This window comes from Battus philenor, unplaced genomic scaffold (assembly GCF_028537555.1).
Source record: "Battus philenor isolate CCGP_79_NKW_IND1 unplaced genomic scaffold, ilBatPhil1.0.hap1 SCAF_23, whole genome shotgun sequence".
Lineage (NCBI taxonomy): Eukaryota > Metazoa > Arthropoda > Insecta > Lepidoptera > Papilionidae > Battus > Battus philenor.
The window spans coordinates 4485493-4557581 of record NW_027181686.1 but is presented as its reverse complement, the minus strand read 5'-3'; the positions used below and the strand labels follow the sequence as shown (position 1 = coordinate 4557581).

The window sequence follows — 72089 nt, the reverse complement described above, 5'->3', positions numbered from 1 at the left end:
AACACCCGACGTTCTTTCGAAAAAAAACATCTGAACAACGCGAGGGAAATCGGTAAGTAATAGAGGCAGTTCTGAGTTAGGCATGGGGGAATCGCTGCTTAGGCTGACAGAGACTTGGGGTCTCTCCACTCTTAATAAGTTAAATAATAAAAATAGGGTCTTGTATAACTTTTAAAAAAGAGGTCTCAAAACAATGAAACTTGACTAGCCTGTTTATTAAATTATTTTACTATTTTTTTTTATTTCAAACAAACCAAATTCAGATCCTGGTTTTATTTATTTATTGGTTTATTAATACTTTTTTTTACACCATAGACAATAATTAAAGGAAAAAAAGAAGAAACAATTGATATAATGGTACAAGAAGAGGTCTTATCGCTCGAGGCGATCTATACCTTAGGATCGAGATGAATAGCGTGAAGGAGAGGGCAGCTTAGGGTGTACGTACATACAAATACATATATATATAAATACATACATTACTATACACATATATACTAGAATACTTACATATACATATATACACATAAACAGCTATATATATAAATATTTGTATGGGAAAGCTACTACATAAATACGAATAATTAAGAGATGCTACGTAATATCCTATTTTAAAGGCGAAGGAAGTACTCTTTTACCATTTTTAATAACTATATAAATACTATCAGCGATTTAGCGCATCTAATTCGTTCTGGCAGCTCATTCCATAACGAGGCAGGCTTTAAAATTTTAGAATTCCATAACCTCGTTATATAGAGTGCACAGAATAACCTGCTGTTTGTCACACTTGTACTTAAACATAATATTTGTTCCATTAGTATTATTATGAAAGTAGAATAATAGTAGAGATTGTCATTTATCTTGCTGCGTAAATCCATTTAACTTCCATTTAACTTTTTCAATTTAATTATTATTTCATTTTCGTTATGCACTTATATGTCCCTGTGAAACTTTCGTCGCTAATAGGAATTTTCATGTTATTCATTTACGTTTGTTTCTTAATTGTAATTCAAATGACTATAAAGAATAAATGCTAATTTTCTTTTTATTAATTTCGCTTAGGCCGAAGCATGAGCCTGGCCCTAAGGTCGTCGCGATGACTGGACCTGCGCCGCCTACATCCAGACCTCTCGCGACCTTGACTATGTCGTCAATCCAGCTTAGGAGAGCCTATCCACGATGCGTCATCAACTGGTGTTCGCTACTCGTGATCCATTCTCCCTCATCTGCTGTCGGTTAGCTCATTGCCAAAGGCCATAAATAAAATTTATGTTATTAAAATAAAATACATTTCAATATTGGATTAATCTTTCTAGTATCAATACTAGTATATAAATATATGATTCCGAAGACGACGATTAAGTCTTTTAACAACATTGTTTCATAATCTAGAATACTCACTTCGGCAAGATCATAAAGCTCGATCCTCCCAAACTACGTTGTAAACTAAGGTTTTAGACTTCATCGGAGTTTAATGTTAGCCGTTATCTAGTCCTGATCTTAATTCGTTAGTTGTTGAATTATGGCCAGTTTTTAGAGTATGACGTTGTCATTGAAGATATCCCATAAAGAGATTGCATGACTATAGATAACTGGTCGAAATGTTTAAAGGATTGTGTTAAACCAAAAGTTATAAACAAACCCATTTAGTTTCGCATATGATTAATGTTATTAAATCACTATGTAAGCTATGCTCATCACAATCGTTAATGTGTTATGTAAAGATAAACAAAGTATACAGAATGATTAGTTTTGAGTGTAAAACCTGTCAATTAATGTATAAGTACATCCTGTTCAAAATCAATAGTTCTTAACGTTAATTAATATTTCTCAGAATATTATTTTCTATGTTTAAAAACGCGAACCTCGATAAGTTCGTAGAAAAGTAGCTTGACGAAGGCAATTGCCGTAGTTAGCTACTAATATTTCTCAAATCATTATTTCTAAAATGAACTTCGTCCCCATTACGGATAGTAAAATTGTTCAATTAATCTATAAACGTAGCTACATAGCTTAATAAAGTGAAGAATATACTCTACGAGGTCGTAATAAATATAGAAATCATTTTATTTATTAATTATTTATATAAATATTCGTTATCTTTATGAATAAATGTTATTTTATTATTTATATTTTCGATAGCTGGACATCATTCCAGCTGTCGAAAATATAAATACTAAAATAAAATCAATTATTAATCTTTACCAGATATGCATACAAGTATGTGACCGTTACTATATATAGTAGTATACTATATTATAATAGTATATATAAATATATATATTAATAGATATATACATATATATATACATATATATAATAGAAAAAAATTATTATATATATATATTTTTTTTTTTCTACGGGACTGTAGCAGGTCAATATTTTTTTAATCAATATTTTCAGCTGTGCATTATTACAACAAAAACCTTATTGTAAATTTACACTTCCCAATGAACCGAAAAAAGATTTTATTTTATTTGCACAATGCACCGTTTTTAATCTGGTTAATTTTATTTAGCTCTCATTAAGCTTCACTATTATTGCCATATATATCTAGTATTTACGGTTTCAGAAGTTTTAGTATGACGGAGTTCTGAATATGTAATGTAATCAGTCTTTACAAAAAAACTCTAGGCCTTAAGAGAATCGGTGCGAACCGTTATATTATTTATTACGCCGGATTTGAAGGACATCAAGCTCATAGATCTTAGCAATCTCTTCAAACTCCTGCTGAGTGGGTTTGTTTTTTTTTTTCAAATTATTCTAGTAAAGCTTAAAAAGCTGACGACAATGCCGACTCTTTTTTACTTTTTTGAAAAAAGTAATACTTTAAATACCAAAGTGGTTAAAGAGGACCTCCGAGATCGAAAGTGTACGTAGCACGGAAGACCGAAAATCTACGATGGCGACACAAAATGTTTTGATATTGATAGTGAAGAAATAAAATCATTTTTTGACTTTTAAATTTCCATAGTTAAATCCAATCTACACATTTAGAGGAGTTTTGGGATTATGATTGAAATTTAGCTAATTTGTAAATGGTATATAAGAAATAAATCTGGGAACATCTCGTTCAAGCAATAATGTTAGTATAATTTACAAAATATTATAGAAAAGAACAAGATAAAGAGAAGGAAACCTCTGCAAATACGTTACATTTATCGTCTGTTACACGTAGAATTATTGCACATCATCAATCCTTTGCTGGGACTTAATGGCGCAGATTAGTGACAGTCTGGAGAAACGTTAGCGGGGTCGTTACATTCTGATAGGTTTAAAAACCATAAATGTGTCAATCCTATTTTTGAAAGTCTAATAATGAGGAAACAGTAACGATGAGTATTAACACTACATGGACAATGTGGGGTTCAGAAATAAATACTGTAAGGTAAAAAAATTGCTATATAACTCTCGATATCACCGGTGCTTCTGAAAATAAAAATAAGGAAAAATTTGTACGACCAAAGTCCGAAAATTAAGCGACATCCGTCAAATGACATTGGATTTGTGTAGGGTAATATACCTGTATAGTAAAATCATACTTTCGGAAAAGAGTTATATACAAAATAAATAAACAAATTTAAAAAACGCGAAAAATTGAGTTTCATACAAAGGTTTTAAAATGCAATAAATCGGTGACGTAATGACCGCAATGTCAAAGTACGCAAAAAGACTAGAATCATCTTTTTCTTCAGTTAAAGACATGAGGTTCGTGTATATGACGAACTAATTATATTCTTTTTTTTAAATTATTATGTATATTAGAATAGCATAACGGCATCAACACGTATGCAACACTCAAAAAGTTATGCTTTAACATTTTTGGGCACATTGGCCCAAAGCCTACATTATGGCGAAGCTGATGATCACTAGCAAAGAAAAGGACAAAAGATTATGTGGATCCATCACTATACGCTGGTTGGATCACATCGCACCACAGAGGAGACTGCGGTGTACGGTGCTTTGAGTGTCGCCAATAATCGTGATCGATGGTATGAAGTCATACGACGGAACGACACAAAGACGTGTTCTTCACGTTCTTCACTGCGCAATTACGCAATTACGTCTAGATTGGAAACAATATTAGAACGGCCATTAAAAACGACCCCAGGAGAAATGGTACGGTCAGCATACAAATTACTAAATATGACTGAAATTCCAACTCTTTTTATGAGGTGACTAATATACATGTATATATATTCAGTTTACATTTTTGAATAGATGCTTCACCCATGGTAGGTAGCAATACTTACGCAGTGTTGGAAGATTTAAAGTTGATATCAGATTTATAAAAAAGTAAACAAGGAGTTCAGATGTTTAGAAAAAACTTGTGTTGTATAAATCGTGATAGTTAGAGTGTGAAGTATGAGCCTTCTTTGCTATTTTATAATCGTATTTTTAGTACAAAATCTTGCTAATAAATGTATAATAGACGAACCTAGTGAAGAATAGAAAAAAAACTTGATCATTTTATTCTGAGAAATGGAAAGTATGGGGTAACAAAGTAAGTTATAACAAGATTCACAAATCTATGAACTTCGCGAGTAGAATTTGCTGTTGTTTCAGCCAGAATTGACTTTGTTTATCTATACAATACTCGTGACTCTTTACAATTCAATAAATAAAACTAAATAATTATTATTTAAACAAAATTTTAATTGAACAGCATGACTTATGAAATTTAGGGTCCATTTTAAAGTTTCGATATGCTAAATAAAATAAATTAAATTTAGTTTCTAATGAATAATTATTTATTTTATTACGTAGTTTAGACCGATATTTATGTCATTAAATTGCTGGTACGAATAGGCAAGAATTTTTGTTGTGGCAATTTTTGAGGGAGACCTCCGTCTTGCAGCGGGTCTCTAGGCTCGTCAAAGAACGACGTGTGGCGTGTGGAAAAAATGCTGATGATCAATTTTAAATATTTCAAATGAACTTATTATTACTATAAACAATTTGCGAATATTATTTTATTTTTATTTTATATTTATAGTTTTTTTATTTGTATTTTGACAGTATGCATAAAACATTTTTTTTATTTCCTTTCCTTCGATAATTAAGATGGTATTATTGCGAGATAAGATTTTCGCACGAGAAATACCAGTTTAATTGTATACATAATTAGGTTTTTAGAGAATTAAAGAGTCATATCATTTGTTTAACGCATAATTTCTGATGGAAAACAGGCTTGGTGCAAATATATTATAATTTGATTTTCATAGTTTAAAATTGAAGTAGCACATTATTTCTTTCTTTCTTTATCAGTCATCAGCCAGTACATTTCAAATTTAAACTCACGTGTGCTGTAGTAATAAGTTAAATTAAAGTTTATTTACAATATTACAACAATACGTCTAAATATTAATAAATGTGTAGTTATTATTAAATGATTGTAGGCCTATTGAGTCTTAAACCCGCTGCAATCGTAATTATAACTCATAACAGTGAACCACTAGACGAAGTAATTTTATTTATTTAAACTAAAATAACGTAAAGAATTAGATTGCGTCATCGCCAGTTTCATTAGTACATTTGTCTCAATATTCATCGAGAAGAAGCGTTGAAACGGAGTAATTGGAATAAAAATAGACGAACAATTAAAATGCATCTAGATCGTCCACGCCTCGTTTTTCATCCGCCAATTAAGTATTATGCACCCGACCATTAAACCGCCCTTTCATAAATGATGCATCCGTGCAACAATTAATGCAGAGTTTTCAAAAACCTTTCAATAATTTATACGTTAATTGCATGATATTACGCACGGATACTACATCTTTTTAAATGTCATTTACAAAAGAATAACTTCATATGTTTTACAATTGAGTAATTGTTAGAGTTAAAATCAGGGGGGAATTGTCAAAAGAAAACAGCAGCGTTTTAAAAGTTGTTTGATATTTTCCAAGGTTAAGTGAAGAAAAGGTTTCACGTGAGCGTCGACGAATAAACGAGCACTCTTCAAACACCTTTGTAACGTACGATTCCGAGATTTAAAAGATTGCCTTAAACACGTTTTATTTCGGAATATTATATCACATTAAAATAGTTATTTCAGTAATTCCGATGGAGTTGAGATAGCAGGCGACTGCGATTATTCCTTCTTAATCGTTTCTTCATTACTGAAAGTCGTATCCTTTTTAAAACACCTGGTCGAAATCGATGATGAACGCTTTCCATGTCATCCTATCCTTATAGACAAAGGCCTCCTCCACAGATAATAAATATGTCTGGTTAAAAGCGGCGTTTTCAGTGTATTTCAACGACCTTGATAATATTTTCTGACTATTTTGTGGAAGTTTTATCAAGTCATCACTGGAAACACACATTGGTCGTAAACCTTCGTCTTAAGACATCGTGTTCTTCAGGTTAGTAGTATAGAGATACGAAAAATTGACTAGAGTTAATCCGATCACTTACTACTTATAGATATACTTTCTCTACAACCAATAATATCGTAGTTTCTATTGTCGAATTATGAATAAAAATTGCAACCGATATTTAACTAGATACACTTTGTGTATATATATATATTTAATAGCAACTTCTTTATATGTTTAACACAGGTGCTACTTTTTGGTCATAGAGGAATCTCCATCTTAATGATGACATTTAAAATTTTGTTCTAAAAAAAATCATCAAACGTTGTAAAAGCTATGTTCTTGTCTTCTTAATATACGAATATACAATTCGTTCTAAGCTTGACATTTATCTACGAAATCGAAACGAAATAATTGTAGTTCGCTGATATCAATCCAGACAGAGTCAAATGCTTTGTTTATAGTCGATAAAATAAACTTTCAAAATCAACAAATTAAAATGGCGATGGCCCGAACATATCAGTGGAGTATATGACGAAGGAAAGTCTATGAATGAAGGCCTCGAACGAGACAGAGAGGTTGTAGGCCTCAACTGCCCAACTATTCAACTGAACTAAAAAAATCACGCGAGTATATGTGAATGACGCTAAAAAAGAGAGTCCCAAAGTGAGTAAGGCACTGGTTTTTATTCATCTGATGACAATTTCGAACCACAGTGTTGTGATTAAAACTTAGTCCAAAATAAAAATTTTATCGGTTAAAATATAATTGAGATGAATGTGTAGCTTATTCTTCAGCGAAAAGCTTTAAAGCTTTTACACCTATTTCCAATCACCCTGAATAAGAAAGTGTATTTTCTACTAATTTTACTTTCATAATATAAATATATTTTTGAGTCGATTAGTCAATCCTAGAATAATCTTTTACGGTAAATTTTTATGTTATTAAATGTCTTTTCCAATTTGTCAAACAGTATTAATACGTTCTATCGGTTTCACAGCGTTCAGTTAAGTAAAATGCGTATATTGTTATAGCTCACGGGGCGAATCCAATGAATTTTGACATCGTGTGTTAAAATTGGAAAAGGCGTCGACCTACGTCACACATCGCGGAATATCTGTGTCGAGAAATTCAAATCGTGCAGAGTAAACATAAATATTAGCACACCGGATTGCTGGGCAGCATTAGAAAGCGTTCGGAAATCAATTTTATCGTATAATATTAGATCTAGAATGCAAATTTACTTGAGTCTCTTTGTATATAATGTCAAATAAATTATTAAATAAAATTCAGCCAGTCTCTTTAGAAGCCAGCATTATATAGACTACTAGAGAATTTATAACTTTTTATTTAATTATTTATATCTCAACTTAAAAACACACACATAAACGCTGTCACATAATGATATCCACCTAATGTAAATCAATATCACAAGATAGATGCACCTAATATTACCACTAAACAAATAATTTAAAACATGTCTAAGTAATTTTATAAAATGCCGTCTAGGTAGAAACAAACGTACGCTTCGAAGAGAGTTAACATAGTAAGCTAGAGAAAAGAATAGATTGTAGTGGGCGCCAACAATTATAAGGAATCTTAAAGATGCTTTTACACGTGATTGCTTTTTTAAAATTTTGCAAGTATTTTTATTTTAACTTGACAAGCACATTTACTAAGCGTGAGTGTAATAGGAATATTTATATTTAACTACGGAACATATTCTACTTCACTATCCCTTAACATAAAAATCTATGATGTGTTCCTTATCATAATAATTCTTACGAGAATGAAACGTGGTCTGATCTGAATAAACTCACAGCCGAGGAGCCATGATATGTTCGGATTAGCAAGTTGAGGTTGTAGTAGGCAGGCTGGATAGCGCACATATAGCGGGTGTGCTGGATATAGGCCGCTTATATCAGATCGCGTATGTAGTATGTAAATTAGAAGTTGTATGACTTGTTAGTATTTGTTTAGACATTTTCAATTACCTAAGTTAAATTTTATATAAATTGAGGAAAATAAATCAAGTCTAGTAATAGTTACGTTTATATCGGAAATGTTGTCGAGTACGGTAAAGCTCTATTCGCTTCCTTTGTACGGAGCAAATTTTCCCGCTCACCTACAATTTAATTTGGTGCAACCTCAATATGCCGTTACGCTACATTATACAAGGTCTTTAATCAGGAAGTAACTATCTCTGCGCAAATTGTGCTGACGTTACCTAGCGACATGTTAATGTACTATTGGCACATGTTTCATTATGTTGCATGCTTTCCATTTTTCATTTTATATCGTCTATCTGCCCATATTTTAATACTGGTCTGCATAGTTAAATTATTGGCGTCGAAAATTCAATAATAATTTAAATTGCTTTTTGCTCAGTAATAAGCTATACATCCACCTATTTAAAGTTTTATAGTGTCATGGTCAGGATAGATCAAAACTAAAAGATTTTTAATGATTGAAATAGTGCAATAGTAACGAAAAAATTAATAAAAAATGAGTTTCATTTCATTCCTGGCTTAGCTGTAAACAAACCCTGATATTATATAGAGATCCAGTCTCCTTCTATAATAAACATTATTCTGTTTTGCTAGTTCCCTACTAAAAATTTTAATTAGAAAGTAAAAAGGATTTACATTGCGGCATAAATTTGTACAAAGTAGACAGGCGACATTGTTAAGGATGTGAATAAATTAATTTAGAGAGGTCCATCATCGAGTCCAACTTGGTTAAGTAGCATTCGGTAAACTACAAAACATCATCACGTCTAATATCTTTCAGGGCTTCAAGACGAAAGGAGACCAATATATGTTGAAATGAGATCATTTATAACGCTTAAACGTTTTTTCTCAATCTGTGTCTCATTGGCAAGTTCACATTCGCTCAACGAGTCATGGACAGAGCTATGTTTCTCTAGATCGAATCTGGAAAGAAAAGATTCGTATACTAACGAAAATAATGGACATAGATAATTGGAAAGTTTCAGTAGCAGTGGGCATGCCACAAGACGCGCAGAACAGTTGGCCGCTGAGGTTTTAAGGTTCAGAGAGAAAGAAAGAGCGAAAAGTAATGCCGTTTCTGCGCATGTCGATATTTGACTGTCATTTGGTAGCTTACGTACTTAGAAGACGCTGTATACTAAATGACAAAAGGTTGTTGATAACGAAGGTGAATATATTATTGTATATTGTTGTATATGTAAAAATGTAGTCGTGTGATTTTAACTTAAGAAAGCGACATTACTTTCCGGTCCCCCTAATATAAGGTGGAAAGACGACTTTGTTCATGTCATAGCAAGGCGATGCCAGATGCTTGGAAGTCTCTAAGACTTTCTCCAATAGTGGACTTACGCCTGAAATTATGACGATGATGAAGTAAATAAAGCATTCAGTTATATAACAACTTTTTGTACAGCATTTAAAAAATAATATAAAAAACAAAATTTTAGTTAATTTAACAAACGAGCGGCACAACCTAACTCGGAAAAACTAATTAATCACCGGATTAACTCTTACAAAATCGATTCACTTCAAGCAACTGTAAGGTCACAGTTCCGATAGCAAATTAAATTTAAATGAACATTTAAATTACGCCAGTTCTTTTATAAAACGCTCAGGTGTTCCTGACCTCTCGTAATAAGAAAATTCCACCACATCAATCTAAATGAAAACAACCTTAAGGAGGCATCCAATGCCGCTTGAAGCGTAATTGCTTTGGATGCAATTAGTCGCGTGCCTTTATTACACAGCAATAAAATGCGAACATCTCGGTGTTTACGGGATTGCGTGTAGGACATTATGGGTTTACTGAAATTGGCCCTCATAACCCATAAGTCCTCTCATTTACATATAAAAACGGTTTGTTCCGAAAAATTTGCGTTTATCCCGTTCGTAGTACATAGCCTTGGTAAACTGTAAGTTATTTTTGCTTTAAATAATTGAAAACAAAATTTGCACTCTATTTGAAATGAAATATAATATTTTTAACAATCTATGAGTTTAAACTTCTCGTTGTTATTGTTTTTGTTTTTGAATGTAGAACGTATTTAAAAAATTGATTAAAAATCACACAAAAAAAATTTAAAAATTAACTTTACACAATTCGACATCGAGCATATAGAAGTAATTGATATTAATATTTTTGCAATAAAATAATTATTATTTGTTACTATTGAACCAACCCTTGTCACTAATTAAAACCTTATACTTTTTATATTATGACGAACACCACATAAAATCGGTGATGTTATGATTTAAATTACAAATTACAACTTAAAATAGGCCTTAGTCACTGCTCCCCAGAAATGGTTCTTTTCTGTAGCGGTAGATGAGACTTTGTAGCCGTAACCTCTTTACTCACGGTGAAGCTAAGAAGTGACAGCAATGTTAGCCAGGCAACAGTAATCAACCTGCTTAAGGTTCAGCCCTCGGGCGTCCTTTAATCGGAATGCTAAGATCGTATTCAGTGATAGCTTCTTAACTTCCCGAGGGTCCTACAAGGTCACTCCTTGAGGCGTCCGCCCCAGCTTTGTGAAATCTCAGTTTGTTCCAAATAAATTTGTAAGTACTGGCCCGAGCTTTGGCTGACGGAGAATTCACAATAGTGATCATCCGTCATAAAAAAATGCATTCCATTAAACATCAAACATAGCTTAAACCTTAAATGATATTTATCTGATCTTATATACTCATTAACAACCTACTCCCGAAATTTAAAATATATAAGTCATGGATTTTAACTCCGAAAACATTGATCTAAAGTCAAATTGTTCTAAAAATATATTTAGACATATCTACATAAAAAACAATTTCATTTAGACATAACGCTTCGGTATTCGAATTAAAATAATAGTTCGACGCGTCGGTGCCTCGTCGATTATAAAGCAACCCCTATCCAATAAGACCGGAGGATGATTTGAACGCGTAAGGGCAATGCAGGGGCAATAACAATATACAAAATCACAAAAGGCAATATCGCATTTCGTACATTTATCTTCTCATGACATACGCAAGTCTTATATGAATGAAACTAAATTAGGTTACAATAATACGCACAAATGTACAAATATTTACTCCTCACGACGGAATGACATTAAGGGATACAATTTTTAACGTGATCGTCGACTTTACGTAAATCCTCAAAGTTATAAAATATTTCATTACCTATACTCGCGTTATACTGTATCTATCGTCATAATTCAGGCGGTTGGATTTCGTCTGTTGAACATAGGCCTTTCCCTTAGATATCCAATAGAACCAGTTGGAAGTCGCCTGCATCCAGCGTCTTCTGACGACCTTAATAAAGCTTATTCACCTAGTCGGTGGACATCATGCACTTGGTGATCTGTGGACTCCTATCGTTAACTTATGACGTCTGCAGCCATCTCCTCCGCGCTCTATGTGTCCTATACACTGCCAATTCAACTAGCCAATCCGCTGTGCCATCGACTTATCACTGTCCCAGCTATATAACTAAAGAGTTGCTTTCGATAAAGAATCCTTTTGTTCCACCACACCATGGTGTTCAATGTAATGTGGATCTGATGAAACCCTTGAGCTGCGTTCATGTATGCTTTTGCTCTCTTCTTTGTCGGTAATCATTAGCTTTTTCAGGTTGTTTGTCGTACTACTAATATGTCCAAAACGTTGAAGTATTTATAAAGATTATTGTTAGCTTAATTAATCTGCGAGTAAGTTAGGACAAAAGAATATCTTTAATGCATAATAAACCCCGAACGTCGTGAAATTAACCGGCGAAAAAGTATAACAGACAATAGACAATTACTCGAGTATCGTGCGTTTAAATGTTTTATCTCTTTATTAAGCTCAATAAATTATATCCCATTATATGCGTCCGCTGCGGACCATAATACTACACTGCGATCGCCAGCCCGTCTGCCAAGAACGTCGATAATGGTATATTCCCAGATAGATATGTTTAGGGAAAGCCTATGCGTTGAAGTGGGCGTTTATGGGCTTAAACGACAATGTATGTTAACTGTTCACACTGATGCTACATAATTCTGCTTTCCGAGAGTACGGTATGCGCGAAAATCCGGTAACCTCTTGTGTCTATTTACAATGTTTATCCTTTCCACTTTGAACCAGTTTAAGTGATAAAAAAAAAACAATCTTTTAAAACTAGCATCATTTTGACCTCCACCATAACATACCTTAACTTAAAGCTGTGAAAGTTTCAATAGAACATATTACAACACAGTTTTTTTTTTCGGGTTCATCATTATCACAAGTATCGTAAATGTAGTAGTTAGAGCAATTCATTTCTCATCTTTCTTAACATTAAAAAACACCAATTTTGTAAATATATGAATAAACTTTTTCAAATGTTCTATGTCGTATTATGTGATTAGCCTAAACTTACAATCTTTCACAATAAAGCAATCAGATCCTTTCCACATGAGCTTTAAGAACGATCTTATAAAATTTACAAACACCGTATTCTTTTCTTCGAAGTTGCTCGTATTACATCGTGTACTGACAGTAACAAGGAATCCCTCTAGCGTCGAAGCCATAAACAACAATAACACGACATTTAACACCCAGGACTAGAGCCGTACCGGGTATAACAACCACTGTCGAACAAATGCCATGAAACATGTAGTCTGCACGTGCTAAGCTAGATACATAACCCTCGTAATAGAAAACCAAACCTCTAATATACTAACTAATAAGCGTTGTAACAAATGTTTTTAGATTACTAACAAGTAAAATTGATCAACACTAAACCCCATTTATAATTGTGCTAAATATGCTGAAATATCATAATCCGACGGCCTTTGGAGCTGAAAGATTCTCGAGTGGCGCGACCACGAGTTAGTTGACGCGGCTTGGGTAGACCTCCCACTTAGTCAACTATCGACATAATTAAAGTCGCTGTATGCAGGCGGCGCAAGACCGGTCATCACGGCGACCATTGGAGGTAGACGTCGCCGCAAAGGCCTTCAAGTAAGGGTCAAGCTACTGAAATAATGATGATGATAATAAATAATCGAATTGTAATGAAACTTGGCATGGTTTTTAAAAGAATAAATTACTAAAACCCCTAAAACAAGTCCGGTCACTATACTAAAATTAAATGAAAATATTTTTTGTAACTAAACTACACTCGACTCCTTTTCACATGGTCTTTTTTACAAGATTTTGAAATAATATGGTTCACCATTATTGGTTATTATTTTTATAAATAAACACACTTTTTACACGAAATTATAAAAAAGAGTTATTTTGATAGTAAGAATACGAAATTCTTCAAGCTCAACAATTGTATTAAACATCTGTGCTATGTTCTGATGATAGCATGTTCGGTTCAGTTCATAATAAATGTGTATTCTTGTTAACGAGCAACGATAAAGTAGCAAAATTAATTTTAATTCTGAATTTTGATGTATTTTTTACTAATGAATTGAATTCTGACTGAACACAATATTTTTTATACAAAAATAATATTTTTTCGGTTTTAAAAGTACTAATATAATATATAATTTTTTTGCACGAGGTTTTGTGAAAATATCTGTTTTTTTTTCCATCTTACATGATTTTTAAAGTTATCACAAATTTTCTATAATGTAAACGCTTACGCGGAACATTTCTACCGTGTCCAAAAGAATTGGACTTAATTTTTTTTTCTTATCTTATACACCGAGTTAATTTACGGTGTGACAAAATAACTTTTATATCGTTGATCGAATCATTTTTTTTCTTTTGTCCCGTTAGATTTAAAAAAGTAAATATCCTTTAAGATAGAATAAGTATGACAATTCTACTTAAACTCTTTTTATTAACCGTTAAGATAAGTATTGAGACGATTATGGCAGGTCGCTTTCTATCTCTCAATCTCAAATCTTTGGGGTAAGCCTATGTCATGCGGAGGTCGTCTTTTGGCTGAAATGGTTTCGCTGACGGCTGAAATGGTTACGCTGACGATGAATAGTAATCCAGAAACTTTTTGTTACGAGTACAGAAGCTAAATGAACCATAAATTTTATTGAAGTTTTGTTATTTATTATGTAAATTCAGTGTTCTCAAACCGAAATCAATGGTGTCGGATCATTTGTTTCTCAGTGAATTTGAACAGTATTATAAAAATGGACACTATTCGTTATTATTATTCGTATAAAAAGTATTACGCATCAGTTATTTTTTAGTACACACAAATAACTCAAATCAAGAGCACAGAATCCATTGCGTAGACGAATCAAAGCTTACAAACGTGCCAAATAGGTTACAATTGTGTTGCTTTATACAATACCAAAAAATAATAATAACTCACTGTAAGTTTATATATTATATATAATACATACGATTATAATTTTTGGAGAAATCTATACAGGGTGAATATAGGTGTAAAAGTTATAAAAGGTTGAATATGTAGCTCATTTGTCAGCAAAAAGCTTGAAAGTTTTACACCAATTTCCAACCTACCTGTATTGTGATCACTCGTACATACTTATACATCATATTTATTACTTTTTTGATTGGAATTCGACAGACCAATAGCTTCTGGCAGTACAGTGTCCGCAGGGGCAGATAGTAAACAATAATTCATTTTAATAAATAGTGAATTAAATATTGACAACCCTTTTGCTTACTTACGTTATATTATATTTTTTAAAACAATCGATTTTTGAGTGTAACTTTTTGACAGCAAATGTATATAATCACTCCTTTAAAGCTTTTCAACTTGTAGCCAATCAGCCTGTATATCGTACAAGTTATTAACCTCCTAAAAATTCCGATGTTGATACAAAGCCTTTTTAGTTACTCAGTAATCCAACACGTGGGCTTAAACGGTATTGAATTCCTTTCGGACTTTTAGTCCGAGAATTGGCCCATCCTCACAAGATTTTCTTTCACTACCTTATTTATTTAAATCGATTTGAATCTATCTATAGACTCCACATATTAAAAAATTGGCCGAATGTAAATTTTTCAAACACTTTATTTTTCGTAAAAGTTATTATGTATATGACATACTCATCCAAAACTAATATAGCCTTTAATAAATTTTGTTACTAACTTACTTATATTCTATGGACTCACTCGATTCTAAAATAATTTTTTTTTATTATTATTATCTATATTTAAAAATTTTAAATTGTAATGTATCCCTGAACGTCAGCTATGTTACTTATCCAAGCCACTAGTTATATATTATTGCGAAAGCCAATTGACTAAAGCCATTGGCTAAGTAAGACGGATGCTACTATTGCTCAATGTAGTTGGCTTAGTGCGTTATTTGGCCGACACTCGAATTTTGGCTTAGAGCTGACGATAAATTAGTTATTCAGGACAAGACATTTAGTTCTAATCAATATTAACTTAAACGTTAAATCATTTGCAGTGCCTACTCATGAAGTTAAGCTTTTATTATTGTTACGTCTTATTAGAAACAAAATATTTGGGTTCCGACGCAGGGATTCATTCACAAAAACAGTTCATCGTCACCATTATTTCAGCTACTGAACTTTCACTGTTTTATATAGGCCTCCCCTACATAATATTTCAATGGGACTAGTTGGAAGTGGCCTGCATTCAGCGTCTTCCAACTACTTCCGAGATCACTGACGATGTGATGCTGTTAATGAAATATAAAATTTTTTTTCCCTCGTACACCCATATACAGTTTTGGACAGGGCTTTACATTTTTAATATGCTGTTTATTTCCTTATTTTATAATCTTTATCACATTCCTTTACTTATTCGAGATCGTCTATGGACGTTATGAGTTAACGCCCTACGCTACGCTTGCCGGTCGGTGGCGTCCATTCCAGATTCATAAGAACCCAATGGCCATATGTTCTTCGTGCTATGGCTTGACAACTACAACTTGAACTTGTCAATTCGCTAGGCTATATCAGTTATCTTCATTCGTCTATCCCTAACAGTCAGATTCATGTAATATTGTATTTTATTAAAAGTATCAAAACCTTTTAATCTACTGAAAAACCGTTTCAGTCCTCTTAAGTACCACACCAACAAGTCGAAGTCTCCTTTGGGAGCTCCAATGCTCAGTCACATAGCAACCTATGCCACCAAAAAGTTTTGCGGTTTATCAATATAAATCACTAGAACATTCGTGTACTTCCTAAAAATAATACACCAAGGACTTTATTAGATAGAAACTAGAATGAGATTTCAGTCCCCTATAATTGTTATTATATCCTATCGTTCAATGTAAAGCAACGAAAAATTTAAAGCCCACAACATATACATTGTTTGAACACATACATGTATTTTTTATGGTCTCTTTATTCCAGACTTTATTGTCACTTGAAAATTCCTTCATGCCGTAACAGGATTTTTAGCTTCTTAAATTTGTAACATAATAATTAAGAGTATAATAAATGAGTAAGTATAATTAAGAGTGTGCGTATAATATACAAAGGAGTAATTAATATTTTATCTGAATTTCTCTAGTTGTCAGCCATAGCGCAATATAATCTCAATTTCAGGTTGATTATTATTCATGTTATCATCTTTTTATAAACAATTAATATAAAAAGATTTTGTAGTTCCAGATGTTGTACGAATATACATTTTACAATGTGAATACATATAAACCTTTATAGTTCGCATAGGCAAGCAAACAATAATGTTTGGTATTTTTATATATCTATCCTTTTACATACATTGCTCATGCAGTAAAATTTAATTTTATACAACTAATATTTTAAAATAGTTTATAATGAATAGTTTTATGTCATCAATTAACTTAACCAAGAACTGCTGCGAAGACATTTTTATCATCGCCAGGTGAACAAAATGTTGGTAAAGATTTGTACTCTTATTTTAAATGGCTTTCGAAGCGTTTTAATGCCATTTCTACTGGGACTGATGTAGATTGACCGTAGACATCCATTGAGATCAAGTTCCCTTTTTCCGAGAAGAGCCGAGGCCAGCATATCGTGGAAAACATCCAGAAAGATCTATTTCCAGCAGTAAGTATAAGAAAGTTGGCAAAAATTTTAATTTAAAAAGTGATGAAAAAACTTAAATTGTAGCAATCATTTTGGCCGTCAAATATGTATACTGGGTAATTGGTTATAAAAATGATACATAGCGTAAAGATAATACAGCAAGAAAAAGCGTTTATTAGATTCAGATTACTATATATAAAAATTAACTATCTGTCCTTTCAGACTTTGTACTGCCAGAAGTTAGTGGCCTATCGTATTCGAAAAAAAAAATTAATGTAACATTTTTCAGAACGATCAATTTCTGTAGGGCCATTAAAATAGCTGTAAAAGCTTTTTGCTTACAAATGAGGTATACATGCACTTTTTTAAAGCTTTTACATATATAAGCCATCGTTCTGTAAAAATGTGAAAAAGATCTTAAACATATTACATAAGTCGCAAAATAATCAGGAATTGTGGATATTCAATTTATTTTATTAAATAATATGCAATATAAACGCTAACATTTGAATTAGTTGACTTTGAAGAAAGTTAAGATGATGTCGCACTAATTAAACTTTCCTACTTTCGTTTATAACATGCTTCTTATCTACTTTGAACTTTTAACGTATTTTGTATCAATCGTAATATTGCCACTTGGACCGCTTCAGCATTCTCAATGTAAAATAAAAAAATAAAAACATTTTTTTTTCATTTAAAAATGAAAGTTATCTATAACTTACCTTATTAATTAAAATAAAACCCGAACGCACCATAACTTTTCACTAATTCACAAAATTAGGAAATAAAATTTAAACTAAAGTAAATTTCCGGAAAACTTCCACTTACACATTATTTTAAAATAAAATACACGAAATAATTTTTCACAAGTTTATTGTTTATGAACGAACATTAAATAGAAGAAAAATGAAGATTTTTGAACGCTGCGCAAAAACATATACTTTTTTTTAATGATTGCAGTTTTGAAAATCGCGTTGGCGGGAGAGGAACAGCCCGAGCGCTTTCCACCGCCTCCTCCGAACATTTTATCGCACTGAAAGGCACTGAAATCTCCCATTAGGGCCGTGCGACACGTCGACTTTATTGTCCGTTATAACTTTATTGGCAAAAAATGGAATATCCCTATATTTATGAACTTTTTCGCTCTGCATGCTTAAATTTAACTGCTATTCTGGTTTATAAGCTTTATAAACATTTTTTCACTTCATACTTGGTGTTTTACAGTACATATATATTAACATTTATATACAGTAATTTTCACAATCTCATGAATCTTTAATTCCTGTGACGTATAAGACATTTTTGCGTAGTTGTTTCAGGATTCGAACCTTAAATTGATCGACGTCTCTTTTATTATGATTGATTTATATCTCTAACTTTAACCTGTGATATGATGCGATAACAGTTTTTTAAATTTAATTTAATATTTATGTATTAGATATGAGAAATATTTTTTGTCGATAATGAACTATCGATACATGCCCAGCACTGGTTTTATCTTCAAACAGCCGTCAAGCACGAGGCGCAACATTGGCTGAGTTCGCGCATGCGTGTAACATGTTTTTCACGAGAAAACTTAAATTGTCTTCACATCTTAACGTCTAAAGCGGGCCTATAAATCTTATACGACACTATTTGTGTGCATCTCCAGGGATTTGTTAAGATAACGTGGAAAACGTTACACAGAATGTCACAGCTTTTTGAGAATTAATTGTTTGTGGTGCAAAGTTAAAAAAAGTATTAGGAAATTTTTCAGGAGTAGAGTACCTTTGGAAAAGGCTGTCTAGTCCTAAATTAAATGGCAGATTCTTGAGTAGACCGCGTCAGTGTTACATGGGGAACACCATAACGGAATTTTTATATTTTTCAGTTACATGGCCATTCATACACCTGCGAGAATATTATCATGGAAAGTTCCCACAGGCGTACGGCAGACTAGTTATTGCTCGCTTTGTGTCAACAAGACGATTATATTGACGTCGATTGGGACTTACGGGTTTGCAAGCGGTCGATGAAATATGAATCAAGTGGCAGCTACAAATTTCAATTGTAAATAGCACAAGCAGTTACAGAAAAAACATTTCGCATCTAACCCTAATGGTTATATGTAATACGTCATCTAAATTCACAGTTTCAACATAACAAAAATCATGGTGTTTCCGACAATTTACTTTTAATATACGTTTTGAATTTTATAAATGGTAGTCCAATAATGTTTTGCGGATTTATTACGGAATAATAAATGAATGAGATAAAAATAAAAGGAAAATCCGTTTATACAACATTGAAACTTAACGGAACGCTTATGGATCGCCAACTAATTATGTATTAATTTTCTTAAAATATTTTACTTTTGACTATACTCTGTTTTGCAAGGTGTTATAGTTGTAGAGAAGAACTAGGAAGAAACTCCACAACAACACATCTTTTGATAAAGTTTCAGTCAGATATAGCCTAAATGAAATCTAAATAATCAGGCGACATCACTGCCAAGGATTCTTACCATTTAAATATTCTTTTATTAAATAATAAACTTTTTCCGTCAATTTATATTTAGTTCAATAATTTGGCCTACATTTTATTAAAAAATCTTATTCCGTTTATTACAAATGAATTAGAGACTTTTTGCACTCAAAACTTTGATACAGTCAGTTCTTCATGGTTCTGCGTACATACATTATGGACGTCCGCTATTTTTTTGATTACATTATAGTTATTGTAAGCGTACAAAATATTATCATTAATATATTGTGTGACTGCATATTGATATATTTATGCCTTTTTCTAAAGGAGATCTACGGGCCTAAATCACTCTCTCGAATGCCTTGTATGAAATTAGCCTCTTGACTGTTCCTGACGAAACCCTACTGCGCAATGCTTTTTTGTTATTAATTCTAATTTGTACCGCTAGTGTCTTTTATTACAATTTTTTTCGTTTTTACTTAAAGCAGACAGTTGGGAGAGGGTTGCCGCTATTTGATACAGATCTTTCTTCTCTCAGCTGCGAGTCACGACAGCGTTTTATCATTATTTACAAATTACGCAATGCTTGTGGTGACAACTTACACCTGCTATAATAATATCACGAAGGTCCCATCAGTCACGCAGCTTATAAGTGGCTTGTAGCGGAGGCTGTTATCAATCCGTCTTCTGTTGTCAAAAAGCAACATAACACGAATAGCTTGTAGTTGTTCGTCTATAGACAAGACGATTATTCTCTCTTCGCTTGAAGCGTGTCATCAGTAGAAACTCATGGGTTTGCAATTGGGCGATAATAAACTATATACTTGTATTAGGTATAAATAATTTAAAACGTATTTATTCTCGCACTGCGATATATCCTTCATAATTTCTACAGCTTTACTGTAACAATCATCGGGGTTAAGTTTCATAGATATAATATAAATTATATCTATGAAGTTCGGAGTCGTACATGAATTTATTGGTTGAAGTTATTGGTTAAAAAAGGGAGATGTCAACTTTGGAAGCTAAATGCAATCGCACAATTGTTAGCACACAAGTCCTATCCGACTTTATGCTATGAGCGCAGTGAAAACAACTGTCTCAATAACTTTCGACTCGCTTTTAAGAACACAGGACACTGGATAAACCTTATTACAATAGACCATTCATATGTAGTGCAGCTGTCGAAACACTTTATGATATCATCTCGCGGGTGTATAAATAACCATAGAACTTTCTTCCTTTTGCCTCGGAATCGATTTCGATGAAGCTGCACAAAGCATAAATCGGCTAGCAGTGCAACTGCAAATACATCAAATGCAATTGTAATAAATTCATGCATACCGTATGGAACTGCATAGCGATTTACTACACAACACAATCTTTCGTTTCTGTTCAAGTAAAGAACCTTTACTTCCACAGTTCCTTTAATTCTAGAGTGTGCTTTGGGAAATGTTAATGATCTTGAGTTTAAAGGTGATCTTTGACTACTTTAAGAAGAGACAACTTACACCTGCTTCTGTGTTATTCTGTCTGTATTGATAGTGTTATTACCTATTCTCTGAGTATAAGCTCAATTTTTCATTACACCTCCTTGTGTTTATTTTCGGCACTTCATTGTTACGGTCTTACTATCAGACAGTTTTATTTATTTTTCATCATCTTACAACTCGTCATCGGTATGAAATCATCATCAAATCATTACATCGCAATGTTCTTCACAGCTAGTTTTATTTTTAAAGTTTATAAATTCAAATTACACAATAAAAAACTGGGTAAAAATTTATTTATTTAAAAAACTGATACAATGATTATTTACTTGCAAGCGATGGAACATAACTTCCATATGTTGTATCGCTTGTTATGAAACACTTTGAAAAAAAAATTACGAATATGCTATTCGTTATGCACATGTGTCAGATAATAAAACAAAATTATTTTATTTTTATATTTTAGCCTGGGACAGTCGCCTGACTTACCCGCCTCCTTATCCGGCGCTGATGGTCACCTAAAAACCGGGTTCAATTCGGCTCGGTTATTCTTAGTGGAGTTAGCAGCCATGGTAACGACTAAAAAATGAATATATATAGTTTTTATACTTATTTTCTATCATCTTGTATAAAGTTACCACTCTGAAAAGTGTTATTAATTAATTCAAATATGTACTAATCCTGACTTTAAAAGCGCTTTTTCTTACTTTATTATCAAAACGTTATTATTTATAAAACCATTGATTTTTGACTTGGGTGTACCATACGATAATTGACAAAAAATAAACTATACATTCACCCCTTTTAATTCTTTTCAATCTATAACCAATCTCTCTTTATATAGTTAAAAACTCAAACAACATACATATATAAAACTTCTTGTATATTATAAGTGAATTTTCTCAATTCTACCTGAAAACATTTGCTAGTTGATACCACATTACCCGGCCATTTCTCCTAAATATGGGAAGTATCTAACGGCACTCTTTCACGCGCACTATTTGTAGACACACGACTTGCATTAAAAATAGCAATCTATTCGATTTTATTATGGATTTATGTAACATTATTCAAGTCAAAATCGAAGTACTATCCTAGTTTCGTTGCACCGAAGCAGAAAACGATTTCCCATATAAGCTGTCAACAGTCCTTCTAACCTTTGCGACAGCCAAGCTGTCAAGATAAAGTAAAGAACAAGATAAAGAAAGAGTAATGGATTAGAACAGAGTTCCCCAAACTTTTTTGTGTCGTAGACCCCTTGCCATGTTTTTCCGTGTTGGGTAGACCCCCAACTTACCTGATATTGATTTCCTGTAAATTTCTAACCGTAGTGAAGTTTAGTGTTAAAAACCTAAAGTAAAAACACATGTTAATTTATATATTTATTAATTGAATTTAAATTAAAACTACACAAAATAAAATTTTATATCTGTTATGTAAAATATACGTACCATTAAATAAACATAAAATAAACTATAAATAAAATAACATAAGCAATTAGTCAATATTTTTAGTGAGAAGGGTGGGCCTGATGCTTTAATAATAAATTATCAACATTTGGCGTCAATTTTGTAAAGGTTAATCTTAAATCTCCTCGGCCAATGATATCCAGTCTTTTTCTTTTTTTCGTTAGGAGATTGGTAACCCCCTTTCCACTAGGTATGACGAGATTGGAGACTGCGACTTTCAGGTTTTCAAAATGTTCAAAATGTTTTGCGACTACAAAGCGAATACCAACATCCTACAACTTACATAATTTTATAAACATATATAATAATTTTTTTACTTCATAGGTACTTTTATAAATAATGTAAATGTTTTATTATTATTAGATGGTATGATGTAAGTAAATAGGTACTATGAGTGTATGTGTTGAGATCCACTATCGTGGACCCCCCATTTTCATTTCATGAATCCCCAAATTTTTTTTTGCTGACGCCCCTTGCAGGTTGTCATAGACCCCTAGGCGTCGATATAGACCACTTTGGGAATTACTGGATTAGAGTAACTAAAAATATTGTTTAAATTAGTATTAAATTTCACTGCTCGCGTGAAAATGTTTTTTTAAATCTTGTTGACCTTAAACTTCCTCTTTGTGCCTTTTGACCAAACTAAAAAATGGTTTATTTAACTCATAAATCCATCTTCATTTCAGCCGAAGGAAGTCCACTGCTGGACATAGGTCTCCCGGATAGATATCCAATAGGACTGATATGAAGCGGCACACATCTAGTCTTTGACATATCTTACATTACTTTAATTACTTCTCCAAAATTGGTACAAAACAAAAAGCAAAAGATCGCTGTTAAAGCAGAGTAATGCGCCATAATCGCCACGCTTGGCAGGCGGGATGCCGATCACTATTTGGTATTATGGTACGCAAACCACTATTATCCATCCTCTGGAAACTTGTGTGCAATGGCAATCCCATATAACTAATGCAAAAATTGAATTAATAATAAAAAAATTGAATGAACCCATAATCGCAGGTCTGTCCTCTAACCACTGGGTTACCGCTAACCGTAATATTATTGCTATGCACATTATGAACAGTGGTATTCTTATTACGCTTATTCATTGTTACTTGGCAGTTGTTGCTTGCCTGTAACAATTCAATGTAATATGTCAATATTTTCAAGTATCATTCCAATCGGAATGCACTGATAGCCTGTTAATCGGGGCGTTGTCTTTTGAATAACGCACATTGCAACGGGCGCGAACTTTTACATTAAGACATGTCAGTACATTAGTACTTGACTTTATTTTTTACGATCAACTAGATTAATTTCTATACCATCTTCACTATCAGTTTCTCTAAATTCCTTGTTGTAGTCAAAATTACTATGAAACGTCTGAAACAACGGACTCTCATCTCCTCATGAATCTTCCTTTAGTACTTGCCGGTACATAGATTTCATCTTCGCTTTCATTTATTTTTGATGGATACTCAAAAAATTTTAAAAATATAAAGGTTTAATATTATAAGTAATCCAAAAATAAAAAAATATAAATAAATTAAGTAGAATACGAAATTAAGTAGTTGTATTACGTTCTCGTCGCTGCTTACTAAGAATACGTCAACCACTTTCAATAACAAAATGATACTGACCTCTCCCTTGTGTTAATCTCATGTAGAGACATACATCGATGAAGCTTACCTTTGTTCCAAGCAGTTATGCACTCTACCTGTCCCAGGGAACAACATATATTTCAAGGACGTATTCATAGGTCCTTCCCGTACGCGCTAGTGTTTACGTTTTGGCCCCTGTTATTAGGGATCTCTCGTACACCCTTAACTGGTTTTGGACAGGGCCTTACATTGTTAATAATTCGTTTCATGTAATCTTTTATCGATATACTCGTCTATCATACGTCATTAGACATTACCGTTTACGTTAGGCGTATCTATACGGCTGGTCCGGTTAACAGATTGGGTACGCTCTAGTTTAGAGGAGGAAACATCCTCAGCGTTGGTAACCCGGATGGATGTCTTGCCAAAGAATCTCTTAGCAAAAAATATTATTTTTCTTCTACAATACTTCACCAGACTGCAGCTACTAAATATCTACTTAAAATACGCTCGTTCAAGGTCACCTGATGATGTAAGGAAAAATAAAAAACAATTCCAAAAGTAATAACTTTATCTTATGTCAAATATGCCGTAAAGTTAATAGAGATTCAAGACATTTAAGCGAATCTAAGATTAAACAAGTAAATTATTTTTATGGAATAATCTCTTGTATGAATTGGAAAACCATAAACCTTGGCGCGGGAGCCATTTGTCTCTTTTGACTTCTTATTTCCAGCAAAAATTTTTTCATCTAACGTTCCAAAACTTACGTTTAAATTATAATTTTTAAAATGAATGTCTTCTGAAGAATTTTTTTAATTGTTGAAAAATCAACTAAAACAGACTAAAAATTTTACAACCTCTAATTATTTCCTAAGTGTTTTTACAAAAGTAAAGTTTTGCGTTATTTTTAATTTTTTCTTCATTTTTTTTTAGATGACGCCTGTCGACCTTCGAAATGGACTGATCACGTTTTGACTTACATTTAACATCATCAAGTAATCTTAACTCGGCAGATTTTAGTCGAACTCATATAATTATAAAAAAAGCTTCCTTGAGATAACAACCAGAAAAGAAATGCTTGTATATAAAGATTAAACAGCTGTTTATTATATCACAGCTAAACAACTATGCTAAAAATGAATTCATTAACTCATAACTCAATACTTCACAAGTTACATTTCGTTTATTTTAAATAGGTAACATCGAATATGTCACATCTACACATTTAACTACACAAATAGGTTTGATAGACTACTTTATAACATTTAATTGTGGTTATTTAATTTCATAGTCACAATGGTTAGAGATTTCGTTCAAGAAAATAACATAGAACCAATAATGAATATGATATTTTTGTCGTAGGACTTTAATAATAAAATAGATGATGCTATTTTTATTACGACTATCCTAAATTGGTAAGTTTAACAATGCTTTCTGGGGGACCAATATTTATTATCGATATATTTATTTTAATATAAGTCCATGTAATTAAAAAACTTACATTAAAATCTTTTCAAGTAATTATAAGCAAAAAATTAAAAAGATTATTTCATCATCTTTGAAATGTTTATGATTAATCTATACATTTACAGATACCAGGAGTGAAACTAAAGATTTCTTTTGTTTTACTCATCAAATATAAAAAACGAAATAAATTCAATGTAAGCTTTGTTATTTCAAAATGGCGGACATAGATATTAGCAATTTACACATATAACATCCTACAGTTCCATTTTCATATTAGTGTCACTTGACTTTTAGTACCTTAATTCAAATTATTTAAACATGAATATAGTGTAAGCTAACTTATACAGTGGAAATTAACATAGTGTAATATAAGTATTAATTCTTAAGGTTTAGCAGAGAAATAGCATTGAGTATCCGGGCAAGGGTTGGGCGATTAAATCTTTTTCCTCCTCTTTTCGGGCGTGTTCTGGAAGAGGGCCTCGTCGGCACGGATCAGCCTGTTGACGGCCCGACTCAACGACACATCTGTTACCAAAAAGGAGATAATCAAACTTCCGATGCGGTGTCTCCAGATTAAAAATAACTATGTAAAATGACAATGCTTCCAAATTTAATATAAAAATTACAAATTAAACATATATAAAGAATTATTATTACTTAGTCAAAAACTTCTTAAATTCCAATTTATATAAAAAAACATCAAATCGCTTTATTTATGATTCCAAAATAAATATTTTAAAATTACAAATCATTATTTATATTAAATATAATAAAGTGTTGACGGTAAGCAGATTGTGTCAATTTAATCACTCATTGCTTAGCAGAAAAATTTAATGAATGAATGGTATTAAAATGAAACAAAATCGAGAAATTTTGGAAAACTCTTTAATGTGATAAAAATTTAACAGTCCACTTACTTTTAACTACATTCTCTTATTTGTGACATGCGTGAAAAAATAATAGATTTTTATATAATCATACAGGGTCCCCACGAAACATGCAATTAAAATATTATTTTGATTTGATCATCAGTCTTCTAAACTTTACATGATATTAAAAAAAAATCTTTGATGGGAATAAATATTAAAAGGCATTAAAAATGTTTGTACCCTATGCAAGAGATAGTAGACCTCCAATAAAAGTTGTTGAAGGAAGCCTATGTTATAAGGCGCACCTAGCTTAAAGCATTTAATAAACAAATTGCTGTTTGAAACTGAAACTGTTTAAGGAATAAAAGGCTATATCACAACTATTATTATTTAAAAAATAAGTCTTTAAAAATATACTCAAATATCATTGTTGTCCAACTCCGGCAGCTTTAAGAGGCCTACTATTCTAGACCCAAGCAACACAACCACTGACCATTATTTTTCCATGCATTGACAAGAATTGACTACTTATTAATTACATAACAAATTCATTGTACTTATTATCTTTGAACGTGACTTTTTCATGACGCCCAAAATCTATAAATTATAAAATAAATTTATGCGTAAACGAAATAAATAAATTATCAAAAAAAATATTTTCATTACCAATCAATTGTAAAAAATTAAACATTATTATTATTGATATAACTAAGTATCTGCAATTTGATAAAGGATCCTATAAAATCAACTATCAAACAAAAGAAAAATATTAAGTACATGATATTAGTTTTAAATAAAATTTAAATATACAAGCCAATTATGAAATGAATCAAAATTCAATTCAAATAATCCACTGTACTTTTAAGAAATATTCAAGGAGAAAATTACTAAGGATAAATTAATTGAAATATGTTTACTTTTCCCCTGGAAAACCTAAAGTACATTATCTTCCTTAACCCATATTGTCAATATTGAACTACATAAACAAAATGACTTACGTCATAAATGCAAATATATTTTTTTTCTACTTAAGAGAAGTTGGCAGTTGATTTCAACAATTATAATTATAACTCGTTTACTCTAAATATATTTTTTAAACTTGATTGAAAAATTTAATGTCATTCTTTTATGTATTTTAACTCAGTTTATATGAGGAAAGAACAATGTAAATTTTGATACTGCTTGAAGAGACCTTAAATAAGTGTAAAATATGTGAATACTATAAAAATTTGATGCATCTATAGCAGTATATGTCCTAAATAAAATCCCGCAATTAAATAACCTACTTACCGTACAAAAAAAAAACATAATTAATAAAATGAGCAAACCAGTTCCATGTTAATTTCAATTGACCCAAATATTTATAGCCATGCATGCCTAAACATATATAATTGTAATAATGTATACTCCAAACAGTCTATATAAATGTTGATAAATGTGACTACAAATTCACCATACACTATTAAATCCGAAAAGATTATTTTACGAGGTCACCATTTGAAGACATATATATTATGAATAAACTTATATTTGTAGCCACCCTCTTAATCTAAGTAAAAAATATTTATTAATTGATATCATAGTCTTAAATTGTTATCAAATTCAAACTTATGATGAGAAAAATATTGAGTAAAACAATTTCAAATAGTCGACCAGTAGTGTTTTTTTTGTCCCGACTGTCACTGCTGCTTAAATGGCAGATTCCACAGGTGGGATGGGTTTTGAGGTGGGATGGCGTAGATCGTGCCTAGCCTTTGAAACTCGTTTAAAATTGCAAAACTCAAGGGCTTCTGGAGGAGTCTCAGCTCCGGCCATTACTATATACTACTATTTTAATAAATTGGTAGTTTTTCAGATTTAATAGTGTACTGAATAATACACCACTTTTTCGTAATAAATTTTAATAGATCATCTCTCAAAACATTTCCATAATAATGAAAATTACTTAAATATATTTGCCAGTATTCCATATTGATTGCATAATTTATTCTCTTTGTATTGCAATATACATCCAAAAACAAATTAAGTCCATTGTATGAATGTTTTTAAGGTTATAAACAGAGATTTGATATTTGATTGAATATTTTTTAACCAAATTAGACGAGTTGTTCTGAATGTGTATGGTATGGGGTAATACATGAGATGGATAAATATACCTGGATGTATGAGTGAGATGCCAAACTACACATACTAATAAATCTAAATTTGATTTCCAAAAAATAACTTCAGGTAAAAATATATCCAAATATCAGATTTCTGGTTATATTGATAAAAATTCTAAAAATCTAAGCTCACAAATTTTTTTTGTAATCAACTAATAATTTAATACTATTTTTTATACTTGTGTATGCTCAATTTTTAATAAGTACAAAAATTTATACATGGGGAGATATTTTATAAGTGTAAAAGTTTAAATCTTTAGGGGTGAATGAACAGCTCATTTGTCAGCAAAACCTTTAAACCTATTTCTAAACATGCTGTATAGCTTCTGAACTTATAGATTCTACAGGGACAGATAATTAATAATAATTAATTCAAAATACGCTTTTTACTACATTATCATTACATAATAATTTCTAAAACCATTGAATTTTGGATAAGGTTTACCATATATTAATTGAGATTAAATGAGCTATACATTAAGGCTTAAAACCTGTACACCTATTTTCCAATCACCCACCCGTGTATAAAAAATCGTTGTCGTATACTTTTCTTTAAATATAAATACACGAAAAGTGATTATTTAAATAGAGAATTGGCTAATAAACATTACTGTAACTTTTTTTATATTTACTGACTTCTTGAGCACCAAAATAAAATAAGGTGGATATTGCAAGTAACCCAATTCGGTACATATTTACCAACCAGGCGTGGTGTTGGCCAGGCGCCGCATTCGTCTCGTATTTCGATCCTGGTCACGAATTTTCTTCTCCATCTCCGCATTGGTGAGTGTTTCAAGATATGGAGCCCATTGATCTGCTTCCGACGGCTGGCGGTATGGAGTCTGAAATGAATTTAATAATTTTTAAGTAAAGATATCATATAACTATAAATCTAAAATGTCAAGTATTTTTAATCATCATTGTAAGATGCTGCATATAGTCTTTCATCATAAATTTCTAACAGGACCAATTTGAAGCAGCCTGTAACTTCGGGAAACTTTAACAAGGTCGTTTTACCAGGCCCAGGTTCTGAGTCCTGTACTATGTTACCTGTCCATGATCTTTACTTCGCAACCTTGATGCTTTAACACAATGCAGTCAATTAACTTTTCTTACAATGGCTTCTTAATCTGATTAATTAATAAGTTGTAACTTTTGAACTTGTAAATTACAACAATATGACTCAAATTCTTATAACGATTTTGAAAATGTTTAAAGCATAATTGATTTAAGCCTTTGCTTTATGGATAGGCAAATTATTTAGTAGCAATGGGCTGCATCCTTTGGCTGAATTAATTTATTACTATTTTTTAATACAGTCATATAGTCATATGAGAAAACATATGTATAAATAAATTGCATATTTGTATTAATCATAATTTGTAGTGGACCATACTAATTACCTCAACAACAGGTAGGGGTGCTTCACTGAAAGCGTAAGTTCTTTGGTGCCATCCTAGCTGTCCACGAACACTGTAAGCTATACCAGTAACAAATTCGCCTCCTAATCCCAACTCAGCACAAAGTTTCATTGCAAATTGTTCAGGGTTATTCTCTTTCTCGGACATATCCCATTCAACCTTAAAAAGAAGTGAATAACAAACAGATTTTAAGCCATGAGATAATGCTTTTCATTATCATATTATCATTAATTTCTCTATTAATAGCATGCACAAGTACAAAAATAAAAAGTTGTGACTTCTCAGTATTCCATGGATTCACCTTGGGGGTGATGGGCCCATATTGTTTTAAGGAGAGGATCCTGCACCCACATTGCTTGTAGCTTACCGACTAGACTCCTCTCCCTGCCTAGCCAAATTTTAAATAAACCTACCAATACTGTTGTGAAAGCTCATTTCAGAAATAACCTGTTATTCACTCTTTTCAAACAAAAATCCTTTAGCAAGTTATGGAGTGTTTTTGCTTTAAAACCTATCGCTCTTCCCTCCACTGCATAAAAATTAGGCTAAGTTACTAATAACATTTGTTATATTTCTGATCCATGCAGCATGTTTTTAGTGACAGTTAATGCTTAGAAATAGCACAGAAAATTTGGTTTAATTAACTTAACAGTTAGATAGCATAGCCAAAAAGAACAAATAGCAAATAACGATTTAATAACAACAAAAATCAATACCATAGTGACTTCACTTATTTTCGCAATAGAGACATGTGTATACTAGTTTTTGACTTATTTACAAAAAAAAAATTCTACAAAGAATTATGAAATAAATAATTACCTGATCAACTAGTGAGGTATTACCAACATGTATGTTCAGTTTTATAATAACTCTTTGATCTGATTGCTCTTCAAGTATAGCGGGGGGCTCACTCGGAAATGCTTCAATCTGTTGACGAATAGATGACGCTATTGCTGGTATGAACGTAACAGTGTTCAACTCAAGATCATCACACAAAACTTCGGCAAACTGCTCCGGGGTAATGATTGACTCTGAAATTGCAAAATTATTCATATCTCACAAAAAAATTTTTGTGGCACAAAAACTAAACCCAAAACAAAAAAATAGATATTTAGCCCAACCACACATTTACTTTTTTAAAACAGATACATCCGATACATTTATCACGGCGTAAATACGACTAGTACTTTTCAGGATCTCTAAGATTAAATTAAAATTCAAAAAATCTAATACACCCAGATAAATACTAAGACCAAGTCAATTAAATAACTAGGAATAAAATCATGGTGAATTTGTAAGTGATGAAGGAAAAAGTAAGAGGCATAATAGTGAAATCTTTACTGGCTAAAGGATTTAGGCCAATGAAGAATAAACAGCCTATTTTTGGAACAAAGCTCTAAAGCAACATTGTTAGGATCATTTCAAAGCCTCCTTAAAGCTATATGAATTATAAGCCTGCACTGTAATTGGTCTTCCTTCATTCATGGAGAATCCACGGAATGCTAAGAATTTACATGTCTATGAAATAGAAATAATTCATGTCTAAAATAACATCTTTTCTTCATATGATTCATATTTGGAATCAAGAAGCTCTAACTTCAACAAAGCTATAAAAGGTCATACAACTATGAACATCATTGGAAGCATGTAACAAAAATAAAGAAAAAATAGTTTTTTTATAAAGTTACCATTTTTATTCCAAGTGAATGTGTCTCTTAGTTTCTGCCCCTCAATCTCCATGTCAAGACGAATCGGAACCAGGATTTGTTTTTGTGATGCATTTTCTAACATAGCAGTCATGTCAGTGTCATCAAAACAGAGAGGAAATGTGCGCACCTAAAAATAATGTTGCAAAATTTATCTATGTAAATTAAAATTAAACCACAGAGCAAATTATAGAATCTAAGTCCAGTCAACGGTAAGGTGTCAAACATTTGCTCAATCCTAAGAAATCATGCTTTAAGATGCAATATAACAAAAAATATTGCATATACAAAGTGTTGCACTATACAAAATAGAAAATGTATTTGTATGTAATTATTGTTTACTAAAACATAAAATTAACAAATATAAAATACAATAATATTAAATAAATCTAATAATATAATAAATGCTTGATTGTGCAATGGTAGCCCAGCAGTATAGGACTAAGACTTGCTTAGGTTACGAGTTTCATTCCCAAGATACAATCTTATATAATTGACACTTTGTGCATTTAATACATAAGATTGCCACAGCTCTCAAACAAATATTCAATGGATGGACAGTAACATCCTCTGAGTATCATAATACAACACTGATTGCCAACCCACCTGCCAGGCACAGTAATTATGGGATATCCCCCATAGATATTTTTGGGGGAGGTATATACCCTGCAGTGGTCATTTATGGGCAGAAACAATGATGATTCAAACATAAATATTTTAATTACTAAAAGGAGCAAGCCAGTTAATTTCAACAGTATAAAGTCATCTGGATCAAATAGTTTGTATTAAACACAATCATTCCTTTTTCTCTTTTTAATTTTGCTCTCTCTAGTACTACCAGAAATCATTTAATCTCATATATAACTTTATTATATATGAGATTTATTCCTATATACTGACCCACCATCATATTGCTGGAACCATAGTTGTAGATACTTGAAATTAATAGAAATATTCATTTTGCCTAATAGAGTTGAGCTAAGAATAAATTTTACAAAATTCAACCTGCAGGTTGAAAAGGTGTACATGAAGTTTGCAAAGCAGGTTGGAGCATCAGCAAGTTTATAAATAAAATTAATATCAAACCTTTTTATTGTGTACTCTAGTTCGGCTAATCTGTGTTGCCTGAGGTACTGCATCTAAATGAGAAGAATTAGGCATAACAGGCAGCCATGAAGGATTGTGTGGCTTCTTACTTTTACTTTCTCTTGGTGTAGCCAACTCTTGACTAACCGAAACTGCTTTGTATCTATAAATTGCAAATCACAAGACAAAATTTCACATCATTTTAATAATTGACAGTGTCTTTTTATATTACATGTATCTTACATGGCTAGAAGGTAATTTAATCATCATAGTATTTATATTTTAAACCAAGAAATAAAACTGTAATGTTTATTCAAGCTTTAACAATACATTGAAAAATATTTCTTTTTAATGTTCTGAAAGTAAAATAAGTAATTTTAAACTAAAAATATAATCACGATTACTTCTAACTTACTTATCATCATTCCCTTCAATTATATCTTCTACTTCAGACGCTTTCAATAATGATACAGAGCTGGATAGCACATGGGGTCCTAAGCCATTGTCAATTAGTCGTTTTCTCTCTTCATTAGTCAAAGTCCTCCTGGCCATGCCAGGGTACTTTTTGTACAGGGAACCCCGAAACAGCCTCAAATAATTACCAACCTATTAAATAAACAAATATATTACTACTATAATAAACACTTGTGTTATTATCAATCGCAAGTACCTTTTAGGTCATAAAATAAAGAGGTAAGATGGTTTTAGCCCAGTCATTTTAAGACAAGGCAATAATTGTTAGGCCAACATTGCACTGGCTATGGCGCCCTTAAACCCAAATAGAAATATTACATATTACTGTTTGACATCAAAGACACATTTAAAGAAGCTTCTGCAAGAAAGGTCTGTCATCAAAGTGAATATAAATTTACTTACTTCGGATCCAACACAGTAAAATTCTCCACCTTCTTCAATTTGAAAACTTATCGGCTTATCGCCGTACGTTCTTAGAGCCATTTTGAATGATTTTTAATACAATTCCTAGTAAAATAAACCTCGATCGTTATTCCTGTAAAATAATAAAAACACTAACACTTCTGTTTAACATATAACCCAAAACGATCTAAAGCATAATCATAGACAACTATATTTTGCATCAAGAATGACGCTTTGATCTTAACAGTCGCGTCAAATTCTACAAAGGAAAGCCTACTCAAAATGGTAGTAAAAATTTAAAAAAAAATTATTACAAAATAACGGATTTCAGTAAAATTAAATATTTAAAAATGATTGCATTGTGAACAAAGCGTTATATTTACTTTACGTAGTCCGCCACGTTAGGCCATTAAAAAAAATTATTATTTTTTACCTCAGTGATTTTTCAATATGATTTATTTTATATTCCGTAATTTAATTAAAATTCTTGCACATAATTATAGTCATAGAAATCGATGTTTGCAAGAAAATAGAACCAAAACATTTCGTTTTTAAAGAAAATACTTTATTTTAGTCTTGTTTATAAGTTAGTCAAAATTATTTCAAAATATCAAAAACATTTTCGCTGCTTTAGGAAAACTACTAAGTAATTCGATTTTGTAGATATCATGTCGTGAGGAGTATTACAAACTACAGATTTCTTTTCATAAACTTATTTACCGCTGGCAAATTCAAATAGATGAATGGATGAATGGCAATGAGAGAGAATGAAACGAAATTTTTAAGGAATTGAATGAATACCTAACAGTTTGTGTTTTGCTACGAGAGGGGGAGGTGTTCGTCTCGCCGCAGTCGTATTTACGACCCGTGCCGAATACTTAGTAAAATGTCTCCTAAAGCAGGAAACTTTAAAAATCCCTTCTCTAGACCATGGATGACTGAGACAGGAGCAGCGGCTGCGGCGGGAGGTTCAGGTTCCATTGGTTTAAAAGGCGTAGTAGCCGGCGGAATAACTGGTGGCATTGAAATTTGTATTACATTCCCTACCGAATATGTTAAAACCCAATTGCAGTTAGACGAAAAAGGTCAGTATAATTTTAAAAATGTACCATAAGAAAATTTTGATTCATCAACAGTTTCATTAAATTATTAATTATTTAGTATTTCACCATTATTTGTTTTAATTATATACTATCATAGAGTAGACAAGTTAGTTTTATTTAAAAAAAAAAAGATCTATCAAGGATTAATTTGCATAATAGAACAATTGTTTCATTTTATCTTACGTTGAATTTTACTCCTATCAAAAATAAGTTTTAGAATTCGAGGTTAGAATGATTAAAACTTCTTACATATAGGTAGCAAATTCAAATGCGTGATAGAGTGAACTTTGATCTTAGCATGGAAAAATAATGATAATCTGCAATTACACATTTAAATTAAGTTTTATTTTTTCGTAGTTTAAAGTCCAAATGTAGGAGATCAACACAATTAAATATAAATGTTTAAAAAAAATAATCAAATTCTATATGTTAAACTTTCAATTAGTGTATTCTATATTCAGTCTACTAGAGGCAAAAAATAACGACCTAAAAATTATTAATTTCAAATAATTCTAACTAGAATCTACTTGGTTAACAATACTTATTTGGGCTTTATTGTGGCTTGTATAAAGTTGTTTTTACACTGTAACTATTGCAATGTGAAATTGTCTTATTTGCATTCACAGCTTATTAGAATTGATAAGATAAAACAAAATGCCTACTTGTTACAGCTTACTATAATCATGTTATTCTTATATTAAAATATACAAAGACAAAAGTTAAGCAATATTTTGTTGTAAAACTTAAGTGACAATTTGGTTGTAGTTATTAAATAATATATGTTTAATAGAATATGTGTTATATTAAGTACATAATACAAATAAAAACTTATGATGCAAACTTGCACCATACAGCATATTCTGAAGAATTTAAAATTTTATAACATTGCATATATTTGTATTCTAAAGATGGTCTAAAATTGATTAATAATTAAGAAACTTATTCTGATTTATTATTAAAAAATAAATAATTATTCTTTGTACTCCAAAATCATATACAGCTTTTACACCATACATAAAGTATTTAAGAGGCTACTCAACATAATTAGTTTTAAAATAATTTCACTCGTGTAACTTTGAATGTTATTGTAGATTGTATTTTAAAATAATTAATTTAAAAAAAAGCAATTGTGTTCTTCTTCATTAACATAAGGTTAGTTGTGGTGGCCTCTGTAGCATGATAAAAAAACTATTGTTGTTTATGTATTATAAAAAAAGAAATATGATTATTAACAAATTTAAAATGACTTACAAACTCAGTACCTTATTTCTTATTTTATCGCTAATTTTATTTTTTGTGCAATGTGTTTACTTTTGCATAGCATTATGACATTTTAACATTACAATAGTATATCTGTTGGTTTGTTTTGTAATCACCAGTTTCTTCCTACTTATTGTTCTCACGTCACAAGAATGTGATTATTCTCTTTTGTAGTAAACAAGTGGTAAAAGATTATACAAATTTTCATTAACAACCATCAAACTTGGAAAAGATCAAATTGACATTTTTGTGACGTAAAATAAGTCGTAACATTTTTTTATTAAAAACATTAATTTAGTTTAGGTTTGATTTTATAATTACGATTTATCTTCATTTAATCAAAATTTTAAATTCACGTCACAGTAACTTTAGTCTCTCGTATATCGTTATTTATAAAATGACATCGATTTTTTTCCTGTTACGTCGATAACGGAAAGGTAAAATCTAATATTTACAAAATAGCTATTCTCGTATAACCGCTATTTTGTAAATGCTTCATAAGAAATCGATTACTAATAAATTGTCTATTATATTAAAACTAACTGATCCCGCAAACGTTGTTTTGCAAAAAAAATGATATTTTAATTTATAAATAAAAAATAAGGGTTGATTGTAGAGGGGTGAAAATTTATGGTTGTATGTATTCTTGAATGCTGTATCATAAAAAAATAAAAACTAAAAATTTCGTTAAAAAAATAAAAAAAAATTTTTTAGTGTGAACAACCTTTATCACTTAGGGGTATAGAAAATAGATAGTAGCCGATTCTCAGACCTACTGAATACGCACATTAAATTTGGTAAAAATCAGTCGAGCCGTTTCAGAGAAGTTCAAGTTCGAACACCGTGACACGAGAATTTTATATATTAGATAACCACTTATAATGATTCTATAACAAATTTAGAAATTTAAATTATTTATCTAGAAATAACGACGTTGTGTTTTTAGACGAAAAACTTCGTGGCAGGGTTTTTTTAACTATTTTATTATTTAAAACAAACTTGTGGATCAAGTTGACATAAACTCCCTTTTTAGTTTAAAAGAATTTTCTCAAAAACATTTTCATGTCTACTTTGTTGCCATCGAAGTGATGCGAGCCGATTAAACGCTTTATGATTGTGAAAACTGTCCGATACAAACACATTATCTTCTATCGGAATCAAGTACACTTAGTTTTTTTTTTATCTTAGATTATAAAACTCTCTAAAAGTTTCCATATTTTAAAAATAGATATACGCAACAAATGATCAATTAAATTATCTTTCACGAACATAAACTAACGAACATCGCAATACTTTTAAAGTAAACATCGTCGTTATTAATTGAATTCTTAGTTTAAATATGTATAGATACATTTATAACATTTTTTTTTATTTAGACAGACGAAAATATTTTTAGATTAAGATCTGTTTTCGTTTATTTTTAGTTTTAAATCATATATTCTTATTTCAGGTGGCACCAAAAAATACACGGGTATATTCGATTGCGTGAAGAAGACTGTTAAGGGACATGGCTTCTTCGGACTTTACAGAGGACTTAGTGTTTTATTATACGGATCTATACCGAAGTCAGCGGTCAGGTAATTTAAATATTATTTATATTAATTTTCTATTGTCGAATTTGTCGCACTATTTACCAACGTAACAATTATCAATATATTGTGCTTTAGAAAAAATTTATTTTAAGAAAAGAAATTAAACAATAAATAATACGTGTCCATACTTTTGACCCACGCGACCAATGATATAATAGTCGAAGTCGAGATTTTAGACCTATGTCTAGAAGATAGTCATAACAACATCTATACTTGTATATCAATTTAATTTATATAATAATCGTAATATATCTTAATAATCCGGCGAACTGTATCGGTTATTTTCAATTCTCTACCGATCTTATTTCTGATTTGATCGTTTGGAGAAATCCCGAGCATAGCCCTCCGTGGCTTTAAATATTTTTAAATTAAAATAACTAAAATTATTCTTTGTAAATTCAGTGATTACATGTTATTAATTAATCAGAAAGCTAAATTTTGATATAATTAATATATTATAATAATTCACTACACCGAAAGTCAATTGACTATCCGTAAGCTTCGCTCCTGGGAGTCAATTGACTGTCCGTACGAGTAGTCAAGTATAATTCTTTAAATTGTCTTCCATCGCGTTCACACTTCAACGCGTTAACCCAACACCCGGAGACTCCGGGACATATTACCGGCAATTATTCCTCGCGACACGTGATACGGTAAGCCCATTGAGACATAAAGACTACGTTTACATAACACTAAGTGTAAACAAAACGATGACGTCGTAGCTGCGACCATTTCAAAAGCGTGTTCCAATTTCGTCATCACTCGTGGTAGGAATGTGTTTGTGTAAACATTCGTCCGCATTGCCATTTGGGTACCCCAAAACTTGTCAATTTTTATTATGTTATAACAAAATGTAGGTAACACTCATAAATAAACAAAACTAAAGTTTAATATGTTTATGTACTTGTAGATTCATTTTGAAATCAATATTCATTGTAGTAGTAAAAAAATTTAAAGACGTAGTTATTTCCCATCACCTGTATAAAGTGATCATTCTGAAATATGGTTCAATAATATTTTTTTTTCTATTGGAATGCAACAGATCAAAAATTTCTGTCAATGCAAAAAAAAAAGTATTCACGGACGATAGTAAACAATAATTATTTTTAATATATAGCAATCCGTGTTCCTGTCATTCTTCTATGTCGGATATTTGAGTAGCCGTGTCACATTTATAATAAAATATTTAATTACAATATCATACAAATATACTTACAATATATATTGTCTATACTTAACTATAAATTTAACAAATAATAGATAGTAAAAATATATGCAAATTTTTATTGACACACATATACATGGTGATTTGTAAAAGCTGTACGGGTATGAATGAATACGTCTAATTCCAATCTTTTATTTCCAATAGGATTGCGACAGGCCAAATATTTAAGGTAGTATTATACAAAATCTCTAGAGACAGATAGTGAATATCAATTTATTTAAAACGCTTTTTCTTGCTGTCTTACATTATTAATTAATAATCATTTTGTATAAAGGGACATATGTTTTCGCTAAAACAATCTTAAGTAAGCACTTCTGTGCCGATGAAGTACACCCTTGAAAGTGTTATGTACGTAGTCACATAAACAGCCTTTGTATGCCTTGTTGATGCTCACAAGTACGAATTAAAAATATTAATAAGTGACTCCAAAAACTTCCACTTGACATTCTTATAAACTTGAACACTTCTTATCTTCTAGAGTGCACTAGAATGAATCTCTTTGCTTCTTCGCTTCTTCATAGATAAAAATTTTAAGTTTTAAAAAATAATGGTTGTTTTTTTATTGCTATTTCTATTTGACTTTTGCTAAAATAAAAAAAAACACATCTTTCTTGTATAAAAGAGAATCATAATACATTCTTATATCACTATATAGGCAATAGTCTGCAAGTGCTACTCAAACCGCTGCACCGCTCCTTTAAAAAACGCAGGGAGGAGAGGGCCGAGGAAAAAGTGCACCAGTTCTGTTGACTGATCGAAGACAGCGGCCAACACTCCCTTCCCTCCTCGTCTCGCTGCGCGCATACTTAAGTTGCGGTTTCGGTAGCACTATAGTAAACTCGCGTCTTAAATATGCACTGTTTATTTCGATTAATTCAAATTTAACACTCGCTGGTAGTTACGGATGTCGGATATGGTGGCATATGGAAATAAATTTGCATAGCTAATAAAACGTACAATTTTACATATTTCAATGTGCCCCATTTATAAAATCGCGTATTTTAGTAGAATTGTTTATTGTAGGATGAGTAAATACGTGTTTATATATTTTGTAAACACCTAACCTAACACCTTATTGAAAGTCGACCGTTAAGACCGGACATTGTAGCGATCTTTGGGGGAAGACTATATCTTGCGGGGGGCGGGGGGGTTACCGGCTGAAAAGATGTAGAATATTTGAAAGTGAATAAATATATATTGTACTGGTGTATTAATTAAAAGTGGAAGTTAGGATAATTCTTAGTAATTTATTTGACTGTGATAAATCTTAAAACGGGGATCTACACATAAGCCCACATTACAATTTTTGCGTTCATATTTAGATTTCCGTCTTTTGCCATTTGCATTGCAAACAACGCACCTTCTACTTCGATTAATTCCTAATTATTTATAAATTGAAAGTAAAATGTCTTTCGGTCAAGCTTACCCTATTGCGGTGATACTTTTTATATTTTAAATATTAGTTTTCAAATACATACTATACTTTCGAAAAACTGTTTTTGTGTAAAAGCACATTCAATAAAATGATTGTACCCTTAGAGGAATTCAATAACAATGAAATATAAGGGACGGCAAGTGGATACCACCTAAATGCAGCACTGGAATAATCGGCGTGTCCAGTGGAAGCCGGCTAATTCCGGCACGGGTAACGAAAGGGTTAACTATGTGACGTATACATGCACAACATTTAAAGTTCTTTCCACCAATTTTTAATGTACGGTTTACACGATCTCGAATGCCCCGTCATGTAGGCATCTAATAACGACGATTATTTTAAGTCCTCAGTACTAAAGATTAAAAATCATCAAGCATTAACAAAATGACTACGCATTTCAGATTTAGTGATCGTACAGTGACGTCAGTCCTATCAGACTATCATGATTGAAGTTACCACTGCGTGATGAAAGATAGTAATATGATTTATAGTGCAGTGAATTTAACAGTAAACCTAATTCATTGTACATAGTATAAGACGCTAAATTTGTTCTCTTATAACACTGGCCAGTGTATCTATCTGTTTCTATTAAAAAGTTTAAGGTTTAATTGGACTATTCATTTTCTTTTGTTAACACAGCATATTTGACACATGTTTCACGAAATAAATACTATGATTAGTAAAAAGTTAACACATTAGTAACATATTGTTTACATGCCAAAACATATATACTTATATATAAATTAGTGGCGCACACTAGGGCCAATTTGGTGTTCAAAATGTTCACCAATCCTTTATGCGTCTGAGTTTACGTATATATAATGAAGTTTTAACAACATAAATTATACTTTCCTTTTCTTAGTTTTGAATCTAAGATCAAAACTGTGTTATTAATAGATTTTATTATAACTTTCAAGAATATATAGATCATCGAAATGTTTGAAACTACGTTGTTTTATTTGCAAGCATGATATTATTTAGTAAATATCAAACATTTTTAAATTTCATTTATATATGGTAACTGTAAAGTTTCTGGCCTGCTCTTCTCAGCATATTGGTATTCCTAGATTACTATTTACATTGTTAAAAAAATTGACATATGTTTTCTTTCTTCCGCATCCGTGACTCCAGCATACAGCAATTAATATAATTTAAATAGAGAAAGTCGACTCAAATATATATGTATATATCCTAATACTTTGTAGAAATTTTTATGAGAAAAAAGAAAGAAAATTGCGGAAGATATAACACGCGCTGCAAATTTATATTGTCGGTTAACACCTCCATCGACCAGTAATTTTCATTTACAAAATTTATTTATTTGACATTTAAAGCAATACAAATGAAATAATTAGAAAAATTTTCAATCCGGTTTAATAGTAGTTTGTAGCGGCCCTAGCCAAAGGTTCTCAGGAGCTTTACTTGATATAAGAGATCTAAGGCTAGGCGCTCTCTTCGCAGTACCACCTAAAACCCAAGGAATCTGTGCAGCAATAACAATCCGGTTTAAAAAGATGTTAAATTTCTTTTATTGTGTCCTAATATACAAATAAAAGGATTTGTTATACATGTATCGTAGAAGTCTACGTTGACTCGATATATAAATTTAAATAAACATTATAAAGATTAAATCAAAGCGAATCTAAAATATATCTACGAGATCAAATACCGCAAAGAGGAAATCGAACATCGAGGGAAAATAACGTACTATGCTTGGACTTTTCTATACGAGATCAAATGAGGATGAAGAGATCTGAATCTCATATAGCGAACAAATGTTCGTTGGGGTTTTAAGTTTCTGGATCGTAGACCACAAACCGGCAAGCACAGCGTAAGATGTCCCTCAAGGTGGACAGACCTTGATAAGCTTGTCAAAAAACGGTGAACGCAGACCGCTTCTAACCGGTCCTGATAAAAATCCACGTATGAAGCCCATCAGTGGGCGACCTACGGCTGAAATGAAAATTGTAAATAACGCTATACGAATATTAAGAAGAACAAAGTATTAGGAATATTTAGTACGCTTAGATACGACAATCAGTTCGCCTCACGACACGGCATAGTGGCACACACGCACGCACTAATGACCGATAACGAAGGTCCGTTATGTCATACCTCGCGAACCTCGTGCCTTGTGATAATTCCTCAATGACATAGCGGGCATATTTGCAATTTGACACGCTTGTTTACAATTCAAACGATCAATTTTTAGCATATAGCTAGCATAGCTATATAGCGTGAGCTATATGAATGAATCTTATTTTTTTAATATGCTATAATCGCTCGGAATATTAAATGTGTTCACGTGACGTTATTGAATATTATTGTTGTTAATGTAAATAGATAATGGTGAACGTAGTTTGAAAAGAAACAACAATTTTTTTTTACAACATGTGGTTAACATAACCCGTTTAATACAGTTTTGATTCATTAATATAATTATCTATGTAGATCATTTAATGATCATATGTATGCCTCATGAGAATAATGCTGGAGGAGCCCAATTTGATAGAAGTAGAATGAAATAATGGCTTCCTTCGACTTAAAATGAAACTACGATGATTCCAAACACGCGTTGTCTGAACGCATAACAAATTGGGCCTTTTTTGTGATCGCTTTTATAAATATCCTTAATCCATAGTATTTCCAGGCTTCATTACCACTAAGTCTTTTTCGCTATAGTAAAACCTACCAACCCACATCTCTAAAAAAATCGTTAAAAAATTAAATTTCCAAAATCGATTAAAAATATTTTTATTCTCAAACGTAATACGCATATTCTTATATCAAAAACCAAAAAATCGTATACTGATTATAATTTTTTTTTATTGTTCATAAAAAAACCTTTTTTGTAATAATATTATTTATAATCAAAATGTTTACGTGTCTTGTTCGATAATTTATAATAATGATTGAATGAATCTACATAAATTGACCTTCAAGTGTTATGAAGTCTACAATGACTACATAATACTTGATGGCCGTCACGATTGGAAAGAAATGTAATATATTCCCAAATATGGCGCACAAATAGTGAAGAGTATACATACGTATTTGTCTTTGCCTATATTAAATGTTGTAAGTTCAGTTTGTTAAACTATATCATTATCGATACTTACATAATATTGGCAAGTTAAAATGACAGAGAGCAGTTCGCCATACGTCCTAATATTCGACGATATATTACTTCGGATACTGCTGTATCGAGCGGGGTTCGAACCTGAACAGACCAGTGCATGGAACTACAGCCTCCTAATTGCCATCTACGAGTATCTCTCATTCCAGTAATCAAAAATTTTTGCAAGTTGTCACCGGCAATGTGACCGAAAAACTTGCAAAATAGGTTTCTTGTATTTTGAAAGCGTGTTAGAAATTTGATCTATAGCGTTTCTTTGAAATGCGACTGATTCATAACGCTGGTATTTAAATGTAGTGCCAGATTTCTATAAAAACCTTTTTTTAAATAAAAAATATTGAGTGGCTCCATCTCAATCATCATCATAATGTCAGCCGATAGACGCCCACTAATCTTTGAAGGTGCTTTATACCTATCATCTGCAAAGCCCATGCCTTGCCTTCTCTGAAGATCCACACAATGGCCGCTTTTGCGCTGCTCGCATCCAGCTACTTATTTTATCGACTATAGGCAAAGCATTTGTCCTTTATCTTGATGTTAATTGATGACGAGGTCTACGATGCTACGTGCTTGCCTAGAAGAAACCTATTCACTCTTGACTTGAAGACTGCCAAGTTATAGTTAGTTGGAAACAACGCTGGTTGATAAGGAGGTTTCTGTTCGCACTATAAAAAACTATAATATATAAGTATTAAAACGATTGGTGTGGGTTGAAGGGATTTTAACCATACGTGAATGTCGAGAATATATGCGTCTCGTTAGCGTATGGAAGAAAAGAGATGAGAGAAGTAATTGATGTAACTCCGACGGACTCCCTCTAAAATTCAATCTGTGGACTCTTTCCGCGCCTCTTGTACCGGGTCGTGGTCGCCTCTCGAGATCGAGATCTCTATAGAGTATAAATATTCAATATAAGTAACGTAGTTCAAATCTTAATAATGGTATACCATGTTTTGATTTTATTAAATTGCATACGACATCGGTATATCCCGTCGGCAGGAAAATTTGTTATTATTTATTTGGTATTTTCCTTCTACTAATTCTATTTAGATTAGTTTTGCGCGTTCGTACAAAAATAAATAATAATATAAATAAATAATAATACTGGACTAAATGCTCAAACAAAAACTGTATTAGAGTTATGTGGTGGATTTTAACAGGTTCGGTAGGCAATATTAGAGACAACACCTAATGAGCTGGAGCACAAAAGTTAAAATTGAACTGCTTGGATGAAAGATAGACAATTTATTTTAAAAGTCATCCGCCTACGACTTCAGATACACCAACGCCGCAATAAATTATTTGTCATGCGAATGAAATAATTTTTATATAAAACTTTCACCACTCATTTATAAATATTAAACATTGATACAAAATTGATATATGATAGTATTTAATTGCATATACCATCACAGCACTAAAGATTTAATACAAATCCATAAACAGTAACACATACGTCACTTGACGCCGTTCGCCATTTTTTTGAAGGTTTTTTTCGCTACAGTTACGTTGGTAATAGTAGGTAGTTAGGGAATGGAAAATGTTATTGGTTATCAATTTGCCGAACAATGACACATTTGTTGTAATCTCTCAATTGCTGTCTGGGAGACCTTATTCGACCCTTCCTAAAATATCACACGTCGGATTTATTTCTCATCATCTGAAAATACAAATTGCCGCTGACGACTTATTGACAGCTCTATTCTTTAGGCAACTTGTTCCACAAGCGTCCAACGTGAAAAGTAAATGATTTGAATTAATATTATTGCGTTTCAATAATCACGTAGTAATTCTAGATTGACCGACTACAGTAGCCACATGCGGGGACACCTCTCACTCGATTTGCTGGGTTTTAACCGCAAATTAAATTATTGCCAACACTATATATTTAATCCCGTTCGGAATGAGTTTAAGCGCAGTCCACTTAATTTTTATATTCGAGCGGCGTGCAAAACACGCTTTTAAAGGCATTAATTTTTCTTTAACGGCGATAAAACTATTTGTTCTTTTAAGAATGGTACGTTCTATCCGTATAAATTGACAATGAATAGTTTTAGAAACTTCCTCATAGACGTTCTATATTCAATGCACATATGACTTTTTTTAGAATACTATGCAACAGGGGTGGCCAAACTGCGGCTCGCAAGCCACATGCGGCTCTTTGAACGTTTATTTTTTGGCTACAATTGATAGTCGAATTATTTCAATATTTACATTTATATGGACTAAGTCAGCTGCTGGGAAATCAAAACAAATTACTGGTGTGAATAATTCATCTTAAGCAGTAACGCAATTTATGTATTATTAGCAGTATTGTTATATACGTCTGCCATTATATCTAACTTCAATACACATATTTTGTACTTTTGTTTGAATAATTTCAATAAATAATATTTATGTAAAAAAACATTCTTTTGAGTGTTTTAAATGCGTATTCGATTGCGCCTCGCAAAACATTTTAAATTTTGAAAAAAAGCTCGCACTATCAAGGAGCTGGCCACCTTTGCCATATAACATAATATAACGAGACAAGGGTCCCGAGAGACCCTCTTATATCAACACTATACTTTGTGCTTTGAGATCTTAAACATGACAATATTTCAATATTCAAGATAGTAATAAATAAACGATGAATAAACAAAAAAATCCTAAATTGTTCTCACTGCGGGAATTTACGAGTTTCACCGGTTTTTTTCACTTTTAATGAGAACTCTTAACTTTATTTAATAACTTAATGAGCCTGCCAAGAATAATTTTCACGACCACTGTTGGTCGTGTGGGTAGGAACGCGACTTGCTAACAGTAGTAAGTAACAGCCATTGGCCATAAATGCTCATCATACATCAGATGGTGCCTAGAACAGATAGCTTCTGCGGCCTTATGGTTTGGGAGTAGAGACCACAGACCGTTATGCACAGCTTATTACGTCCACCAGAAAAATTGACAGACGTTCTTACTAAGATCAATCTTATTGGAATCCATGATGGAGGCCTAAATATATATTATGCACATCTCTACTTTTATAGTGCGAACAGCCAAGGAGTAAAACAACTTCAGGTCTCGTTGTGTCCAGCCAAAAATAACTTTTTTTTAACCCCGTTTTTAGGGCCTCTCGTTCAATCGTTGTCATAAGTGGACGGGGTCTATATTTACATTATAATTTTTCCTCATAATTTTAAGTAATTTCAATACTCATCCTTCGTCCTCCTCAATGTCTTCCACTCTTTCCTCTAATTACCTTCACATCTCTCATTCCTTCCCATACTTCACTTAACTATAACTTAAGAGCCAAGCTAAGAGTAAATAAGTTTCTTATAGACATGTTTGTACCATTGTAGACCTCACCGCTTTACGTGAAAGAGAGGTCAAATGCTTTGTCTATAATCGCTAAAAAATATGGTCAGCTGTGGACATTCTACCGTTGAAATAAAGATGATGATGAATTGATACAAATTACATATATCATATGTATATTATACAATATGGCAATAAAGTGAAATTACATTTAAATTTATATATTATGGAATATATTAGTGTAATGGCAGAGTAATTCCTTTAAACGTTAATTACTAGTGTGTATACTAGCTATCTAATCATCTTGTTCGTTTAATTGTATTTTTTTACATTGACCTTTTGTACCATCCTTAGCAGGAGTCTATGTTCTTTCATAAAGATTTGTGGTTTACAAGATTATCTTACTTTTGATATTTTCGTTATGATCAAGAGAGGAGACCACGGATTAGCAAACGTATTGTTCGACGTCTACCTGTAAGTTGGGCAGACGGCTTTAACAAGATCGTCTGTTTAATAGCAATCTTTAACGTTTATTTCACAGATTTGGCGTATTTGAACAAGCTAAACTGTACATGGTAACAGACAGTGGCACTTTGACGACCACGGGTAAGCTGGCGTGTGGGTTGGCAGCCGGCGTCGCGGAGGCGGTGTTCGCTGTCACTCCCATGGAGACCGTCAAAGTCAAATTCATAAACGACATGCGCATGGAGAAACCGAGGTTTAAAGGATTCTTCCACGGCGTTAGAACTATCGTGCGGGAGGAAGGTAAGTTTGAACCAGCTATAGTACATATTATAGTACGATATTAAAGATCATTCTTCATTATTCAACGCACAGTGGTCTTGACTTTCTTCTTGAGAAGTTCCATATTTACATTTATCCTTGGCATTCGGCTAGAGCCCGCCGAAGGTTGCTTGTTGTTGAACTTGTTGTTCGAGACTGCCGCACCGACAAACTAATCAGATCTTCACTTGGAGCATCATGTAATCATCGAATATTTTCGCAGTTTTGTTCTGGTTGTAATAAAATTGTACCGAGAACAAAATTTTCGAAGAACCATTAGCTTTTAAATACGCTTCGATCGCGAACGCGTTGTTGTTCTGACCAATGTGATATGGTGATTAAAAAACCCGTAAGAAGAATAACGAAGCTAGTCTCCCGTCCCCCGCCTACCACCTTACAGAAAAATTTTAATTTGAAATCCGAATTCTACCACCGGACACCTGTTTCCAAGCAGCAGCCCTTATAAAGTGAAGAAGAACCGGCCAATAATTTCTGGCAGTACAAGTCACAAGAGTAAATAGTAAATAATAATTGATTATAATATCGATCGTTGAATAGAGTACACCATACAATGACAGGAAATTACCTATGTATTTACTACTTGAAAACTTTTACAATTATTATCCTGTATATGTATATTATCTGTCCAGAATTCAATTTTTGATCACTATTTATAATTCTAACAAAAAATAGCAACTGTTTGGTACTTAGCTATAGAATTAATACAGAATATATTTGTTAGCGCGTACACCGAGAAATGTAGAGATAGTCGAAGGTGTACTTGATTCGGCCGCACGCGACGAATTTATCTATAAAAACCGCGGCCGCAGTTACGCCATACTGATTATTTTTATACAGCGATGAGGATAGCTATGATATCTTATATCTTTAACTCTTACAAAACTCACCGATTCAAGGTTTTGCTTCTAATATAATTATGCCAAAATAAAGTTAACTACACAGGTTGATTGGTTATAGGTGTAAAAGTTTTAAACTGGTGAATGTATAGTTCATTTACGCTACCAATTAATGTTTGGTACACAATATTTAAATTCAATTGTTTTCAGAAATAATGAATATTGTAATGTTTTAAAAATTCTTAATACTACAAATTAAAGTTTACTATAGTTTACTATCTGTCCCTGTTGAATTTATACCGAAATTATTGGCCTGTCGCATTCCAATGGAAAAAATAAATTAACATAACCTACACCTTATACAGAATGTTTTGAACCTTTGTGTTGACAATGAGCTTTAAACTTTTTACGTCTATAACCAATTAACATGTCTACGTTGTAATATATTTTTACATTTACTTTCGCTCAATGTACATTAATTTAAATTACAGTAAATGTTTAAGACAATACAGGCCACTTCCTTCAGATCCTTTTGGAAATCTTCGGGGAAGACCTAAGTCCAGCAGTGGACAACCTACGGCTGAAATGATTATGATGACCTTGGGATCATCTCCGACAGAACGTGAAAAGATTAGATAGAGTTCTTTTTTAATTGGCCAGTTCTAACAAGTTTCAGTGTCACCCTATCACCAGTCACCCAGAATGAAGACAGATTTGCTAAGGCCAAACAAAGTGACAAATTGCACCGCCCACCAGCCCGCTGATAAATGCGTATGCGGCAAATAATGCGAATTACACAACTGCCACCGTCAAATCACTCAACACGTCATCAGTTTCACTCATCTTTAGTAGTTATGTTACACAATGTGTATGGATGCCCCGTGGAAGGGTGAAACACGCATTTATCAGCGGACTGGCGGGCGGTGCACTTTGTTGCACGACTACCACTGCATATGCGGAAGTGGCTAAATATTGGTCCTTTTCTTACTTATGGTTCAAGTTCACTCAGAGAATAATGGAGAGTGGTATGCTCGAAACTAAGGTAACCAAGGCTATGCTCGTGTCTACGTTGCGGGATCGATCGGAAATGATCAGATCCGCAGTACAATGTTACTTACGTAGCTCAAGGAATTGCTCTTTTGAAGGGACAAAATGGGCCGGGGAACATCGGACAATCAAAAGCCGTTGGTGCCGAAAGGATTGCGAGTGGTAACCTTGAACCGGCAGACGTAGGTAGGTCTTCAACCAGGTGGTAGACCGTTGACACAGTTAAAGTTGCGGGAAGTCTTGATCATTGTGGCCTTCAGAGGTCTATACCGTATAAGGATGACATAGTAATGAATAGTTGTATGAACATTTATAACTCTTTGTTCTAGGTATTGGCGGAGTATACAAGGGAGTGACGGCAACCATCATGAAGCAGGGTAGCAACCAAGCCATCAGATTCTTCGTAATGGAATCGCTGAGGGACTGGTACAAAGGCGGTGATCGTGACAAGCCGGTGCCGAAGTACATCGTAGGACTGTTCGGCGGTGTTGCAGGTGATAAAATAAAAATATATAATATCAATGTTGCCAACTAAAATTTAAAGCACCTTTTTTAACATAACGAGTTCCAGAATAGATAGAATTTTCTTTGAATTTAAAAAAAGATTTATGAATAATTCTTAATTTGAATCTTATCTATATCTTGATTTAAATTATAACGCGCAAGTCATATCATTTACTTTTAGACTGTATTTCACTTGGTAACATGTTAGTGAATGTGATGTAAAAACGAAATGTGGTCAACTTATTACAAACTGTCTTGTCAGCCCATAGACGACCACTGCAAGGTATAGGTCTTTTCGAAAGATATCTATGAGGGGATTAGCCATAATCACCACACTTGGCAGGCGTGTCGGCGATCACAGTGAGGTATAATGATATGCAGAGAACGCTTCTACCTATCTTCTGGATACTTGTAAATAAGCATTGGCACTCCTATATAATTAATACACAAAGTATGAAATACGTTACATTGTATTCAAGGGAATCGAACCCGCGAACTAATGTCGCAAGTCTGTGTCATTTACCATAAGTCAAACATTACAAAATATATCCGGTATTTTTTTAAAAATCTACGGAATGTAGTTTTTAAATCTACTCGTCGATTACACTAATGAAATTGTAATTTGCGAAAGAAATTACATCATATAGCAATCCCCTCTACACTGTAGATTAGTTACGCGTTATAGGAAAACGCGCCTTACGAACATTATACGATAATGTACTATCTTAAACCCGTATAACACTGCGTACATATAATTTACATATTTTTTTTATTTAAAGGATGATTAAAATTTAATTTATTTAATTTTACAAGAAGAATAAACTTAATTATAAAAAGTACAAATCGCTATAAATTTCACAGTACAGAAAAATAACGTTACAGACCACCGCGTTATACGGGGGACATATAATTGAAAATTACGGAAACAATATAACTACCGTGTTGTAGAAAGAAAACCTTAAATGATTCAAAAATTCCGTTATCGTTATATTTGTGACGACCTATAAGTCTTTAGGTTTCTTCCGATAACAATTGAACTAGGTCAATGGAGTTATTTATTGCAACTGGAATTAATTCAGAACTCGTCTTGTGAAGCTAGGGTAAACTAATAACGATATATTATCTTTGATATGGAAGCATATTATATTTAAATAGAGAAGTTTAATTTCATTTTAATTGCGAAAACTTATTTGTGGATTTATTTAGTCATAAATGTACCAAAATAAGAAAAAAGTTTTTTTATTTAAATTTAAGAAATTGTATAGTATTTTATAGTAGTAGATACACAACGCTTGATTATTAAAAAATTTTGAGGGTAGACGCATAAAAAGTGATGAAACTTGTTTGTTGGTAAGTAAAAAAAATAGCGTTGCGCTAACGGCACAGAATGAGGATGGCGTAAATACGTCAGGAATCACATTTAGTGTAGGTTGTTTTATTTATCATTTCAAGTATTTCAATCCCGCAACCCTTGAGTCCGACGAAGCTGTAAAAGTCAGAAGCTAGCAGCGCTCTATATAAATATAGCACAGAATCAATTGTCAGTATTGAGTTATCTCAAGACGTTTGAAATTTTTATATTAAAAGTGTTATAATCAATAAAATCATATTTATAACGGCGGCAAAGATGACATAGCACGTTTTTATATAAAAATACTATCACTCCTAAATACTTCTTATGTAAATACCAGTAAATAAATTTTCGAAAAAAAAAACAATTTAGTCACTTTACAACTATCTGATAGCGTTCACTAGCGTACTACTTATTATACTCGTAATTAATAAAATGTTAAACTATTTCGTATAGTATATTAGTTCTATTGCAATAAATTGAGGCATTGTTCGGTTATATGGAGCACGCTCAAATTGGAATGTTAAATGTGCTAATGCTGTCGAAACCACTACCGCGTTTTAAAAAAGCAAGTCGATGTGGGGGTAAATATAAACTAGAATATGAGCGCTACCGCTGCGAGCGTTGAATCGTCCACTCAAGAAACAGAGTGGCCTATGCTCCTTCCCGTCCTGCCGAGCACATGCCTAAGGCGCGGTACAGCGGTTTCGGTAGCACTTTAAGTGACACTCGAAATCTGTGAAATAGTAGCATGTAGCGGCCCGAGCCAAGCTTCGCTACCTTACTGTTGGTCTTATACTAAGCGCCATTCCAATAAAATAAAGTCATGCTTTTGTAAAACTCCGTCGGAAGGCTTTAAAAAGAGTGACCTACATATGGTTATTACAAGTTAAGCGTCTAAAGCGCGTTACCGTCTCAAATGCCCGAAAACTTTAACTAATGGAAACGGCCATCTTCGTACAGCAAAGGCGGTCGGTGGAGGGTCCGCAACCATCCTCGATCTCACTTTTACATCTCTCGCACACTAACCACCTACACCCGTACAGTTAATCGTACAAATGTATCCGATCAACTGGCGTCTTATCTGCCTAATAAAATTTATGATAAGTTCGCGAACCCTTTCGTTCTGCGAACTCTGTACTGACGAAGCTATACTCAGCCGCATAAACAAAATAAAGAAATGACGATCTTAAAAAAAAATCAACTTTCCGATGAATAATGTGTGTAAAACCGTTCTGAATGCGTTGTCTTAAAGTCCTTCATATATGCAATGGTCATAATGATATGGAATATAAAAAATATGATTTGTGTTATCTGCAGGAGCTGCGTCGGTATTCGGTAACACGCCAATTGACGTCGTTAAAACGCGTATGCAAGGCCTGGAGGCCGCGAAATACAAGAACACATGGGATTGCTTCATCAAAACATGGAAGCACGAAGGACCGCTTGCCTTCTACAAAGGTACTGTGCCCCGTCTGAGTCGCGTCGTTTTCGACGTCGCTATCACATTCACTATATACGACAGTATCATGGACATGTTCAACTACGTATGGAAGTGAAGTTCCTTGGTACAGGGTGTGGAATTTATAAACGGGTGATACATAAATGCTTCAGTACAAATGTACTGCTTAAGTGAATATATGCGAAAAACTATACGGTTCCATTCTTGCGGTGGAATAAAATGACGAGAATATTGTAAACAACATTTTTAATATTCATTATTTTAATTGATTGAATTATTAAAAAGAATTGTAACGGCCGTTTATAAGTTGCTAAACATGTCTGTATTTAGTTACTTGTCATAATTTTTGTACAAACGTTTGTGTGTGCTGCGCTTGAAAATTTTTGTTTTATAAAATTTTTAGAATTAAGAACAAATCAGTGTTACATATGTCAAAAATATATTTTTGTAAGGTCTGCTTACTATTGTTTTTGTCGTTGCTATGTATTTATGTTATTACAATAATATTTTTTTATTGTTTATTTATTAGCTGGGTCTAATGTGATTTTTATTACGAGTATTTTGAATATTTATTTTTAATTCATTACAATCAATTATATTTATTTTGGTCTAACCATAATCAATGTTGACTTTGTATAATTTTATTTAGTTGCTAAAACTATATACTGGTAAATTTGTTAAAAAAAAAACAAGATGTTAACTGGACAAAAATATCCAATAGGAAAATATCTGTGCAGGAATATTGTGACTATATTTTTAATTTGTGAATGAAAAGTAATTCAAATGGCCAATTTTTATTTTAGTTACATTTTCAGAAAATGAGAGATCATCTTGATACAATAACTTATTGAAAAGATGTTGTCTTCAAATCAATCTAAAAATATATTGCCATCTTAAAAATTAAGTTAACGAAAAACGTGACGGTGGGCTGTGTTTAGTATAATTTTATAAACAAGTAGACACAGGTTTTCTATTCACCACTTCTTCATTCCATAGTCTTTATCAGTTGTGATTTAGTTGTAGAATGGAATCATTTATACACAAACTTGCTTTTAAAATGTGCATTTTTCTATTCAACAGGTTTCAGTTAAGATCTCTTTTGTTATGTATTAACACATAAAATAAATGGTAAATTTTTTTAATATTTGTATTTAATTTCAAAATAAATTTATTTTACAATTTAAATTATTTAACCAGTTATTCCATTCATAACATCAGAGATCTTAACCAACATTCCATATTTAATTTTGAATACAGTGTATTTTATAACTTAATAATTTTGTATGAATATGCTATGAATGTTATCATATTTATATTTTGTTTTATTTAAATAAAATTGTCGAACAATTTAAGTGCCGTGTTTCTTTTACTTTATTTTACCTCCAAAAAATTATGTTATTAAATATTAATTAAAACAGATATTAAACAATAAAAACACTCATTACAATAAACTTTATTTCCGAACACTTCTAATTTTTAAACATTTATTCATATAAAAATTATTAAATATTATCACATTAACCATTGTAATATTTGAAGCCATGCTTCTAGTGAATAAATAATTTATTGTGATTAATTATCTTCGATAATTAATTGGCTTTAAGAATTAAGTCAATATTTAACAAGACTACACTTTTTAAATATCACAATAGCTTTACGTAATCAATTTCCGGGCCTGTGAACCCAATCACATTGTACCGATTCCAATGTAAGCTTTTTTTAAAATCTTATCCATGGACTTAACGCTTTGTGCTAAGAGACCTTTAATTAGTTTAACACTCATACTAAGATCATATTGTAAATTAAATAAATAAAAAAAAGTAGGAGAACACAAATTGTGAAGATTTTACTTGCTTTTGAATTTTCAAAAATTAAATAGATAAGATTACTTTATTTCAATTTAAAATGAGAATTTCTTTTCGTACAGTTAGGTTTTTAATTCAAGGTTACACTGGGGACAGGTATTTCATATTCAGTGCCCTAGAAAAATCGAAATCAAGTACACTGGCCGTGTCAAGTGACCACTTAACCTTTGAGCAACACCTTAACCGCTGTTACAATAGGTACCTGCAGGCTCTTCAAATTACCATACATTAATGACTAAAAAATATTGAGGAAATGATTAGAATAAAAGTATTTGTTAATGGGGTAAAATTAAGCATGGTCCGTCTAAAATGGGAAATTTTTATAATTTACAAATGACAACCCTGGCACACATCTGTGATCAATATTGTAACTATCAACTGTCTTCATTTCCTCATCTGTTAAATTGAAATCAAATATATTTAAGTTTTCTTCAATTCTCGACTTTGTAAATGATTTGGGTAACACAGGAATACCACGTTGTGTCTGCAAAAAAAATACATTTTTGATATTATTATACACAACAAAATCATGAAATATCTTAACAACCTTGACTATTTCGTCGGTCCTTGACCTTCTGGGGGTGAAGCCAAGGCATCTATGGGCTTCTGGTTGCCAGTTGAGAACCTTTTGGCCCCAACAGCCGTCAGTTGCACAAGCCATATGCACTGCCCTTTAAAACTTCATATGAGCAGTTCTAATAATTATTAAAAAATTTTAATTGACTTGTTTACTAGATACTAACCAGATAACGCAATGCAATCTGCGCACGACTTTTGTGATATTTCTCGGCAATTTGTCCCAGTTTTGGATCAGTTTTAATAACATCCACGCCTTGAAATTCAGGTCTGGCGTCCGAAATTAATCCCAATGGAGTATATGCCACGGGAATTATGGACATTTTTTTGCAATAATCAACCAAGCCATGTGCAGTAAAATTTGGATTTATCTAAAAAAGGAAACATTAGTGAGCTATTATAAATATAGGCATGAACTCTATTATTTTTAAATTATTGACACCTCAGCAATAAATATAGAACCTCAAACTGGTTGACAACAGGTTTAATTTTTGCAGTTTCAAGTAATTTCTGTATCTGCTGTTCATTAAAGTTGGATATGCCTATAGACCGAGCCATGCCAAGTTCTATGACTTGCTCCATTCCTCTCCATGTCTCTGCATGCTCTATTTCTTCGTCTTCTCCATTTGCCTGACAAAAATATTAATCAATTATTTTTATAAACTATAAAAGTGAGGTGTATATATATCATTTTATCATTAGGATGTTACTGTGCATTCTTTCATTCGTTTTTAACAATTTTTTTTTAATATTAAACACTGATGTTTTAAAGATAATTTTTTTTTAATTTTCTTAGTAATTATTTAAAATAATGTGTATTATACATTCATATGAAAATTTTTATACACAAATTGTTAATGTGCAATTTCAAAAATGTTATGTTTTTTTAATAAAAAATTAATCTTCAGGTTTAGAAGGTCATGTTTTGCTATTATAATACACATACCTTTATAGACATTGGCCAATGAATAAGATACAAATCAACATAATCCAGATTGAGCCTAGCTAGAGACTCTTTTAGTGCAGGTACTACAGCTTTCTCAGCATGTTGATCATTCCATAGCTGGAAAACGAAATTAGAATAAAATCCAATTCAACTTATTCTGCTAAATATAATTTTTGACTAAAGAAATAAGTTATGTCATAAAGGTCAAACAGAACTCTAAATAAACCTCAAATCCATTACAAAAACTAATGTCATTTATTAGTAATGGTCAAAATTGTTAAACTTAATATTAAAGAATAATAATGAGTTGTTTTTCTTTACAAATTTTATACAGTTTTTTCCGTATCTCATAAATTATACAAAATTATAAGAAATTATGTCAATAAAAAGTTTATGAGCACTGAAAATCAGAGTTAAGAAATGATTTGCTCTTAAATATGATAGAACTGTTTTTCCTCCTTTTTTTCTATAAAATTTGAAAATAATTATAATACAAACCTTGGTGGTAACGAAAAGATCCTCTCTTTTAACTGAGCCCTGCTTAATTTTGTTATTGATCCCCTCACCGACTTCTTCCTCATTGTTATAGCAAGACGCAGTGTCTATATGCCGGTAGCCGGCGTCCAAGGCCCATTCAACTGCTTGTCGATATTGCCCCGGTTTAGCTTGACGCTATTAAATTAAATGTCCGATAAACTAATTTGAACTTTAACTTATGATTACTAAAACGAGCCACAGGAATGAAGTGCAAAGATTAAATTTACACTTTATCAAGAATATAACTACATTTAAAATACACCATTATTCTTCAAGCACCAAAAATGAATAATTATACTCACCGCATATGTTCCTAAACCAACTAATGGTATTTCAAAACCATTACTCATTTTCACCGTAGGAACCTTCACGAACATTTTAATAACTACAGTTTATTTATAAAGCACTATATCTTATCTCCTCGATTCTTATTATGTAAGAAATTCTTTAATCTTTTTGCTTAAATATAATAAAATTATTGAATCGATTAACAGGTAATAAGTATAATTAACCAAAAAAACTTTGATCTCTATGACACGGTTCTTGTTGCAATTGCAGTAACAACAATCCTCTGAAGTTAAAAACCTTGTAACCAATCAAAGACAAAATATGCTGAGATAACAAAGTATAGTCTATGGAAAAGTGTGCTACAATAAGATTTATGATAAGAATGTGTAATAACAGTCAAACAAACAACTATAAAACAAATAAGCTGTGCTAATAACTTTCGAACAGTCAGGTCAATTACATGACATGAATTTTAATCTATATTTATACTTAAATTATTGCTAGGTTCTGAATGTTCATTCAGCTGAGAACTTGACAAGAAAGTTTTTAAAAAACAATAAGAAAATGCCTTATTACTTATTATTACACAAAAAGAAAGCATAATTAAAAACAATAGAAGTTCCGAAAGCTTTAATGAAATAAAATGTGAAAAGGGATTAATAAATAATATAATTAGAAAAATCATTTATTGAATTATTTAAACAGTGCTTATTGAGATAAGTTAGTAAATCTTAGCTTTCTTAATATAGAATGGCAGTTTTCAATATTGCCTGTGCAAATTTCTAAATACATCTGCAAAGGTAAAACTCGTGGCGAATTTATTTGTAATAATATCTTTCTGGCCGTTACCAAGTCACCTTTGAGTATGTGACATACTGCTGCTTTTGCCCAAACTGAAACAGCTATCATGTCACGCATTTGATATGGTAGTACTGACACAAGATCATGTATCATTGGAGGATGTAAATGTTCTACTGCATCTGATATTTTGTCTAAATTTATTAATGCTTCTGCTGCATATATGTGAGCCCAAGCTTTATGACTGCTTGCAACATCTGTCTGAGTCAACAAATCATTAGCACTGGCTAATGCTGACAGCGGATCCTGTAAATGCAACAGCACAAAACTTTGAAGAACAAGTATTGAATTTTTTAAATCACACCGTTGTTTCCAACTAATTGGAGGCCCCGGAGGAGCTTGTATATGAGGTGCTGTGATATCTGTTGGTACATCTTGATTAGGGAGCAGTGTAATTGCATTCTTTAAACAAAGCGCTGCAAATTCTAGTGATAAAGATGGGATTGCAAATGACTCCCCAGATGATGAATATTTTTCTTGTTTTTCTCTAGCTAATAATATTCTTGTGTGAGGACCACTACCAAGTTTTTTGACAGTAAACTGTTGTGCTTCTTCATTACAACATTTTTTTACACAACATTCAGCTAAATGTAACCAAATACGTGGGTTGTTAGGATAATGTCGGGCAGCTTCCACAAGACATTCAAAAGCGCCTTCTGAGTTATTGGCTGCAAGCAAAGCTAGTCCTAAGTTGTACACATAGAGAGGTCGGTCTTTGCAAACTATTAAACGCTCATTATCTTCATTTTCCATAGCTCTAAAATGTTCTTTTACAGCATGCTGAAAATACTTTGACGCCAAAAATGGTTTTTTAATTGACAAATAAATTACGCCAAGATTATTGTTGATAGCTGCCCATATATCCTCCCCTTGAGTTTTTAAGTCATAGTTGTACTTTAGTGTCTTGTACTGTCCCAAAGTGTTTGCTGCCTCTTTCACATCGCCATTCAAATACTGTTGTTGGGCTATTATGAAAATATTTTCAATACAATCAGGTTTCAAAGTTATTTTTTGGCCCAAAAACAATTGTGCTCTGCTAACAAGCCTTTCAAAAAGATTACAAAGCTCATTATTAGATTTTAAGGATTCTCCGTACGTTTTTGCCACATCTAATGTTTTATCATATGTACGTCGGCATAGTGTGGCCTCCATTAGCAAAAGAACAATTTGTTGATATAGTTTAACATCTTTAATATTTTTATTCGATAATAATTTCTCGAGAATAACCGTGCATTGGTAATAATATCGTGAATGGTAAAGCAGTACAGCATAATTGTAGAGGGTGAATGGTAAATTTAATTCTTTCATTTCTATATCTGGATATATCAAGCCTGTTAACAGGGTTATGTTCTTTTTGTATTTATCTATATCTTTAAGGTCAGATGCATAAAATTCAACTACCGCTTTATTATGTTGCACTCTCTTCATAAGATTATTGTGTGTAACCAGATTTTCCAATTCATTTAAATATTGTAATGCGGACGTGTAATCTTTTTTCAAAAAACTGTCATATGCTAATACAGCTGATTCTTCGCGATCTTTCGATGCCATAATCTTTGCTACTAATTGCACACTTAATTTTTATTCATAAGAATTTTCCGAAGAAAATATTTTAAATCATATCATAAATAATATATATAAAAAATAACTATCAAATTTGACAGAACATATTTTTTTTAAATCGGAACAATAGCTATAAACATTCTGCCAAGTATATCAGAATTTTAATATTACTATTAATATAAATTCATATATTAGTTAAGTAACGGCCCTACAACTATAACGGATTAAATCCAGGTTTATCTCTCTTGAGCATTCTCAAATATCAATGCTAATCGCGTATTAAATGACAGTCCAAGGGAAGATACTTCGGTGACTTACTATCGCATACTATAGCCACGCAATGAGTGCGAGATAGTCTAGAAAATTTATGTTTTCAGCAGCCCTTTTCAACGATGATTGTAACAACTTTTAGGAGTAGAGATCTTAGGAATTAAGAGAGATTCTTTATTTTTAATGAAATGTCACATTGTTGTGTAAAGTACACATGACTGTTCCATATGGAAAGCCATTTCGGAGTACTTCATATTTAAAAATACATGCCTATGTATACACCTGCGGAAATAAGATCATGAAGATTTTCTACAGTCGCGTGGAGTATACTACATTCAATTGTTGCTGAGTACTATTACACTTTCTGGCTTTTATAGATTCTTCGCACTGAGGGCTCACGGAGCATGAGCTGTAGCCAATACTTAAGGTTCGTCGTCTGCTAACAAGATTATTCAGGCGCTGGTCAGGACTCGCCGGCTATTGGACGATAATATATGTAGGTTCAAATATAGTGGCTACAAGCCTAATCATCTTTAACTTTTCTTTGGTTAGCGCGGTTAAAAAGTATTTGTTAAAGTCACAAACGTAAAAAAATCGTTTCATTAACGTGCTGAAAATTAATAACCCTGGGCTAACTTCATGTCACTTTTATGCATTAAACTCGAAAAATTGCAAAGTTACTACTCCTGAAGTTGTACATGTGTGAAATAAAAAGAGAAAACTATTGATCTTTGTATGTTGTGTTTTTTTTTTAAATAAAATTGAATAGACAATAAATTTAGCCACCCACAAACTTCTTGAAATTCATATCCCTGTAAATGGTGTAATTTTTAGTTCCAAAGTGATCCACAAGGATCCAGAGATGACTTAATCTTAACAAGTCTCTGTTGGTGTGACAAAAAATGTCTGGTTTGACTTCACTGGCAGATATTTCAGAAGTTCAGCAACTGTTACTTGTAAAATTTTGCTTATTCCATATTTAGTATTTGCCAAGATTTGCAAACATCTGCAATAGAACATTACATTTTTAGCATCCATTCAGCACACCAATTAATTAACCAATCAAGCCTTCCTTTTATCAAAAACTATGTATTTGTGATCTTCACATATTTGGGAATATGGTAAAAATGTGGGCGCAGAGAACCAGTGCAACTGCATCAGAACCAGATATATTTTTAAATGGTCTATGAAAAAAAGTAACCAGACCTCTAGTCTAAATAAAAAAAAAATTATTCTTAAGCCAGTCCATTTTTTTGGGTACAATTTCAACCAAATAAAATGTAATCACCTATTACACAAGTTCTCAAATATATTCAAGAATGAATCAAGTTAAATTTAAAAAAAAAATTTGAGTACATTATTAACTGATTAGATTTTTTAACTTTATTGACCATTTGGTGACATTTTAATGTAATTGTGCAGGGAAATAAGTAATAGGAAACAAGTTTTTACATCTACTAGTCATTTTTTTTAATACTATAACAATTGACAAGTAAAAAGTTTTAATATATTATACAGTAAAGAACTATAAATCAGGATGCATAACACTTTTAACTTTTTTGGTTGACCTCTCCGCAGGTCTTACACACAAGTGTTTTCCAAACAAAGTTACCTTTATATCACATATATACATATCAAAAACACATTCACGTTTAGGTATTGTTGTAACTATATTATTTATTGAAACAATTTTAAATGTGTTTCTAGTATCCATAATACAAATTCCTTTTTTTCCTACATAACTTGGACATTTTGATCTGACAACTTCTAAAATGCTTCCGTGAAAGTCTGCTCTATATAAAGTTTGTGTAAATTGCTCCCAACCCTTGCTGTTACATTCTGGCACAGGCTTATCAAGCTCAAGTAATTCACTAATATATTCAACCCATATCTCATTCATTGGTATTACATCGGTATATTTGACACCATTCTTTGGTATAACATAAAATCCTAAAGCCCTTTTCTCCTTTCTGGTTAAAGTTTTGCATTTCTTTGAGTTGCGTTTCCTTTTTAGGTTTTTTCCCTTTTTCTTTGCAAACACAAAATCCTTTTTTAATTCTGATTCTACAGTTTCGACAACAGATTTTGGAACGTTGGCTTTCAAAAAATTTATAATGGCTTGCCCATTATCAACATTCATTAAATCGGCCATACCAGTAAGTCAATGATTGAGAGAAAAAAATTATGTACACATGGAACGAGACGAATACAAAAATTGTGTTTATATATCTATTCAACTACCGGCAGTGAAAAAGTCAAACGCTGTTGGCAGATAAACAACAATTAATCAAACTTTTAAAGATACGGCGAAGGTACTTGATTATTGATCACGGCAACTTTGACTATTATTAAAAAGAACAAAATGTGACATAAATGAAAGAACGTGTTAAAACATATTGTCATAGAGTAACTATACTAGCGTAATATTGTAAAATAACCTTGTGTAGTGTTTCTATTTTATATTAATTTTAACACGAAAAAATAATTAGAATGCTCGCAATGTGTTTATCTTGTATGGCTTATAGTCCTTGTGGTAATAATAAAAGAGTCATTTATTAGAAGAAAGTATCCAGCAAATATAAGTTTAAAAATAACTGCAAATTTTAAATGAATTCATGATTTGCTTCTAAGTCAACAAAACTTATCTGTCATTAATCGCCGTCAAATTACGTCCATCAAAATATGTCACAATTTTCTGTTATTACTAAATATTTGCCTAATTATGAGTTGTAATTGAAGATTCTTATATTTATTTATGTATACCATTGTTGTTTCAAACTTGATGTGAAAGGAAATAGGACTAGTGTTAAATAACGTGAATTTATTTTAAATCATGAACTTGAAATAAATTTTGATTGAAATAAATTTTAACGAAGTTCATAACTTTATTATGTCTCGAAGATCTATATTCTTGCTTGCTGCCACTGTAGTCATATTGTATTTTTCTATTATTATGTTCATGTTAAGTCCTTTACACGGCGTAAAAAGTGCTTATTACGGTAACAATTATATGAGCCATTTGGGCTTACGTCAAGCACCTAGTGTTAATTGGTGTAAAGAGTTACGCCTGCGTTCACCACCTTTACCGTATGCTGTCGCACTTGTGTCCTATCCTGGCAGTGGTAACACGTGGCTGAGATATCTTTTGCAACAAGTAACTGGTAAGTTTTTTTGGTATTAGCTCAGATATTAAAGTTTCCAGCAGCAAATTAAACACTCTGCTAAATCAATAAATACCTAAGTTATGCTGCAACTGATAAAAATTAATTCATTACTGAGATAAATGTTGTAAATTACTAGTGAAAGCGACAGTGATACTGCAGAAGACCCACAATTTGACAATTCTGAATGGATTAGTTGTACAGAATCTGAAGAGATACCCTCAAGAATACCATTCATAGCCGAAGGCCCTCCTGGAGGTCCGCATATACCCACACAGACGAAAGAGCCATTGGTTTTTTTTTCAAACTGTTCTGTTTTTCTCACAAACTCATAAATGAAATAGTTAAAAAAACAAGTAACTAACTAGAACAAAGCTACAAAACAGGACGCTACCGCCGTATTTGATATGGCAAACTTGGCTCTTTAACTTGGAAAAAGACTATGTGTGTAATCATTTTAAGTTATAGGTAAGAAATTCACCAAAAGCACAGCTAAATAATCCGAGTTGCTGGTAGTTCCAGGCGAAAACAGTCTCGAGTGCAAAGGGTTAATAAGGTTAAATATAAAAATTGTAATATTGTGCATCTTAACAGTGGCAAGTTATGTACAAGAAATTTTGTAGAAGTTTTCAGGAGAATAATTTTGGATAAGTTGATTTTGTTTTTTTTTTCATATAAAGAGAGGTATTCAACTTGGCCAATTATACATTCAATTGCTATTAATATTTAGTGCTGCAATGTTTGGGTTATGCTTTTTGTCTCTATATTGTGGATAAAGAATTAGCCTATAAAAAATTATTACACTTATGTAAATCACCTCTAAATGTAAACAGTTGTAGGATATAATCAAAATTATAAACAATAAAAAATAAACATACTTCCAGGTATTGTGACTGGTTCAATATACATGGATTATGGGCTTCGTGTGCATGGATTTCCTGCTGAAAATGTCACTGATGGTACAGTGCTAGTTGTAAAAACACATGAAGCTCCACCTCTTGAGACTGATAAATTTAAATCGGCCATTTTGTTAATAAGAAATCCTCGAGATGCAATATTGGTAAATTTATCTTTTCCATTATTCAATGTAACTGTCACTATATTGGTTATTCCTCTAAATTTTGTTATAATATAAATAATAGCTGATAAAGTCCACTTTGCTTCACAGGATCTTATTACATGTAAAAATGTTTTATAAATGATGTTAAAAAGCATGTGTTTATTTTACTAAAATTTTAAAGAAATTGAGTAGTTATTTGAAGAGCAAATGTGAACATTTTTGTTAAAATCTGATCTTCCATACTCTTCTGACTTTTAATCAGTCAAAAACACTTAAACTGAAGTGTAAGGCGTTTAGGCCGTTTCATCCCATGGATTGTCCACACAAGTGACCTAAGATCTTGGCACCTTCCCAAACCAGTAAAATAACTAATGTAATGCCCTAAATAGACACTTCCGAGGAAATAATCACTAAAAAAGCCAGCTTCTTCAGCCATTGAAACTCAATTAAAACCTCTTTGACTAATTGTTAATATATTCCCGCATGCTTATTATTCAAACAGCTTTTTTTTTTAGTTGCAGTCACTGTGATCCTGACAATGTTTTAAATAGCTTTCAGCTTTTTCCACTAAATGGTAAATATCTTATCTGTGTTCTAGAATTCAATTTAATTATTTTGTCATTGTTGCTATTGCCAATTTATAATACCAATACATCTATGTATATGTCATATTACAAATACTTATTATTTTTTTTTATATCTCAATCTTTAGTTTATTTGTTTCAGGCAGATTTCAATAGGTTACATAAAGGTCATATTGGGACAGCCCCCAAATCTGCTTTTAAGAAAAGGTCACGGGAGCATAGGAGAACTGGTTTGTAAAACTTTTAATTTAAGATGACTTTCTCTGCCTTAGTATTTCATGTGTGTCTATCTATTGGTTCTTCATCATTGCGTGAGCCAATAGGCGACCACTGCAAGGCACAGGCCTAAGGAAAAACCGGCGGGATGAGCAGTCATGCGCTACTCACATGAAGCAACTTCCCGCAACCTTGTCATTGTTCTACCTAGTGGGAGGCTTAACCACGCTGCGTCCATTGGTTCGTGATCCCTTTTCGAGAACCTTTTATACCCGACAGCCGTCGGTCAGAACGTGGGTTGTACCATGTGCCCTGTCTACTCCCACTTCAGAGTTTTTCTGTGGAGTTCTTCTGATTGAATTTCGCAACAAAGCTTCGAGTATACATACATTGCTAATTCTTTATCAACTTCATTATAAATAATATAGCATACCCATGACAGTAGAGGTATCCAAAGTTTTGTAATACAAAATATTGTAGAGTACTATATTCATAATGTCACCATAACACTTGAGATATATTTCATAATTACTTGTAATTGATTATTAAAAGAAAAATGTTATGACCTTCTGAAACTATTTTTATTTTTGAAGAAAACATATTCAGAGCAAACATTTTATCAGCTCCTTTGGTAACTTGTGTTTAGTGTTTATTGTATAAAGTAATATGATTTGGTGCACAGAGACACTATATTTTACTTTCGGTTTGGTACTAACTTCTTTCTCTGTGAAGGTAGCATTTAACTTTACTTGGAGAGCATTAGAATACAGGAAGTTTCAACTATCTGACCGACCTTCTTTTTAACAAAAAAAGATAATACAATAAGTATATTTTTAATATTTCTTTAATACCAAATAAGTATATTTTTGTTACAGATTGGTCCACTTATGTTTCATCACAATTAAAAGCATGGGAGTCTTTGCATAACTTGTGGTTAACCAAGTTTCCAGGACCAATATACATGGTGTTTTATGAGACATTACTACAAGAAACAAAAAATACACTACAAGGAATATTGAATTTTTTAAATTATACCATTACAGAGGTAAATATATACAACAGTTCTTTTAGTTTCATTATTAATATTATACAAAACTGTCCCTAGCCATTCAATCTGTTCTTATATACCCTGTACTTAATAAAATAAATATTCTTCCTTATTTTCAAACTCTAAAGTCTCTGACCGTTATGGTAACAGTGTATATGCATTAATAATTAATTTCTACAAGCTTAGACTTTTCATTGTTTTAAATCTAAAATATGAAAGTATATTAATCATAAGTAATTAAAATTGGAGCGTCTGTTTGTATTACTAAAATAACCACTTTTATACACTACATGCATATGAATTTAGGTGTATATATGGTATGTATACCAAAATTACATTTTTTTAAATTATTGTCTGTCTGTTTGTTCCGGCTAATCTCTGAAATGGCTGGACCTATTTTGACCAGACTTATACTGGCAGGTAGATGATGTAATAAGGAGTAACTATAATTAAAATAAAGGTAGCCTACCGTTATTTTAATTATTTTTAAATTAATATTGCACGCGGATAAAGTCGCGGGGACAGCTACTACTAAATAAATCTTATAATAGCATTCATTTAGAGTTTTTTGTTGATTGAAATTGTGGGACTTCGTTTATTGACTCGTTAACATAGTAGATACTATAATGTATACATCGCATATTGTTAAATTTCGTTAATAAAAGATCCAACGGTCGAGTTACTGGCCAGTTATGATATACTCAGCTTTTTATTATATTAATATTTGAATTTGAATTCGATAGTACAATTGCTGAAAATTTCTTTAACCTGTAACTGCCTATAGACATGTCTGCCCGCAATGCCCCGGTGCCTACGGATCAGATCTGATCGAAACGAAGTAGGCTATATTATATCAAATAACCTTAAAAATATAATTGAATATCGCTTGCTTTTGGATAAACTACAGAATCATAAACAATAATTTGTCATTCTTCATTAAAAAAAAAATGTTCTCGACACTGACAAGCGGCCTTTATGGCCAAAGGAAGGTTTATAGATAGTCTATGTGTTAATATTCTTAATATATAAATGTTATTAGTGTAAATACTACATCATGTTTGGTTATATTAGGTTTTTACTAATAATATTATGAAGAAAATTAATTTAATTTAATATCTTATTATTTCCAAACAGAACGACATGAATTGCGCATTGTTAAACAAAGAAGGCATTTATAGACGAAAAAAAAAACATCGAGACTTCGATCCGTTCACTCAAGATATGTACAGAAGGTTAGATATAGTTAAAACTAAGATATTTAATAAGATAGAATTGTACAAGAAGAGATACAATGTCACGGACAGTACAAAAGTAACCTAGCTATCTTAATAATAAAGATTTGGGTTTTATTGTCAGTATTAAAATATTTTGGTAACTCTGCATGAGCTTTTATTAGGAAATTTAGTTAATTGTAGGTTTAGAAGCTTTAATTATTTTTATTGTTTAGTTGATTAAAAAATTATGGGTGCAGACATTAGAATCGTAATTTATTGTTATTTGAGATTATTACAGTATCCAGCATATGGTTTGGCACGTCAGATTAACTATTTTATATACATATTGATGATAATAAAATACTAAGTACCTTGCAGCATAGAGTACTTAAACAATACTAAAGTATAGAGCTAGTCATTTTTTCCAAGGTAATTTCTAATTTTTTTAATTGTTTACTTATATTCCTTAGAAATATCAATGTGTAAACAGCTATATTTATTAGTTAGTTTGATTATAATTGAAACAATTAACATTGCTCCGTATTTTATTTTAAAGAAATCTTGTACTTAATAATAATTTGGTAAAATGTCCTCTGTTTCTTATAAGTATTGTGGTTAATTTTAAATTATTATGTCATAGTTGCAACAACACATTCTTTATATTAAAAATTATGTGGGTGAGAGAATTTAATAATAGAGAGTGGAATTTATATATAAGTAATACAAAACTCGTTACCACACATAATAGTGTTTCTATTAAGTTTATTTTTTAGTTATACAGATGATTGGTTATAGGTGTAAAATCTTAAGGAATTAGTTTTTTTTTTCAAAGAGTTTTAATTAAAAATATTTTCTTACATAAGTTACAGTGTATGTATGTATATAATTATGACTGTTTCTGTCTGTTGGCTCGAGTTATAAATAACACAAGCCGCTAATGAGGAGCCTTTTTTTTCGAAGTTATATATTTTTATCAAATAATTTTATATTTCACATTGTCTTGTCTTGTCACAGCGGGCTGGTTTCCGCAACTAAGGGGCAGTGCGCGTGTTTTGAACCGTGGTCATGTGATCTTCTTAATCGAACTAACCCAACTCCCTTCGAAATCAAATCGTATCCTTGATGTTGCCAGCGATCTCGGAGAGGCACATCGGCGATCTCAGATGGTTAGCCTTATAGGGTGCTACTCCCTTACTCCGAAGTATTACGTGAACAGCAGTCTCGTCCTCTTCCAGATATGCTCTACACAAAGGACTGTCCGCAACGCCTAACGTAAATAGATGTTTGTTAAAAAGACCATGACCGGTTAAGGTCCCTGCCACCTGTAGAACGGGCGGGTCCACCTGTCACGGAGCAGGGCGTTAGAGAGCAGGTATTGCCTCTGTGACAGCTCCACGCGCACACGCCGTTCGATAGCTACTGAGGACCGGCTTCCCAGAACGTATTCTGGTTGTTGTTTCCGTTGTTAGCCTTGTGGGGCTTTTACAACTTCGTCGATCTCAGGCCTAATAAATTTTTTTTCTACTCTATACTATTCGCCACCTCCCGGCGCTTCGGTGCGCTGCGAGAGACTTGCTGTGTTACTGCTTTTCTCCTTCGATGGTGGTGCTGGAGTCGTCGTCAGTGTCTTGTTGTGTTGTTCTTCTTGCTTCTGTCTCCTGGCAGTTGCTATTCGGTGCGCCCTCTTGCTTGCGCGTGTCTTGTCACTTTGTGTGTGACCTTCTTCATGGGGCTCCCCTTGGTCTGTTTGGGGGGCGTCTTTTGATACCTTTCGGGGTCGGTGCGTCCTAGTCCGGCATTGCTTGGCGTGGCCTACGCTTTTTTGTTAATGAGTTTTGTTCTGGTTCGTAGTCGGCCGCTTGGGCCACCAGATGGTTCGAGTGGTGTACGGGAACGCGCGTTTTATGCGGCGCTTCCTTCTTAAAGTGTGCGCGAAGGACGCCAAATGGAGCGCCCTTATTTGCACATATAAATAGAAGTCATTTTTCGAAATTAAATCACTCTCAATCGAAAAGTCTTTCTTTAAACACGCAACGCTAAATCGGTGATCAAAGCAGCGGCTAACGCAAAACCTCTGGCTCGTCCATTGCTCTCTGTGTTGACTCAATGTACGCAACTGCTTATGGTCGCGTTGTGTATCTTGTTATCTTGACACTGCTGCTACTTAACTTTTGAGGTTATGACAAACAGTATTTTTTGTGGTTTGATCATCATCACATATTTAGCGTTTATTAAAGAATGCTCGCTGGCCACTACGACTTCGATACTCCGTTTTAAATAATTTTGAACGATGATTTGAATTCGGAGGCTGTCAGCAATGTACTATCGTCTTAGTATTTGTGCTAATTTGTGAAGAGTTTTCAACCACCTGCTAAACGCGTATGCTTGTATAACTAGTTCTTTCACCACACTGTGCTTGTACATTGGTTTCAGTGTGTAATCTAAAGTATATTTCTTTTTATTCACGGAGAGATCACGATTAAGTATTGGCATTTTCCGTCGGAAACAGAACCCCGCTGCTTTGAAAGCGAAATTTAAATAAATTCTTCTTCAAGCTCTTCGCTATGATACACATCCCAAATACTTTCGTATTCACGACGACGGCGACCGCGTCCGCCTCGCCCACGTTCAAAGAAGGGTGGTCAAAAGAGGTCCGTATCTCCCTCGAACATCGAGTAGTTCTCACTTCGCACTTTGCATAATACTCCATTCACTACACTATACACCTGCACGGTGTAACGTCATTGTTTTAACTGGAATACATTCGTCAAGTGTTTTTTTATTTCACGGACCGCTTTTTCCGTGAACTCAATTTAGATGAAGCTATTAATCTTAAATCGGCTATCAGCATAACCACAATCACATGAAATACAACAGGGAAATACATTGTGTTGTACAACGATGCCGTGCAAAGACGATGTAGCAAGCGAGACGTAATTAGATTCACCTGCGAACAGTGTACATTACAACACCTATTTCCAATCACCCTGTATATAAATTTATTTATTATGTTATCGTTAGAAAATATTATTTACCATTGCATACTAAACGAAATTCTTGTTAGCTATTTTTTTTTACGTAATAATTGCTTATGGTTGAGTTTGTTAGTTAAATTGTTATAATCAAATGATGGATTACCTGATGCGTTTTATTTTGTTCATTTAAAGTGGTTGTGGGCGGTGCACATCGCTTGTGCAACCGATGGCCGTTGGTGCCGAAAGGCTCTCGAGTGGTGACCACAAGCCGGTAGACGAGGTGTAGGTAGACACCCCCCTACTTGATGCACTGATGACATAGGTCACAGGAAGTTGTATGCGGGTAGCGCATGACTGGTAATTTTGGAGATCTTTAGAGCAGGCTTTGCAGTGGTCTTCTATCGGCTGATATGATGATAATGATGATTTAATTATATAATTGTCAACTTAAAAAATAATTACGTAATTTTTGGCTATGTATATATTTACATTTCAGAATGTAATAAATACGTATAGTGTCAATGAACAATCGGGACATGTCAAAGACATTTTTGACAATTTGTCATAATAAAACCACACTTTCAATTATAACATAATAAAATCGAATGCTTTGTTTTAAAACTTAATCGATTTTACTTCAAAAATTATTTAAAAGTAAAGCTTAAATAAGAGAAATTAATTTAAATATTTCGTAAAATATTCACAACGGTCATGTGACATTTATGTGAGGTTTAAGGTTATGTTTTTATAGCGTGACTATGTAAGTAGTGGTATTTAAAAGTATTAAGATAATAAAAGTTACTAGAAAATCTTTATTATCAGCAAATTAATTTATTTACATAATAAGTTGATACCAATTTTTAGTAAATGTATGTTCCTAGACTTATAAACGGTAAATGAGCAGCATAGTAAAGAAATGTAATAATAATTCAACGAAAAATTAACATAGAGTTCAAATGTCGGCCTAATTTTAAAATGCACTTGGTTGTAATGCACTAATTAGTAAACATATTGTATATGTTTTCGCTCTAGTCGTATATTTAATGTTGTTTGTGTTAATTTGATTTTAGATTTATAATAAGCTTAGAACTGCCAACCGTCCTTGTCACAAAATCTAACAAAATCTAGAAAAGTTTCTAGCGTTGTATGTTTTTGTTCTAATATAATACCTTTGTATATTATTTATTATTATTACATGATATAAATAATATGATTCTTTTTTAAGCCAATAAAACTTGTTGAAAACTGCTCGAGGTTTTTTTAAAGAGGTAAAATCACAAAACTGTAAAATTAACGTTTTTTTTTTAAATTTCGCTTGTGTTAATCTAAACTTAAGAGAATTGTGTTAAAAAGTATTATGTTGGAACTCTCTAGTCTCGGCCTACGTCGATAGGTGGCGCCAGTTGCACGTAAACGTATAAAAGGAGCACCGCGCGGTAGAAGAATATACATTATCTAGCTCAGAGACCCTTCTGCTCCGTGAACTCAGTACCGAAGAAGCTGTAAAAGCCTTAGGACTAACAGCATTAACATCTTCAGAAACAATACAGAATCCACATTAACAAATAAGGCTCTGCAAAGACAAGACATATATATAAATTACATTCAATTCAGGTAAAAATACTTTGTAATTGTAATTTTCAAAGTGTATCAGAAATGTATCACAGATTAAATAAAGTTTTTTGTATGTCTGAAATCGTCATCGATTATCTGTTTTTCTTGAAAAACAATAATAAACTTGAACAGAACGTGTATGTAATTATTAGAAAAAAATTAAAACGTATTACTTAAATATGTAACTTTAGTCATAATTGTTTAAAAAATGTAGACAAAATCAATGTTTGTTAACAACGTAAACTACATCTCGAGTTGTCACTCGTTATATTTTTTTTAATTTCAATTAAATTAATATCTCTTTCAACTGCGATTTTGTAAGCAAGTAAAAGAGATTTATAGTTGTAGCATTAAATAATCGTACAAAAGTTTAAAAGATTACTTTAC

At 32.2% G+C, this 72089-nt stretch overlaps 6 protein-coding genes across 8 annotated transcripts; 2 read left to right on the top strand and 4 right to left on the bottom strand.

Annotated features, from left to right (window-relative positions):
* Nucleotides 1-25703: 25703 nt before the first annotated feature.
* Nucleotides 25704-34089, bottom strand: Snr1 (SWI/SNF related, matrix associated, actin dependent regulator of chromatin, subfamily b, member 1). 3 transcript variants are annotated; one of them, XM_068767472.1, is made up of 8 exons: nt 33879-34089; nt 33418-33608; nt 33003-33165; nt 31899-32046; nt 31030-31241; nt 30193-30369; nt 29493-29631; nt 25704-26283 (listed from the first exon to the last, which is right to left on the bottom strand). In XM_068767472.1, exons 1-8 carry the CDS (start codon nt 33957-33959, stop codon nt 26192-26194), a joined length of 1203 nt encoding a protein of 400 aa, XP_068623573.1. In that variant the 5' UTR covers nt 33960-34089; the 3' UTR covers nt 25704-26191. The 3 variants fall into 3 exon arrangements, with proteins under 3 accessions (XP_068623573.1, XP_068623576.1, XP_068623574.1); XM_068767475.1 differs by having other exon boundaries at nt 26194-26283; nt 29489-29631; XM_068767473.1 differs by lacking the exon at nt 25704-26283 and having other exon boundaries at nt 29485-29631.
* A 608-nt stretch (nt 34090-34697) lies between these two features.
* Nucleotides 34698-54056, top strand: sea (scheggia). The gene is made up of 5 exons (XM_068767413.1): nt 34698-34963; nt 37692-37818; nt 47465-47688; nt 49940-50104; nt 52786-54056. Exons 1-5 carry the CDS (start codon nt 34765-34767, stop codon nt 53022-53024), a joined length of 954 nt encoding a protein of 317 aa, XP_068623514.1. The 5' UTR covers nt 34698-34764; the 3' UTR covers nt 53025-54056.
* A 70-nt stretch (nt 54057-54126) lies between these two features.
* LOC137924094 (aldo-keto reductase AKR2E4-like) lies at nt 54127-57428 on the bottom strand. Its single transcript, XM_068767414.1, has 6 exons — nt 57154-57428; nt 56813-56986; nt 56315-56431; nt 55831-55998; nt 55536-55739; nt 54127-55276 (listed from the first exon to the last, which is right to left on the bottom strand). The coding sequence occupies exons 1-6, from the start codon at nt 57226-57228 to the stop codon at nt 55097-55099; spliced, it is 918 nt and encodes a 305-aa protein (XP_068623515.1). The 5' UTR covers nt 57229-57428; the 3' UTR covers nt 54127-55096.
* Nucleotides 57429-57782: 354 nt separating this feature from the next.
* On the bottom strand, nt 57783-59620 carry Not10 (CCR4-NOT transcription complex subunit 10). Its single transcript, XM_068767213.1, has one exon. The coding sequence runs from the start codon at nt 59546-59548 to the stop codon at nt 57848-57850; it is 1701 nt and encodes a 566-aa protein (XP_068623314.1). The 5' UTR covers nt 59549-59620; the 3' UTR covers nt 57783-57847.
* Nucleotides 59621-61307: 1687 nt separating this feature from the next.
* On the bottom strand, nt 61308-62188 carry Pop4 (ribonuclease P/MRP subunit POP4). The gene has a single exon (XM_068767662.1). It carries the CDS (start codon nt 61980-61982, stop codon nt 61356-61358), a length of 627 nt encoding a protein of 208 aa, XP_068623763.1. The 5' UTR covers nt 61983-62188; the 3' UTR covers nt 61308-61355.
* A 577-nt stretch (nt 62189-62765) lies between these two features.
* On the top strand, nt 62766-70528 carry LOC137924025 (WSCD family member AAEL009094). Its single transcript, XM_068767321.1, has 6 exons — nt 62766-62991; nt 63876-64051; nt 64778-64865; nt 65727-65896; nt 67034-67131; nt 70281-70528. The coding sequence occupies exons 1-6, from the start codon at nt 62784-62786 to the stop codon at nt 70372-70374; spliced, it is 834 nt and encodes a 277-aa protein (XP_068623422.1). The 5' UTR covers nt 62766-62783; the 3' UTR covers nt 70375-70528.
* The last annotated feature ends 1561 nt before the right edge of the window (nt 70529-72089 follow it).

Coding starts and splice junctions, on each gene's coding strand:
- Snr1 (XM_068767472.1), bottom strand. CDS start 33,959: ATGGCTCTAAGAACGTACGGCGATAAGCCGATAAGTTTTCAAATTGAA. Junction 33,609..33,878: donor TTTACTGTGTTGGATCCGAA/GTAAGTAAATTT, acceptor TTTATTTAATAG/GTTGGTAATTATTTGAGGCT. Junction 32,047..33,002: donor CTAGAGTACACAATAAAAAG/GTTTGATATTAA, acceptor CATTATTTTTAG/GTGCGCACATTTCCTCTCTG.
- sea (XM_068767413.1), top strand. CDS start 34,765: ATGTCTCCTAAAGCAGGAAACTTTAAAAATCCCTTCTCTAGACCATGG. Junction 37,819..47,464: donor ATACCGAAGTCAGCGGTCAG/GTAATTTAAATA, acceptor TTTATTTCACAG/ATTTGGCGTATTTGAACAAG. Junction 50,105..52,785: donor ACTGTTCGGCGGTGTTGCAG/GTGATAAAATAA, acceptor TGTTATCTGCAG/GAGCTGCGTCGGTATTCGGT.
- LOC137924094 (XM_068767414.1), bottom strand. CDS start 57,228: ATGTTCGTGAAGGTTCCTACGGTGAAAATGAGTAATGGTTTTGAAATA. Junction 56,432..56,812: donor ATCTTTTCGTTACCACCAAG/GTTTGTATTATA, acceptor TTCGTTTTCCAG/CTATGGAATGATCAACATGC. Junction 55,999..56,314: donor ATTGGCCAATGTCTATAAAG/GTATGTGTATTA, acceptor TATTTTTGTCAG/GCAAATGGAGAAGACGAAGA.
- Not10 (XM_068767213.1), bottom strand. CDS start 59,548: ATGGCATCGAAAGATCGCGAAGAATCAGCTGTATTAGCATATGACAGT.
- Pop4 (XM_068767662.1), bottom strand. CDS start 61,982: ATGGCCGATTTAATGAATGTTGATAATGGGCAAGCCATTATAAATTTT.
- LOC137924025 (XM_068767321.1), top strand. CDS start 62,784: ATGTTCATGTTAAGTCCTTTACACGGCGTAAAAAGTGCTTATTACGGT. Junction 62,992..63,875: donor TCTTTTGCAACAAGTAACTG/GTAAGTTTTTTT, acceptor ACATACTTCCAG/GTATTGTGACTGGTTCAATA. Junction 67,132..70,280: donor ACTCAAGATATGTACAGAAG/GTTAGATATAGT, acceptor GTTCATTTAAAG/TGGTTGTGGGCGGTGCACAT.